This window comes from Lytechinus variegatus, chromosome 11, assembly GCF_018143015.1.
Source record: "Lytechinus variegatus isolate NC3 chromosome 11, Lvar_3.0, whole genome shotgun sequence".
NCBI lineage: Eukaryota > Metazoa > Echinodermata > Echinoidea > Temnopleuroida > Toxopneustidae > Lytechinus > Lytechinus variegatus.
Window position 1 is genome coordinate 8691416 of NC_054750.1, and position 60948 is coordinate 8752363.

At 36.4% G+C, this 60948-nt stretch overlaps 4 protein-coding genes across 4 annotated transcripts in view; all 4 read right to left on the bottom strand.

Moving 5' to 3' along the window:
- LOC121424593 (DNA excision repair protein ERCC-8-like) overlaps positions 1-4673 on the bottom strand; it is a 14652-nt gene extending 9979 nt beyond the window's left edge. Inside the window, exons 1-2 of the mRNA XM_041620343.1 lie at positions 4310-4673; positions 160-261 (exon numbers count right to left, since the gene is read on the bottom strand). Of these exons, the coding sequence (XP_041476277.1) occupies positions 160-261; positions 4310-4482 (275 nt within the window). The 5' untranslated portion in view covers positions 4483-4673. The remainder of the gene's footprint in view (positions 1-159; positions 262-4309) is intronic.
- A 28950-nt stretch (positions 4674-33623) lies between these two features.
- On the bottom strand, positions 33624-37752 carry LOC121423454. The gene is made up of 4 exons (XM_041618796.1): positions 37294-37752; positions 36700-36944; positions 36226-36442; positions 33624-35789 (listed from the first exon to the last, which is right to left on the bottom strand). The coding sequence occupies exons 1-4, from the start codon at positions 37649-37651 to the stop codon at positions 35674-35676; spliced, it is 936 nt and encodes a 311-aa protein (XP_041474730.1). The 5' UTR covers positions 37652-37752; the 3' UTR covers positions 33624-35673.
- Positions 37665-42874, bottom strand: LOC121424190 (protein shortage in chiasmata 1 ortholog-like). The gene is made up of 8 exons (XM_041619799.1): positions 42646-42874; positions 41506-41611; positions 40394-40624; positions 39975-40068; positions 39551-39688; positions 38541-38687; positions 37778-38143; positions 37665-37694 (listed from the first exon to the last, which is right to left on the bottom strand). The coding sequence occupies exons 1-8, from the start codon at positions 42872-42874 to the stop codon at positions 37665-37667; spliced, it is 1341 nt and encodes a 446-aa protein (XP_041475733.1).
- Positions 42875-44796: 1922 nt separating this feature from the next.
- Positions 44797-60595, bottom strand: LOC121424191. Its single transcript, XM_041619800.1, has 16 exons — positions 60560-60595; positions 58625-58742; positions 57797-57920; positions 57034-57212; positions 56337-56502; positions 55520-55631; positions 55025-55157; positions 54585-54683; positions 52389-52533; positions 51802-51902; positions 50740-50994; positions 49183-49334; positions 48355-48556; positions 47639-47776; positions 46222-46386; positions 44797-44969 (listed from the first exon to the last, which is right to left on the bottom strand). The coding sequence occupies exons 1-16, from the start codon at positions 60593-60595 to the stop codon at positions 44797-44799; spliced, it is 2298 nt and encodes a 765-aa protein (XP_041475734.1).
- Positions 60596-60948: the final 353 nt, after the last annotated feature.

The following is a 60948-nucleotide window of genomic DNA, read 5'->3' on the forward strand; positions in this document are numbered from 1 at the left end:
CGACTGATGATCGCTTCTTAGCAATTAAATCCACACCAATGGAATTTGGCGCCAATGATTTACTCCAAGATAGCATCACCAGTCATTCTTAAAATCGCTCGTAACTTAACTAACAGTTTTATGAAACACCCACCAGAAAAAAAATGATAGATGTCTCACCTGCCAACAGTACACACTGCTTCACAAGTAAACTCTTTGACTTCTGGGATAGATTCAAGGTCATAGATTGCAATCACTCCATCAGCCCCTCCTGACAGCATGCTGAGAGGAGAAAAAAATGCTTTCAATTAGGTAAGGAACTTTTTGATCACAGTGGAATGCCAATGAAAGCTCTTAATAGTACACAGCCACATGCACAGGTGAATAGGAATATTGGTATGGTACATGTATAAGAAAACTGAGCTCTTGGGAGTTTCACATTTGTTTTGATAACGAAAGTCACATTCTTTTTGTTAAAAGCTTTATTTTACAATACTGATGCAATGCAAAGTAAAATATTCAGCAACAATTTATAATTTGTCAAAATATCTGCAGGTGCTGATTCCTGTTGAAAATAGTAAAAAGACAAAAAATAAATATTGATCATACAGGTATTTATTGAGAAGATGTATGAATGTGTAGTGCTTGGCACAATTCTCTTGTATTATGTGAACATTTACTCTGATGCCCACTGCATCTGTTTCAGTGTGAATTGACATCCCATTGTGTCTTAATTATTCCTATTGGAGCCTTAATTGTTTCACTAGGCCTGTAATTAGTAGGGATAGTTCAAATTAGTTCTGGTTCTGGCTTCAGCGGAGTGACATAAGTTTGTGCAACTTCCCAGCTACGAGATATTCCGCTGATGTGTTCTGTAGTGCATGCTGTCCCTTCAGAGTCTACAGCCAGGGCACCCTGAATCTTTTGCAAGCACCAAGCATTGCCAAGTGGACAGTCAAGCCTAGATAAAGTGTTTCAGAACATTCCCGAGGCATGTTTGTCCCCTTATTTCATGTCATGCGAATTGACATCACAATAAGTAAACAGGTGAGCACTGAGCAATCAGTTACAAGTATCAGCTGACTTTTCCAATCATCTGCACTCTTAACAGCTGATCTCAATGTGTTATTTAACAAAGCAATTACATGAAGACAATCTGTGGACCAACTTTTTAAACTCCTCTACCTCTTCAGAATACTTCATTCTGCAGTGCTGTGAAGTATGACAAATTATGACCTCGAGTTTGATATAATAAGATAGTGGTGTAGATTTCTTCCTTATGAAGATACATATACAACCCATTTGAAGCGTTTTTTTTTTTTTAAAAAGCACATTTGCTCCAACACAAGGCAAAAGCGATTTTGTGTCACGCCCACTTATGAAAATAACCAGAAATATTGTGATTTGCAAGGGCACGCAACAGAATTGTATCGAAACTTCATTGTGAAATGACTGGGATGGAATAACACTTGTCAGAAGATTCTTGTACGTAAACTTTAACGTTGACCTGAAAATGACCCTTGACCTTACCATGCAACCTCCAACTGCAGCATAACATGCAGGTTGCCTAACTTATAACAACAAAGTTTGGTTAAAAAGTAACTTACCGTTGCCGAGTATGGTGTCATAAAAGAGTCTTGCATGTAAACTTTAACATTGACCTGAAAATGACCTTACCATTTGACCCCCAACTGCAGCATAACATGCAGGTCCCCCAAGTCCATCTACATGTACCATCCATGTTTGGAAGAAAAGTGACTTAAAATTGTGGAGTAAGGTGTCAAAACGGAGTCTCCTTGCATGTAAACTTTTACATTCAACTGAAAATGACCTTTGACCTTATCATGTAACCTCCAACTGCAGCAAAACATGCAGGTCCCCAAAGTCCATCTACCATCCAAGTTTGGTTGAAAAGTGACTTACAGTTGCCTAGCTAGGTGTCATAAGAGTGTTTTGCATGTTTAACGTTGAACTGAAAATGACCTTAGACCTTACTACATTGTATGTGACCTCCAACTGCAGCATAACATGCAGGTCACCTAACTTATAACATCCAAGTTTGGTTATAAAGTAACTAACGGTTGCCGAGTATGGAGTCATAAGAGAGTCTTGCATGTAAACTTTAACATTGACCTGAAAATGACCTTACGTAGACCTTACCATGTGACCCCCAACTGCAGCATAACATGCAGGTCCCCCAAGTCCATCTACCATCCAAGTATGGAAGAAAAGGGACTTAAGATTGCGGAGTTAGGTGTCATAACAGAGTCTTCTTGCATGTAACCTTGAACATTTAACTGAAAATGACCTTTGACCTTACATTGTAACTTCCAACTACAGCAAAACATGCAGGTTCCCAAAGTCCATCTACCATCCAAGTTTGGTTGAAAAGTGACTTACAGTTGCCGAGATAGGTGTCATAAGAGTGTCTTGCATGTAAACTTTAACGTTGACCTGAAAATGACCTTAGACCTTACTACATTGTATGTGACCTCCAACTGCAGCATAACATGCAGGTCGCCTAACTTATAACATCCAAGTTTGGTTAAAAAGTAACTTACGGTTGCGGAGTTAGGTGTCATAACAGAGTCTTCTTGCATGTAACCTTGAACATTTAACTGAAAATGACCTTTGACCTTACATTGTAACTTCCAACTACAGCAAAACATGCAGGTCCCCAAAGTCCATCTACCATCCAAGTTTGGTTGAAAAGTGACTTACAGTTGCCGAGATACATGCATGTAAACTTTAACGTTGACCTGAAAATGACCTTAGACCTTACCATGTGACCTCCAACTGCAGCAATAACATACAGGTCCCCCAAGTCCATATACCATCCAAGTTTGGTTGAAAAGTGACTAACGGTTGTGGAGTTATGTGTCATAAGGTTTGTAACAGACAGACGGACAAGACGACGGACGACATTTGGATCCCTAAGTCTCGCCTTCACCTCTGGTGGGCAAGACAAAAAGTGCTGATAGTTTAAAATACTAGCACATCAATGATGCATCAATGAGATAGCATCTCACAACGAAATTTAAAACAATTTTAATTTCAGCCCAGTTGACACTGTAGTGAATTATATTGGTGACATAAATTGAGGAAATAGAATTTTTAAAAATTGATGAAGAAATGACATTGAACCATTTTTTGTGATCTATGAATAAATTTCATATAAATTAAGCATATAAATTTCTAGTCAAAATTTCTTAACTCTGTGTAGGACCTTGGTGAACCTCAGCTCATGTAGCTCTCAGATGGAACAAAAATAATCAAAATCAATCAACAAATAAATAATTAATTTTTGTGAGTTTTGAAAATATATGAATAAATTAGCATATTTAATGAATTTCAAAATTCTGTGTTGAAATTTTGTATCACCACCCCAAGCTATCATTATGGATCGAGAGATCTACACGAGATCGGTCTGGTAAAAAAAACCTCTCATTTTTCATATTTATACTAAGTTTGTTTTGCACCTTCATACGCATTAGGCGTATGAAGGTGTATACGGAAGATAAATAAAATGCAACTAATTTATGTGATTTGTAGGTTTAAAGATGGATTTTCGGCCAGATTTCCTAGGGAAATCTATCTGTGTTTTGATGTTTCGGAAGCCTGTATGGGGGGGGGGGTTAAGAATTTGTGATAAGTAGGTCTATATGTCAAAATATAAAAAAAAAATATCATCAAGAAGTCCTCAAGTCAAGGTAAATATTGGTGACTTGCTTTCCAAAAGAACACAAGAAACAACACCAACAAAAGCATAATTTTTTCTCACCACAATTTTGTCTCACTGAGGTCAGAAGCACATTTCTTTGTTGTGCCTTGTGGATAACAAATTCCTTATCAAAACAAAAGATAACCTCATTGGACTCTTTCAAATCCAAACTCACTCAAAAACCTAGCAAGTGACCTGCTTACTTGGTGATCTCACACACATCAATAAAGACAAGTTGGCAGAGTACAGCAAGTCTGCATATGCCGGCTTAACCCAAGACAAGGAAGACGGTGAATTGGGGTAATTTTTCATGAGAATTCTGCTTATCACATTTGTATTTGCTGCCATTCCCGCCAACATAATCCTTTTGCAGAAAATGTAAACAAAGGAAATTTGTCTCTCAAACTGGGGACTGTCTCTGAAATTTGGTAGACTATCTCTGATTATTGCCTATTTAAATAATCTCTCTGTCTCATCAGTCTCCCATAATTGGATTATTGGCCATGCGCCTGTCTCTACTCTAGCTCTACTGATCATACAATCACTACAATACATCCAATAGATTGAGATCTGGAAAGAAAGCCTTTATATTATTAGTACGGTACTCACAATTTGAACTCAACAGGATCTATGTCCAGTGAATTGATTCCGCTGGCATGAATGCGTTGAACATCGCGGTGCTTGCTCAGCTGCAACCGGAATGTCCGTCGGGTAGCTTCGGCGCAATACACCTGAGAGGGCCGAACGTTTCCCCAACTCCTCTCTGCAAGCACGTTCAGCATGTTGAGCCGCTAGCCGGCCGGCCAGACCCCGGGACAGACGCGACTCAGTTCAGCTCAGGGACGGTGACAGGTAGACTTCAAGTCAAGTTAATCTTCAGAAGTTCAGGCAAAAGAAGTGCACCTACATGAAACTCAGCCAAATTCTTGTAGAGTTATTAAAGTTTGACTCCTAAATTCCGGGCCTAAATTAGTGTGCCGTCCAGGTGCCGTCACTGCCTGCCGCGCCGGTGCGCCGTGTGTACGCGTGGAGCTCCTAGTCTCGATTTCAGGCTAAATTATAGTCAACGAACGTAGAGGGCAGCAACACACAAGCGTGTTGCTCTAAGGAAGGTCAACTCGATACGCGCATGCAACTGAGCTGCGCGCATATTTTATTGTTCATGACAACGAAATCAAATGCCGATCAAATACAACAACAAATTAGTAGTGATCAAGAAACGAATATGAAAGAATATGACTACAACGATATCAAAAATAACATTAAAAAATATGTTGAGGGATATACATAAATATGAAAACATACTTTGATATTTAAAACTTTACAAATGCAAGTTTCAGGAAACTAAAATCATTACCAAATCGGTGATTGTTGTTATCAGCGATTTCACCAGACGGCTGAATTAGGTGATTTGCGCCGAGACGATTTTGTGACCACTCGCAAAGCATTTCGGGATTGAATATGTCCCCCTTATTTTCTCTGGGCTCTTCGCTGAACCCATCATCATTCTATGCTTAAGCTACATTATGCTCCGTCGTCTGCTTAGATTTCAACCCCTAGTCTAGCACTGGTACTTGTTCTGCTAGGCGTCGATCAGCATTTATCTGCAGTCCATATAGGCCGTGACTCATTTATTTATTTATTTATTAGAGCAGGCAGCAATGCCAATGGGTATTAAAAAAAATAATTCACGTATCTATCAGTAGTATGTTATCATTTCTTTTCACCATTTTCCCCAAAACTTATAAATTTAGAAATACATTCCAATCAGTAATAAGTGAAGTCTACATCTAACCTAGATCTTGATCATGTTGATCGATAGACCAAAAGCTTCAGTCTCTGTATTTTGGTTGCTCTGCTGAACTGCGCTGGCTCACTCACCGATGGAGATTATAGTAAAATGTCAGAAATTGTTGAATAAATCCCCAGAAACGACGGTTATTCCTGTCTAGTTGATCGATAGACCCAAGTCTAAAGATCTAGAAAACTTTATTTGTCTAACTAGACTGTAGACAAATGCTTTGACCAGTCTCGATCTGTTTGTTGAAGATGTTGTTCCACACTGGATATCTAAGTAGATCTAGAATATATATAGATCTAGCACGTCTTGTTGGTATGAGTCTATGCAACAATAAAAAATACTAAAATAATAATCAACTCAAAACAGACGAATTCCACATTGTCTTTATAGTATAGGACGCCTAAATCTAGACCATTTGAGGGTTGGTCCATGCAAGCTAAGTTTGGTTCAATTAAGGCCAGCCTGCATGGGCTAGCCGCTAGGAGGTTATGATTTTTTAGTCCGTTAAATGCCTACATACAGGGTAAAGTCTAGATCTAGAACTAGAAGATTATATGGTTGACAAGTTACCGTTAGGCCTTAGCGTTAGGCATGAAATCTTTAAAATTCAGTCAGAAAATGCATAAAAATAAAATCACGACGAGCTCAGTCACTTTGCTCTTTCACTTTCGAAATTTCTCAAAAAAAAAACGCGTTCTGCCAGCCAAGCCCAGCCCCAGGCCATGCAGGCCCAGGAAAATTTACCAATTGCAATATGTTATGTAAAAGTCTTTAAACATTGATTGCACAGAATCAATGGTCAAATTAAGATATGGATGCTGTCTATCAAGTCTACTTTCTACCCAAAATCAGAAATTAAGATGGTCTAATCTATCTATCTAGCCCCCATTTCTAGTCTAGGCCTAGATCTATAACTAAGGTTTCTAACGCAAAACGAATGTCGATGATGGCACTCTGCAAACGATGTAACATTGCAATTAATTTCCCTCAATTGGCTGATTTTCTTAGAAATTATTGAACAAAACCAGGGAAAATGTGAATAGGTGGCCGTTTATTCAAGCTTTAATTTGGCTTTGGAAGTTTGGTTGCTCAATGATTATCGACCTTCGACGCGACGCAGCGCCTGCATGGCTGTGCAGCTCAGCTGCAGCGCAGCGCGCAGCCAATGCAATGCATCCGATGCATGGGGGTTTTTTTTCGCCGTCCATAGTCTCGGACTCGAAGTTGAAATTAGACCCGGATTTCGGGGATGCACCTTCTTGTATTAAGATTTATAGACTTAAAAGTCAAATGCAATTTAAAATTTGAAATCTGACCTTGAACAATCATCGTTGATAAACATCAGCCCTGAAGCAATTGCACTTCAAATCAGACCAGGCAAATTAGATGTCATTGTCTATGTTGCTAGAAGATCTATGACGAGTCGACTGAAGCCCCAGCGCATCATCAACGTCACTAGTTAGCTACGCGACCGGCCCAGACTCGGCGCACCCAGGCCAGAAAAATGACCTCGATTATTACGGTGGTTGTCTATGCATTTATTAGTGGTGCAGCGAAATTCAGCAGAGGAAAATAAGAGATAAGAGGGATCCTCGTCATAGACTTAATATTCCAAAATGAGAAAAATGTCAAAATCATGATTATTTAAGCTAAATAATTTCTTTAAAATTAAAATTAATATTTTTAATATTTCTACCCAGAATAACCGATCTAATAATTGTTCATTAAAAAAATTTTGAAATTAATAAATGAAAAAAAATCAACTCGACAAATTTCCGAAAAGTCCCCCTTATTTTTTAGAGTGGTCACAAAATTCGAGCGGAGTTGACCTTCCTTAGAGCAACACGCTTGTGTGTTGCTGCCCTCTACGTTCGTTGATTATAGTTTAGTTTAGTTTACTCCAACGATGTTGTAGGACGAAGCCTGTTCATCGATCAAAGTAGAAATGTCTATTGTTGCTCTCCTTCAGACAAAATTAGATGCGCTACTTATGTTGGCATGGAGGGGTGGCAGGGGTATCGTAGACAGTGAAAAATCCCATGGAAACACACAAGAAACGAAAATTACTCAAAGTCATAGGCAATCTTCTCCCCGTGGGGTCACTCAATATGACTTGGGGACCGCATGACCGTTACCAAAATCGCGGGAAAAGGGGTCAATTTCATGGAACGTCCGCGGACAGAACACTCCTCGAAGTAGTGAAAATAGGGGTGCTCACCGTCCTCGATCTGATGGAAATAGGGGTCAGGAAAAAGGGGAGAACGATTACGGGAAGTAAAATCCGTCGCCGAGTCACCAGCCGCAGAAGGCGCGCTCATCATGCTCTGTATCTTTATATGGACAACTCTACATTTATTTTTACAAAGAATTCTACTTTTCTTATTTTTCAAGAAAAATAAAGTTCTTTTGGATTATTGTATCAGTATGACTTGGCTCTTGGTCATCTTTAAGGACTGAGCACTCTGACGCCTGTGTTGCAATTTCCTCTAATGAGGAAAGGGTGTTAAATGCCCTGTCCTTGAAATACGGTAAATAGGGGTAAATTTGCGAAATGGGCAAAAGTGTCCTTACAATCTTATAATTAGGGGTGTTTCAAGGTACCATTTTACCGCAATTTTGTCCTTGTTTTGCGTGAAAATAGGGGGGTAAATTTCACAAAATGTCCTTGAAATTGACTGCAATAGGGGGTCACTTGCATTTGTGGTAACGGTCCATATCAATTTGTTTGCGCTCCTTTTTTGCAGTGCGTAGCGTGTTAAATTATTTCCCTATGGAGAATAATAGAAAACTACGCCGTTTTTGAGGGATTTGCTAAGATATCTCCCAAACGCGTCAACAAGGTGATCTATCAAAACAGAATAGAATAGAGCAGATTCTCACCTTTAACATGATATGATTTTCATTTAATTTTAGTCAAATTAAGTTCTGTCACTTTTGAGATTTTTGGAACCTTTCTTGATGATTTTGGAAATCCATTTGTACATGAGCCAATGGGCAAGTGCGAGAAACGAAACGTTTGGTGCGACTTCACATTGTTGTAAAAAAATATATACGTCACAATAGACCCTATCAAAAAAAGACATTTTGCAGAAAATGCTGTAGATTGCGAATACCTAAGAATGATTTTGATTGGATAAAAAAAACCTCTGTCACTTTTCACATTTGCAAAAGCTTTTGCAATAATTGGTCACTATAGTTTGGCGGGTTCAGCCAATGGCATTGTGTGTACACAGTATAGTACACAGTACACACGCATAGCTAGGCAACGCAGCGCGTGTATTCGTACAGCGACGACTTGAGTGTATGTTGGATAGGACCGTACCATTTTTGACCGGGGGGTGTGCCAATGAATGCAAGTGATCAAGAAGAGTTACAAAACTGAAGGGAGTGAGAAAACAAGGAAAGTGAGAGGGAAATTTATGAAAACAAGTAATGCGAGGAAAAATGACAAGAAAAGGAGAGAAAGGAGAAGAAGTGAAAACACGCAGCTGAGTGCGCTCGCGATATGTAAGTTGAACACCCCTGCACCTCAATGTAGCAGCCCGCCACTATACACGTAGACTGCCTGCACGATGCGAAGACAGAGGCGCGTATTAGTGACTGTGCGTCAAACGTCCCATTTCTATGCCTTATAAGAGGAGCGTTTTTTGTACACAACAAATTGATATGATACGTGTCCCCCTCTGTGGCTGAGTGACCCCACCGGGATCTTCTCCCAATGCTTATCCAGTCTATTCTTAAAAGCAATCACTGAACAAGCAGTAACTACCCTTATAAAAAAAATTGAATGGTATACCATTGACTACCATTTATCATACACCATTGATATACCATTGGAATACCATTCGCACAGCACCCACCTTACACCAATGGTATACCATTCAAGCCTCAATGGTATACCATTCAAACTAATTTAAATAATTCGGACGTTACTATTACCATATTCATGAGCACCATTTACCATTCATATACCATTGATCAAACACCATTCACCATTGATCTACCATATGGCCACTATAGACAGGTTTACCATTGACCACCATTCACCATTCAGCCACCATTCACTGGCCTACCATTTACCATTCAGCCACCATTCACTGGACACCATTGGCCTACCAATTACCTTACACCATTCGCCTACCATTCAACATACACCATTCGTGTACCATTCACCATATACCATTCGTGTACCATTCACCATCCGCGTACCATTCATCGTATACCATTCGCGTACCATTCACTTTACACCATTCGCGTACCATTCACCGTACACCATTCGCCGTACACCATTCGTGTACCATTCACCGCTCACCATACACCATTCAACTACCATTCGTCGTACACCATTCGCGTACCATTCACTGTACACCATTCACCGTACACCATTCGCCGTACACCATTCGTGTACCATTCACCGCTCACCATACACCATTCAACTACCATTCGTCGTACACCATTCGCGTACCATTCACTGTACACCATTCACCGTACACCATTCGCCGTACACCATTCGTGTACCATTCACTGCTCACCATACACCATTCAACTACCATTCGTCGTACACCACACACCGTTCACCATTGATTGACCATTCACTTTACACCATTCTACCATACACCGTATACCATTGACCTACCATTTACAGTGCACCATTGGCCTACCATACACCATTGAACTACTATTCACCGTACACCATAGGCTTACCATACACCATTGGCTTACCATACACTGTACACCATTGACCTACCATTTACCATACAACACTGTCATACACACTATACTATTAGTCAACCATTCAAATAACATCATTGGTCATACACTATAGACCACAAGTGTAAATTCAATGGTAGACCAATGGTTTACACTGAATGGTAGACAGTAGAACAACGATGTGCAATGTATAGTAGGCATATAAAGTACAGTGAATGTTAGAGAAATGGTGAACAGCATATCTCTGGGGTTAATGGTAGGCTTAATAATGGAATAAGTATACACAAGAAAAAAAATGAAAACAGTTACTTATTTCAAGAACGTCAATAAAATGTTTTTACTATAAGAAGTTTAAGTACAGCATAAATGGCACAGAGTATTCACAAGCATAGACTTTATAATAAAGCACATAAGTTATTAATATATATGACTTAGCTACTCGTTGATATCTATAGTCTGTCAATCTTGTTATCTAAAAATAAACATGCATCAAGACAGAGTTTGATTGAAAAACACAACAAATGAAGACTAACATTTCCAAGAATAAACCTGTTCTCTCATATTGCTTTTTACATGGATTGAGTACTTGGCAAAACCACTGTTCTGCATACAAACCTGATACTTGTAATACAATAAACTTGATGTTAAATCTGTTATGTGTAATTGCTTTCAACGACATTAATACACATTTTTTACTAATAAGTTCAAGTACAAAAGAGTATTGACAGGTATGGCATAAAAGCACCATATTATGAATACATGTGACTGTGCGACTCCACAAGAGATCAATGATTGCACTCCACATAAATATTATGTTAATCTTCCTATAAACAAATTTACATGTAAGACAGAGTTTGGACAACAAACTAATGAACACCAAATTTCGAAGATTAAACTCAAAATGTGTGATAGCCTTCACATGGCCAAATGAATAAAGTGTACCACACCTAGAAGAAATGAAATATCCCCAAAAGGGGGGAAAATAGTACCCCCAAATTGGTCTCTTTTTTCTTTTCACCTAAAAAGATATATCAATGGCATGTTTCTACATAGAATTGTTAAAAGGTATTACCCGCCTAAGTATCCAGAATCCCGGATAACTGTAGAAACAGACGCGATGCGGTTTATTGATAAATTGCATCGCACAAAATACGGTTTCTCATAACCATCTCTCTGAGAGGTGGTTATTGCCATGTTAATCCGTTTAAATTTTTTGTAAAAACATGGGGCAAAATAGCATACGTGTCTGGCTTAAGTGCGTGAACCAAGAAGTGCGATCTCACAGTATACATATATTCTGGCCGGTTTTTATCTCGCCAGCTGATCGCGAAACATGTGTACCTGTTACAATGAGTGAGATCTACCATGAATTTTGAAAATTTTCCTAACGAGATGCAATTTTTGACATACCAAAATGCAATGTGAGGTTATAGGTTGAATTTTCCGATTTTCCGATTTCCGCCGTATTTGCGACGCGAAATGCAAGTTAATCAGATTATTCAGTCTGTAGAAAGAGGTTGGTTTAAGAACGATAAGGTTATTCGAGTCCGGAAAAGATAAACTGTTTTTAATGATTTAATGTACAAACACGCCAAAAGTTTATCATAAATACAATAATAATGATACATTAAGAAATAAATAATATATCACACATAGAAAAAAAAATATAATGAAAATAGGGAAAGAAAATTATTCAATTTGGAACACTAAAAAACAGAAGAAAAATAGAGACCTTTTTTGCAAAAAATATAGAAAATAATATATACAAGATACCCACTTATTTCTTTCTATTTTTGTTGTGTTAAATCAGATGAATAACTCAACTATGTGTGAGAAATAATATGATTATTGTCTTACACAGTAAATCAGTAGTCAATCGTAATTTTTTACAACCGAGCTTGGACAAAATTTAAATTCATATAATACAAAAAATATATAAATTGTGATCTTGTATATTCATGAGAACTTGCAGAGAACAGTTTTACCAAAAAATAACAACTTTAATTCGTCAAAACTTTGTTAATCCTCAACAAATTTTTATGAAATTTTCAGTGTTTTTTGTTGTCTGATGTACACTTTGAATTATATCACATAGCTTTCAGTCTCGAGTACCTCTAGCCCTTCAATCAAATTGGTTGGACGACCGGTTACATTTTACATATAAAATAGTTATAAGGAGAATGAAGGGGACCATAGAAAGAAAGCATGAGAAAAGGGGAGATTTTGGTAGGGAGAGAATGAATCAGAAAAGGATCATGCTGAAAATTTCATTAAAATCTGATAATAACAAAGTTATTGAATTTGAACAACATTTTGGTAAAAAATTAACCCAATGTACACATGATCGTCAGGAATATTTGTTAGGCTTATTCTATAAAATGAAATAATTATTTCATATTTTCATACATGTGTGTATGATATGTCCCAAGTATCATATCATTATTTCCAGCAATGCATATCTTCACATTAAAGGTAAAGTCCACCACAGAAAAGGTTGTTTTGAATCAAAAGAGAAAATCAGGCAAGCATCATGCAAAATATTTCATCTAAATCGGATGCAAAATAAGAAAGTCATGACATTTTGAAATTTCGCCTATTTTTCACAAAATAGTTATATACACAATTTACCCACATGCATATGAGAGAATCGATGATGTCCCTCACTTTTTGTTTTGGTTTTCATTGTTTGAATTGTACAATATTTCAATTTTTACAGATTTGACAATAAAAAAATCAAAATAAAACTTTATTTCATAGGACAATGAGGAGAAAATTATAATATTTCATATTTAAAAAACAAAGAAAAATGAATGAGTGATGTCATCAGTTCCCTCATTTGCATACCGACCTGGATGTGCATGTAACTATTAAGTGAAATTGAGCGAAACTTTAAAATGTCATGCCTTTCTTATTTTTCATCCGATTTTTATGTTTGATTTTTCTCTTTTTAATCAAATCAACTTTTTTGTTAGGGTGGACATGTCTTTGAAATAAATTTTCACTCCATTTTTTATAGTTCTCGGAGGACAAAATGTAAATTAGCGCAACTTCTTGTAATAAAATACAAGTGGGGATATGACATCAGCTGGTTAGTGGTTCTGACTCTCACCTTCCAAACAGAGGGTCGTGAATTTGAGTCCTAGCCATGGTGTGTTTTCCTTCAGCCCGAAATTCATCCACACTGTGCATCACTAGACCCAGATGAAGTGAATGGGTACCCGGCAGGATTAATTCCTTGAAGCTGTAATAAGAAATATTGGATGATAACAATGCAAAGGACAGTATATTAGCTAAGGGTTCAAAATATGAATGCTTGTCGTGTGTGTAAGCTTTCTTTAGAAGTTCATATATTTTTTTATATATCGAGAAATTTGCTGTATACTCTACCATTCAATTGAATGATACCAATTAACAAATATCAAAACATTTGGTAAAATATGATAAATAAATTTATGTTTAACCATAGATGGGTAGACAATAACCTATCTAATGGGAGGTTGCCCCAATGATGAAAAATACCACAACAAATGAATACCTGGGGACAAATTGTCCACCCTTCCCCCCTCAGCCAACATACTGATATTTTTTCTGGGGGGGGGGGTGTCAGAAAAGACTTGTGCTCCTCTAAATAGGGATGACATTTGTCCTTTCTCAGGATTTTTTACCATTCCTGACAAGGTTTTTTTTCCAGCTATGCCACTGCAGGAATACAATCTGTTTTATCTCATGAAGCTTTGCAATTTTTTCTACTGAAGAAAATTCTTACACACCTACCTTTCATAAACTCCAATTGTTTCTTGTACATGGCACGTTTTCTGTGTTCAACACCCGTCGTGTCATTCCCAGATAAGGCTGGACCATCTACCTTATCATCCAGTGTATCCGTCGTCCAAACTTTGAAAATGAAATAAAATCAATTTGAGTGTTGTAAAATCTGCATGTATGTGCAGATACAAGCAAAAATAGAATACTAATATAGTAATAGAAAAAGAATGATCTTAGAACTTTAATGTTAAAGATATTTTTCATGGATCTCTGATTACCAGCCCAGAATTCAGGATAAAAATAAGGAAATGTGATAGTATTCAGCGTAGTTCAGACAAGGCTGTATTATAACTGTGCATGCTTTATACTAATAAAAGCTAGGTCATCTGAAATCAAATGTCTATAGCAGCAATTTTCAAGAGGGTAATCGATGACATAAATTCCATTTTTCTGGTATTGACAACCGCAGAAGCAGATCCAAGAGGGCACATTTGACCTGTGCCCTCACCTTGAGAGCAATAGTCAATGTGTTTGATAAAAGTGTGGCTTTCTTACACAAGTGTTCCCCCCCCCCTTCGAAAGTTACAGCAAATATTTATATTAAAAATATTGTCTCATACAAGAGGAACTCTTTTTTGGTTTGCTTGTTATTTAAAGTTTCCTTGGGAAAATGTGCCCCACTACCCCCTTTGAGAAATCATGGATCTGTTCATGGACAATCATATGCCAGTGGATGGACTCCAGACGTTTTTAGGCAAGTTTTGATCAGTAAATAAATAAAAACAGATAAAATGTGATCACAGGACAAACTTAACTTTAAAAAAGGATAAAATTTACTTTAAAAAATTGATATGCCTAGCCCCATGAAAGGATCTAAGAATACCCTCCCGCACTAATGCAGTTTCACACCAGCCAACTCACAGTGAACAATTGTGTACAACGGATAGCGGAGCGTGAACGTAGTGGTCGTGTACATTTTTGCTTATTACATGACGTCATCCAGCCACTGCCGAGAACCAATTTATGAATGAAAATATAGTAAGCATGCGCAGTGCAAGCCTTTTGTTTCCCCACACAGAATTCCACCAAAACAAGTGTGCAATTCCCTATCACCTCGTACCAAAATCGACCTAGAATTTCAATTTCGCATATTTTATATGAATTATGAAAGGTATTCTCGGAGGATCTATTTTCTCACCGATACCGCACAGGTAAGCGAATTTCGAATACTTCTTGCTTTTCCATCAAAATTTTACGAATTAGCGTCTATATGTCATTGTGTTCCTTGGAATTTGTAGAGTCTATCGCAACGTGCAAAAAGTCAATTGGCTTCCGGGTTTCAGAGCGTCGCGTGAATATGCATGAAATTGCAGAGTTTCGATAATTTTTGATCGATACCGGAGCGATCCGATCACGAACCAAGACCATTTACCGCGTACACAACATGACCGGATATCGTTATCGCTATTTCCGCACGCAGTCCAAAGGAATTATTTTTGGGACCATGTGGTCATGACGTGATCTGCGCGATTGACCGATCAGCGGTCTTCGAATTGCTGTGCGGAGACGATCTATCCGTTGTACACAGTCTATGGACAATTGTTTGTTGTGCATGCAACTTCGAGCAAAACTCCCCACCAGAGTTGTCTACACACATTTTGAGATCAATATTCAATATGCCCACCACTTTTCAAAATATTGCGGATCGCTTGGATTCGCCGTCATGTTGATATGGACCGAAGTCATGCGATCAAAAGATTCGCATGCGGCATGCTGGCAGTTTGTTCGCCACATGTTAGCATGATTTGGTTGCTAACTTCAGTCCATATATATATTAAGGCGAATCCCAGCGATCCGCGAAGTGATGTCTACGGATTAGATCAACGACGTCGAGATCAAGACTAAATACAGCCGTTCCCAATATTTTGAAAAGCGGTGGGTATATTAACATAGAAATGTGACTGAGAGACCTGTCATGACATTTGGGAACAAGTTTTGGTGATGAGGTATGCTGGTAATCGGCCGGTGCAAAACTGCATTAGCGCCAGTTTTCTCTGCATAATTATTGCAGCCTCTGTAGAAAAATTGAATAGGAATCGTTTGTCACTCCGTCCAGTCACAGTTCCACACACAAAGTGCACATTTTACCATTGAAATAGTATGTGCAATTACACAGCGACAAATTGTGTACAACGGATAGCGGAGCGTGAACGTAGCGGTCGTGTACATTTTTGCTTATTACATGACGTCATCCAGCCACTGCCGAGAACCAATTTATGAATGAAAATATAGTAAGCATGCGCAGTGCAAGCCTTTTGTTTCCCCACACAGAATTCCACCAAAACAAGTGTGCAATTCCCTATCACCTCGTACCAAAATCGACCTAGAATTTCAATTTCGCATATTTTATATGAATTATGAAAGGTATTCTCGGAGGATCTATTTTCTCACCGATACCGCACAGGTAAGCGAATTTCGAATACTTCTTGCTTTTCCATCAAAATTTTACGAATTAGCGTCTATATGTCATTGTGTTCCTTGGAATTTGTAGAGTCTATCGCAACGTGCAAAAAGTCAATTGGCTTCCGGGTTTCAGAGCGTCGCGTGAATATGCATGAAATTGCAGAGTTTCGATAATTTTTGATCGATACCGGAGCGATCCGATCACGAACCAAGACCATTTACCGCGTACACAACATGACCGGATATCGTTATCGCTATTTCCGCACGCAGTCCAAAGGAATTATTTTTGGGACCATGTGGTCATGACGTGATCTGCGCGATTGACCGATCAGCGGTCTTCGAATTGCTGTGCGGAGACGATCTATCCGTTGTACACAGTCTATGGACAATTGTTTGTTGTGCATGCAACTTCGAGCAAAACTCCCCACCAGAGTTGTCTACACACATTTTGAGATCAATATTCAATATGCCCACCACTTTTCAAAATATTGCGGATCGCTTGGATTCGCCGTCATGTTGATATGGACCGAAGTCATGCGATCAAAAGATTCGCATGCGGCATGCTGGCAGTTTGTTCGCCACATGTTAGCATGATTTGGTTGCTAACTTCAGTCCATATATATATTAAGGCGAATCCCAGCGATCCGCGAAGTGATGTCTACGGATTAGATCAACGACGTCGAGATCAAGACTAAATACAGCCGTTCCCAATATTTTGAAAAGCGGTGGGTATATTAACATAGAAATGTGACTGAGAGACCTGTCATGACATTTGGGAACAAGTTTTGGTGATGAGGTATGCTGGTAATCGGCCGGTGCAAAACTGCATTAGCGCCAGTTTTCTCTGCATAATTATTGCAGCCTCTGTAGAAAAATTGAATAGGAATCGTTTGTCACTCCGTCCAGTCACAGTTCCACACACAAAATGCACATTTTACCATTGAAATAGTATGTGCAATTACACAGCGACAAATTGTGTACAACGGATAGCGGAGCGTGAACGTAGCGGTCGTGTACATTTTTGCTTATTACATGACGTCATCCAGCCACTGCCGAGAACCAATTTATGATTGAAAATATAGTAAGCATGCGCAGTGCAAGCCTTTTATTTTCCCACACAGAATTCCACCAAAACAAGTGTGCAATTCTCTATCACCTCGTACCAAAATCGACCTAGAATTTCACTTTCGCATATTTTATATGAATTATGAAAGGTATTCTCGGAGGATCTATTTTCTCACCGATACCGCACAGGTAAGAGATTTTCGATTACTTTTTGCTTTTCCGTCAAAATCTTACAAATTAGCGTCTATATGTCATCGTGTTCGTTGGAATTTGTAGAGTCTATCGCAACATGCACAAAGTCAATTGGCTTCCGGGTTTCGGAGCGTCGCGTGAATATGCATGAAATTGCAGAGTTTCGATAATTTTTGATCGATACCGGAGCGATCCGATTACGAACCAAGACCATTTACCGCATACACATCATGACCGGATATCGTTATCGCTATCGATACTTCCGCACGCAGTCCGAAGGAATTATTTTTCGGACCACGTGATCATGACGTGATCTGCGCGATTGACCAATCAGCGGTCTTCGAATCGCTGTGCGGAGACGATCTATTCGTTGTACACAGTCTATGGACAATTTGCCGTTGTGGTGTACAGTGTAGCTCAGTTATAGACCTGCGTAGCCTTTATCATTTTTTAAACTTTAGGACCCATGTTTCACCTCCATTTTATCTCATTTCAATACCAACATCTATCAACAACAAATTATAGGCCTAATTTCAAAGCAATATTTGTCGGTAAGTTTTCAATTTCAGTGAATTAACGTGTGCAGTAACGGTCTATTTCACAATTAAAACTTTGACAGTCTTGACATTAGCATTAACAAATCATTATGAAAAATACGAGACATTTGGCTTCCTCCTGCTCGTACGCACGGGCGTCCGTCGATATAACACATGATATTTTTATGAAAATATGCACCCTTTTTCTTAAAAGTTGATGGAGAGGGGGAAAAATTAATCGTATCAAGTCGGGGTATTCAGTAATGAGTACAGGAGAAACTATATTTCACTGATTTTCATGATTCATTCCATTTGATTAACTCATCTATTCGTGTTTTGGGGCTAATCTTTCCCTTACGCATTGCTTTTTGGCAGAAGTTCTATGGAAAATGCACCTTTTTTCACACAAACCTTGAGACACTCTGTATTCATTCCCCCATTGCTCGAGAATGAATGGGCAGTTAACGACGGGGTTAAAGATTTATTGAGGAACGGAATGTATATTTCATGAAAATGAAAGCCATTTTCCCATTGGATATCTTCAATACGTGTTTTTTACTAGATGAAGTTAGTTGTCGAATAGGCTGTCCTGGCATTTGAGGTCTCTATCGGTGACGTCACTCAGGATCGTCATGCCTGAACCATCGGCCGGGCAGGGGTCGCAATGGTAGTATGATTTATGGATAATGCACTTGATATATACAATAATCTTGTCCTCCCGTTCAAATGAATGTGAAACTCATATAATTTTCATCAGAGCATTCAACAGGAGTACTGTAGTACACATTTCTTTGTTATAAGTGAATTAAAGTCCCTCCAGTGAGTTTGATCACACCTATTGCGAAAATGTATCACCCCTACGTTGTAACACAGTCAGCTGTTTGCACTCAGGGTCACCGTGACCTCTGTGTGCGTTCAAGAGTTGTACACGATTTTCTGTCTCATTTAGGCAGAAATCTTTCATAATGATTCATTCATGAATTCAATGTAGGCCTATTCAGAGATGGTTTTTGTAAAACATTGACAATAAACATCAGGCAATATGAGCGAATTACTATTCACTGCTCGCCGAGCTAAACTCTGCCAATACAAAGCATAAAAACCATAAGCACTCCCTATCGTCAAAGCCACCTCCCGGCCCGTAGAGCAGCGGCCAGCGCCAACGGGGCAGTGACGGTGGCAGTGCAGTGGTCGTGCATGTCGTGGCAGTACAACGACATCTAACATTTTGAGACAATTTGAGAAATAAATCAAAGAAAATTGTTATAGAACTTACTGTTTAGCCTTCTACAAATGACTTTGAAGTCGCTGTCCGAATCTGACCCGTGTTCCTTTAGTTTTTGATGAATTATCGACGGACTTATCAACAGCAAAACGGTAGTAGGCCTACCGGTAGATCGAGTTTTCTTTTTCAAATATTGCACTTGGCGGTTAGACGTTCGCGCGTGCGTGCGAGAACAATACGTATTTATAATAGAGCTACCTGGCAAGCAGCCAAGCGGCCCTGCTCGCCAACACATATGGGGGGGGGGATAAATTATGACCAAATCTGGGGGAGGGGACTTCTTCGCCAAGATAAATACACATCCCGATATGGGTGGAGGGGGTTTGAATAAAACCCAAATCAGGGGTGTCTTCTTTTTCCTCTCGATTGGTTCGTGGTTGGAAACCATGATGGCGTGAGATCAATTTTTGCCACTGTTTCCCTTGGATCTTGGAATCTATGAAAAAAAGTTTTCGATCCCTTCATTTTTTTCCTTTTCTTTTCTCTTCTTTTCTTTTTTTATTTTCGTTGTCTTTTTTTCTTTTCTCCTCTGCCTTTTTCTTTTCTTGTTTTTTCCCTTTATATGTATATTTTTTACTCATTCCTCTTCCCTTTCAATTTGCTTTTGTTTTGATTGAAATAGAGATTTCATTCAGTATATTTCTTTTCTGTTACATTGTACTATACCCTGTATGGCGGCAGGGAATTTTGATAGGGGTGGGGGAGCAAGACAATATGGATAAATCATTTCAATCAAGTAATGACCGTCCTATAGAATAGCTCTCCTCTTTATGAACGCCGTCCGTGAGAAAGAATAATTAGGGCCTAAAAATAGAATTAGAATTTTGAAAATATCATTTGTAAAAAAAAAGAGAGGAATAATTCATGATTGGAAGCAGCTATAAGGTACAAATGGGTTCGGAGGGGGCTTTGGACGTTGCAGACTGACCATATCAGGGTTTGCGGATGGGAATTTGATATAGGTTGGGGGACCAAGACAACCAACAGTGAATTCATTTTGAGCAAAATATGGGCCGCGGGCATTGCAAGAAACTTTCAATCGAACGAAAATCAATTTCACACTCCAAAATCAATTGAAAGTCATACTTTTCATTGCAAACTTGCAACTGATTTATTGTTTCTTCCATCAAAAAATCCAAATTGATATGTTTTAGATAAAATTAATGTATATAACCTATAAATTTGTATCTTGGGATTAATTGCAAATATCTAAGTTTGGAACACTCCAGATATAGTTCTCTTCATAAAAAGCGGCCATAAATAAGCAAAATGATTATAAATTAAATAGAATAAAACTTTGAAAATAAAAATATGAAGAACGTAGTTTAAAATAAAAACGAACAGTATACCGTACGATAGAGGAGCTACATTCATGCCGTTCATTAATTTTGACTACCAAGAAACAAAAAGCGAAAGGAAACAAAGGGAAAAAGAGAGGATGGTGATCAATGTACAATTTTCTATTTAGTACGATACGCATCTTGTTCATGCTCCCTATAAAACGTGCATGTTTGAATGTCAAGATTTTAATGGTAAATGATTGCAGGGAACTTTCGGGAGCGGCTGTGAAATAATTGTCCGTTGGTATTAAGGTACAATTAAAACCCTTTTTATCAAATAAGATTTCATTGACCGATTGATTTTGATTTTGCACCCATTGCATCAGATTTAAATTTAGAAGGTAATATGTACAATCGTAAAATATACAAATTTATAGTATTGTATTATAACCACTGGATCAATTATATTTAAACACATATAGACCTTTTACTTAATAAGGACAAAGACAATTTAAAAGAATGCAAGAGACCATGTTTACCATCATGAGCGATTACACTTGATTAGGGGAAGCTGCTCGCATAAAAGTCACGACTCAAAAATTTTATTAACTCTAAATACTTTTAAATCTTTGATATATTTTCTTTAAATCTTCGAAATTATGTTATTGGGTAATGCAATTGGGCATACCATTCTCCATTAACACAAATGACATTCATTAGGCACACACCACTAAGCCACTATGGCATTACAATTATCCAACAACTATCCAATGATTATACCACTAGGCACATACTACTAAGACACAATATTGGGCATATGGTATACCATTGATACCAATCATATCATTAGGCATATGCCACTGAGACTATTGGATATCACTGAGACACCATTGAGTATACGGTATACCATTCACCATACCAGTCATACCACTATAGCGGCACATACTACTGAGACACTATTGAATATCACTGAGACAACATTGTATACCACTGAGACACCATTGGGTGTATGGTATACCATTCATCATACCATTATAGAGGCACATACTACTGAGACACCATTGAATACCACTGAGACACCATTGTATACCACTGAGACACCATTGGGTGTATGGTATACCATTCATCATACCATTATAGAGGCACATACTACTGAGACACCATTGACCACCACTGAGACACCATTGTATACCACTGAGACACAATTGTATACCACTGAGACACCATTGGGTGTATGGTATACCATTCATCATACCATTATAGAGGCACATACTACTGAGACACCATTGAATACCACTGAGACACCATTGTACACCACTGAGACACCATTGGGTGTATGGTATACCAGTCAAACCATTAGAGGCACATAGTACTGAGACACTATTGAATACCACTGAGACACCATTGGGTGTATGGTATACCATTCATCATACCATTATAGAGGCACATACTACTGAGACACCATTGAATACCACTGAGACACCATTGTACACCACTGAGACACCATTGGGTGTATGGTATACCAGTCAAACCATTAGAGGCACATACTACTGAGACACCATTGACCACCACTGAGACACCATTGTATACCACTGAGACACCATTGGGTGTATGGTATACCATTCATCATACCATTATAGAGGCACATACTACTGAGACACCATTGAATACCACTGAGACACCATTGTACACCACTGAGACACCATTGGGTGTATGGTATACCAGTCAAACCATTAGAGGCACATACTACTGAGACACTATTGAATACCACTGAGACACCATTGGGTGTATGGTATACCAATCATACCATTACAGGCACATACTACTGATACACCATTGAATACCACTGAGACACCATTGGGTGTATGGTATACTATTCATCATACCAATCATACCATTACAAGCACATACCACTGAGACACCATTGAATACCACTGAGACACCGTTGGGTGTATGGTATACCATTCATCATACTAATCATACCATTAGACACATACCACTGAGACACCATTGGGTATATGGTATACCATTTACCATTGAATAAACTACCAATTACCATTAAGAACTTACCATTGAAACACCACTTAAATACCATTCGCGTACCATTTACCATTCAGACCACCATTCAACTACCATTCGGCACCATTCAAATACCATTGGCGATTTTTATAAGGGTACATCTTCTGGGAGACTGTTCCACACATCTATCACTCGGTTAGCAAAGAAAAACTTACGCACATCAAGACGCGAATATCTTTTCTCTAGCTTTAAGGAATGACCTCGCGTTTTACCACCTTGTCTCAGATAGAAAAGTTCAGAACTTGAATCATAGTAACCATGCAGATATTTGTACACATCAATCATGTCACCTCTTTTACGTCGATGACTGAGTGATGGCAATTTCAGGAGGCGAAGACGTTCAGAGTATGATAGGTGCTTAATACCTGGGATCAATTTAGTAGCTCTACGTTGGACACTTTCTAACCGCCTCTGCTCACCCAGCTTATACGGTGACCACGCAGCCTGGCCTAAGATAGGGCGAATAATACCCTTAAACAAAAGCTTAATAGAGGTCTTATCCAAATGTACAAAAGTTCTTCTAATAATACCAAGCAGTCTATTAGACTTTGACACCACTTTAGAAATGTGCTCCTTGAAAGAAAGACGTGAGTCTACCTGAACTCCTAAATCTCTCTCACTCTCACATTCACGTAGAACAACCGATTGTGAACCTTTGGTCATATGATACTCAGAGTCAGAACTACTTCTTCCAATCTTCAACACAGTACATTTATCTGGGTGAAAACGTAGCTGCCACTTCTCAGCCCAGGCCTCAAGCTCAGTCAAATCATCCTGCAATTTACCGGTGGCCCCTGGAACATCAGAACGAACATACAACTTAGTATCGTCAGCAAACAGTTTGGCTGAAGTCTGCACTATATCTGGGAGATCATTAACATACATTAAAAACAAAATGGGGCCGAGAACACTGCCCTGGGGTATTCCACTGCAAACTTCTGACCAGTGGGAATGTTGACCACTGACAACGACCCTTAATTTGACGTCTACCAAGCAGGAAATCACTTATCCATGCATGCATTTTCCCTTTGACTCCAAGAGCTTGTAGTTTACTAAGAAGTCGGTGATGGGGGACAGTGTCAAAGGCTTTCATAAAATCCATGAACACTACATCTATACTACCGCCATCATCCAAAATGCGGGTCCACTCATCCAAAACTTCTAAAAACTGTGTAGTACAAGAACGTCCAGCAATAAAACCATGCTGATGAACAGAGAGCAGCTCATTCTCCTGGAGATGACGAATAAGTTGTGTCCTTATCAAGCTTTCAAGTAACTTACAAATAACACATGTCAGACTTACAGGCCTGTAGTTCCTACCTTCTGATTTGCTACCCTTTTTGAATACAGGGGTCACATTAGCACTCTTCCAATCTTCAGGCAAAACTCCTTGTCCTACACTTTTCTGAAACAGAATGGAAATAGGAAAGCAAAGTACATCAGCTAATTCCTTGAGTACACGTGGGTGGATTTGGTCAGGCCCAGGAGCTTTACTTGGTTGCAGTTTACACAGAAGATTGAATACATCATTGGAAGATATCTCTATGTCATCAAACGGAGCAATAAAAACACCCACAGGGGGAGCTGGCATGTCATTCATATTCTCCTGAGTAAAAACTGATGTGAAAACATCCTGCAAAACTTCAGCCTTTTCCTTGTTTGAAGTAGTGGTACTCCCATCAGGTTTGACAATGTTGGCAACTGACTCCCGGACAGTGGTCTTGGATTTTACATAGGACCAAAAAGCTTTAGGGCATTGTTTAGATCCAGATGCAATACGTCCCTCAAAATTATGAACAGCTTTTCTACATGCCCATCTGGCCTGATTACTTGAACGGGCGTAACATTGGCGTTGTTCATCAATATCCCTTCCACTGTATCTTGTACGATTAACATCCTTTAGCATATCACGCAGTTTCCTATACTGTCTGTGCTTCTCCTGCACAAGGCCAAGGGTCTTTGCATCCATCCAAGGTTTTTTTTGTTGATGCCTCTTTGAGTCAATCTTTGGGGTATATCTATCGACAGCATCATGTAACTTCTGCTTGAAAAAGAGCCAAGATTCCTCAACAGACTTATCTGCAAACTCAGCTTCCCAATGTACATCATGTAGCTTATCACTCATAGTTGCAAAGTCTGCCTTGTTAAACAGGTACTTGCTGTCTCTAATGGAAGAGATAAATCCCTTAATCTTCATATCAAAAATGAGAGTGCAATGATCACTTTTCCCTATGCCTGCAGTCGTATTAATTTCAGAAATGTCATCCTCACTGCAAGTAAAAACCAAGTCTAAGATGTTAGAGCGCTGGCCTTGTCTGTGTCTAGTTGGTTCTTGTTGATGCTGTACAAGGAAAGCATCCCTCGTGCTTTCAAGAAATTTAAAGGCTGAGTGTTCTACACCAGGAATACATGTTTCAGACTTCCAATCAATCTCGGGATAATTAAAATCACCAAAAATCAAAACATCTTTAAAACCACCTGATCCAATCCCACGTAAAGTAGAACAGAGTTGTTCATTCTCAAGATCATTACTATTTGGGCTGCGATAAACTAAACCGACTAGAAGTTTGGTGCTTCCAGAGAAGTTATAAAGAGATTGAATTGGTGGAAACAGATCAGGGGCCCGTTTCATAAAACTTTTGACTTGCAACTGTAACAACTCCCATATCTATGGCAATTCTTGTTATTGCAATGGCAACTTGTTATAGTTGCAAATATCCGTTTCATAAAAGCAATGACAAATTGTTATCGTTAATAAAAATAATTAAATGAAAAATAGTTCGTGAACGAGCCTGATATGCAGCTAACAGCCGGTTTTTTTTCTTCACACACGTCGTCTGCGATAAAATTTTGATGGTGACAAAATTTACGGAAAATTTGAATCGGAGATGTAAGTACTTTCTAATTATCGTATTTATTCAATTATTACATCATTTGATAAAGTAATAAATAAATCACTTCTGAAAGAATGACATTGATAATACATATCATATTTCCATCGTATTTCAGCGGCGAGGGAGCGAAGCGACCGAGCGGGGGGAGGGTGTGGGAGGGGGATACCCCCCTCCCACGGCAAGGACTTTTTCAAAAAATCATGTCCAAAAGTCGTATTTTGAGAGCACCTTTAGAAGAAAAATGCACACTTAAATCACTGTAACTTCATGAATAAAAGACACATACTGACTCATTTAGGAGCTGGTTTCCAGTCACACACCGTATAAGCGGTCATTCAAAACATACATTTGGCAAAGGCTCTTCACTTGCTTGCATCGTGTGATTGAAACGTCAAATTTAAATGATACGAAACTGAGACTTGTAATCGATAAATTCCGAATAATCCATTCTGTTTATTGTCATTTGTGTATTTACATTGTGTGTTTCAAACGAGAATTGTTTAGTGGTATGGCAACATGCATAAAATTTGGTACTTTTTTCCCCAAAATGCACAGTAAATTGTTACAAACTACAGAAAAAACGACATCATCTTCTGGTAATCAACCTTTTCCCTCGTATTATTTTCAAATCATCTTCAATAATCCAGTCATTCTGCACAACCTCAAAGTGATATAATATTAATGCTTCTTAAGGGGATTCTCATCATTTTTATTGTTTACGTTTTCGATTTTGCTGGCAATTTTTTTTAAAGATATATTGTAATCAGCAAACCTATAGATTATCAAACATTAAAAATGGGGTGGGGGGGGGGGGGGTTAATGTCACAATTTCTACTTTTTAACAATACACAATGTGTCCTCGGGACGTTTTTCCCCAGCACGAAAGTATTTTTATTCTCCCCACCCCAACCCTTCCCCCCCGTCACATAAAATCTTCGCTCCTTACGCTGACATATAGCTGCCTATACACAGCAAACGCGGAGTGGGGTCGACTGGTGATTGAGAATATACAATTTTGCTCCTTGATAATTTGTTGGAATGATTGCTTCGGCGAAACTTAGTTGGGGCGCCCTGGATAATATGCCTCTGAATCTACCAGAAAGTGTAAAAGTTAGTTTACATTAAATACAAATATGTCTGACCTATACATTTCAGTGAAAACGTACATGACCAAGGCAGAATGATAATGCTGCGCACGTGGCGCCCGATATCCCAGGACCAAAATCCAGTTGAAACCAATTAGAGCAAAACCAATTGAAACCAGTTGGCCAACTGGTTTCAATAGGGAAATTGGAACAACTGGTTCCAATTGAAAACCAGTTGCCAACTGGTTCCAGTTAAAACCAATTGGGCAACTGGAACCAGTTGGCTATTGGTTTTCAATTGGTTCCAGTTGTTCCAATTTCCCTATTAAAACCAGTTGAATCCAATTGGAGGCAACTGGTTTCAATTGGTTCCAGTTGAAACCAATTGGAGGCAACTGGTTTTCAACTGGAACCAGTTGAAACCAATTGGTTTCCAATTGGATCCAATTGGAACTTCCAGTTGGAATGAACTTAATTAGTTACAAATTAATTAGCATTTGCACTAACTATTGCTCATGCCAACACAGAAGCAGTGTTATTTGTCTATTAATACCAATGTAAAGGGCATTGATAAAATACAGACTTTCATAGGTATATATTCATATTGAAGTTCTTCAAATATATGTATTATTATTTGATGTAATTTGGTAACAGTTAGTGGTGTACTAATTATCTTTGAATCTGTTTTAATTATAATCTATAATATTTATGAACATGGTTTTCACTGCTAAGTATTGGAAACACTTATCTGAAAAAAGTGTGGAACTTCAAATTGAAAAAAATTAAATAGATACATTGTAAATTATGATGAATCTCATAAAACATTAATCTGTGCACACTGGCAGAAAATATGCAAATTAACTGGTTTCAATTGGATCCAGTTGGGTAACTGGAAAATTTCCAATTGGAAACCAATTGGAAATCATTTCCAGTTACCCAACTGGATCCAGTTAGGATTTCCAGTTACCCAACTGGTTCCAATTAGAATTCAGTTACCCATCTTTCCAGTTAGAAGTCATCTCCAGTTACCCAACTGGTTCCAGTTAGAAATCATTTCCAGTTGGAAGTCATTTCCAGTTACCCAACTGGTTCCAGTTAGGATTTCCAGTTACCCAACTGGTTCCAGTTAGAAATCATTTCCAGTTGGAAGTCATTTCCAGTTACCCAACTGGTTCCAGTTAGGATTTCCAGTTGCCCAACTGGTTCCAGTTAGGATTTCCAGTTACCTAACTGGTTCCAGTTAGAAATCATTTCCAGTTGGAAGTCATTTCCAGTTACCCAACTGGTTCCAGTTAGGATTTCCAGTTGCCCAACTGGTTCCAGTTAGGATTTCCAGTTACCCAACTGGTTCCAGTTAGAAATCATTTCCAGTTGGAAGTCATATCCATTTACCCAACTGGTTCCAGTTAGGATTTCCAGTTGCCCAACTGGTTTCAATTGGTTTCAACTGGAAATTGTTAAATTCCAGTTAAAACCAATTGAAACCAGTTGAAACCAATTGAAACCAATTGAAACCAGTTGGAAATCCAACTGGTTTCAATTGGATTTTGGTCCTGGGATAGGGCTTCATCTTTGAGTGAAGAATAATCTCGGGGATAGACATTATCATTCGCATCGTTGACACTTTCTCTCGCGATCTGTTACTTACAATTTACATGTATTTGCCATAAAGACGGACAAACGCATGTTACAAAAAACACAAAATTTCGGGAAAAAATGATATCCAATCCAACATCTTCACACTGGTCACTGCACTGCAACTCCCGATTACAAGTGGTGCAACTTTCCAACCAATCGACTTGCGCGCCCTAGAATTCCGGAATTTACATATTGCAATACAGTATGACAGAGGTGCATTTGTGCGAACACAAAGGCCATGAGCGTAAGTTAAAATATAGTTTTGACTAGATCTAGCCCTTGAAATTGACTACATTGTACCAATCCAGTAAATATAACCATGAAAAAAAAAATCCGGCGAAAATAGGGGGGGCGCGAGCCCGGGGCGCCCCCCTCTGGATCCGCCACTGGTGTGTGGCCCCCTGCTGTGACCGTAGATGCTGGGGTGAATTTATCTTCGGACCGAGGTCAAGAAACAGGTGTTTCTATACTTAAATTTCACGCTTGAGGGCAATAGGATTTGTATTACTGGGAGAAGAGAATTGGTGATAAGGAAAAATGGGGTATACAGCTCTCAAACGCGAGATTTTCGTCACATCATCCCCCCAACCAAGAATACCGATCGACACCCATGCTTACGGACATGGATTTATGTGGAACTAGCAAGTTAAGGTAGTTTTAATTAAATTGTTATATGAACATGAATACGTAATCTATTCGTTCCTGGGAAGCAGGGGGCTGTGCAAGCATGCACTCCCAAGTCTTGGGGATGCATGCTTGCACAGCCCCCTAGGCCTGCTTCCCGGCCATCAGGGACATATGGGCACATTGCATGTGTGAACTTACCCGGAATATATGCAGCCAAAGCAGCTTGAGCATGTTAGGATACTAATTCATTTTCTTTCCTCGGCCTGGCCTTTTTTTCCCCACAGAAATAAGATTTTAGTGTGTTGGCTGCATATATGTGTCTTATAGGCAATGGTGTGTATATATGATTCCAATATTTTCTATACACACCATGATCCACATGTACTTGTGAGCACTATGAATACAGAATTAAAAAAAGTAACAAACTGGATTAAAGCCAACAAATTGTCACTGAATCTGCAAAAAACTAATTATATGCTTTTTAGTCAATCATTGAAACATCTACCGCATCAAATACTTTTAGATAATACTGAAATCAAAGAAGTGCAAACAACAATATTTTTTAGGTCTTACTAATTACTATTGATAACAAGCTTACGTGGAATGCTCATATCAGCAATACTTGCAAAACTGTGTCAAGAAATATTGGAGTCATCAATAAGCTTATACGTTCTTCCAGCACAGGCGCTATCCATGTTGTATTGTGCATTAATTCTACCATATCTTAATTATGGAATTCTGGCATGGGGTAATGCCTCTCAAACGAGACTAAATAAAGTCTTGCTACTTCAGAAAAAAGTACTGAGAATAATATGCAATATGTCCTTTAGAGCTCATACGGGTGAATTGTTTCGTCAGAAACGTATATCCTTAAAATCAATGACCTGTACGGCTTGCAACTATTCCAATTCATGTATCAGCTAGATAGAAATAGTGTACCTAATGTCCTACAAAAGAAATTTATGAGAAACAATACTTTACATTCATATAATACGAGACAATCAAATGACTATCACTTACCTAAAAGTAAAACAGTATTTTCTAGCAAAACTTTATTTTTCACAGGCCCAAAACTCTGGAATTCTCTGGACAGAGAAATGAAAGAGGCAGCTAATCTTATACGATTTAAATTACTCATCAAAAAATTTCTCCTGAATTCTTATTGATTCAATCAAATATTTGTGAACTTCATACTTATCCACGGTATAGTATTATTTTTTTTGAAGTCAATATTTAATTTTGTATATAGTGTAAATACATTGGTGTTACAGTGTTTATATCTATATAATTTTATAGAATTTTGCTGATTATTTTACTCTATTTGTGTTTTGATAGGGGGTCCACATTTTACAAGCTCTGCTTTTTAGTAGGCCCCTCCACTTTTTTTCATTTCATTGCTACGTTTCAATCCTGCATAATTATGTTATGCAATTTTTTCATTGTAAACATGATCATTACGAAATGTACTTTGATGATTGTGGAATATGAACATATCAATAAATAAATAAATATCCCGTGGATCTGAGTTCTGTTAGGTGCCGGGGGGGGGCACTTCCATCATTGACGAGTGGATACCATGCGTGGCCATGGGGTCTCGAAAAGCACCCTAAACACGCCGTATTTTCCATATTCTGAAAATGCACCCCTTAACAAGTACAGGTGTGTGATGAAACCATACCCTTAACAGGTATTGTAAATAAAACGATTCTCTTAATTGGCAAATATTCACTGAATTTACCCCTAAACAAGTGCAGCAATATTTTAATTGTTTGTCACGGACATCGGTTTTACCTTTATACCTACATCGTTGTGTTTAGATACAGCCCAATGTCCCACACCTTGTGCAAATCGTACTCTAAACACATACGGGCCATAGTGGACTCTGAAGTGGGGCAATTAAGTACATTGTTTACACAATTTAGTTTTAATTTTTTATATCATTGCAAATTTGACCCTAATTACCAATAAATGTAAGAAATAAAAGCTATATCATGGTTGTCATTTTCCATTTTTGAAAGTAGAGAAACTAATTATCAATCAATTTGTTTTTCCAGCATGCAGCCATAATAAACATTTATAGTATGTTTCTTTTACACAATATTATTAAGTGATTTCTGTCTTGCTGGGATATTTTGATCTCTTTTGGTTTTTTTTCTGTGAAACTGTATATTTGCGAGGACAAATTTATGTGACATATAAAGTGACCATTTGCAACATAACCCCAATTTTCTGTATAAAATTCATTTAGTTGATTTTCTTTTTTTTTCTTAAAAAAAAGCAAATGAATGCAACTTCTGTTTTTACAATTAAGTGCGAAAATGCTTAAAGCCGTTCTAAAATTTGAAAATTGAAGAGTAATCATTAAAGAAAAATCCCGAGCCTCAATTAGTTATGCTTTATAGACCCCTTTCTAAGGTCTAAATCTTTGCAGTATTGGACCTAGTAATCATCTGTGTACTTATTTTTATCCATGATGCGTGTTATAACAAATGGCATGTTCACCCATTTTGTTTCCTTCTTAATAAACTTTTGAAGAAAAAAATTTGTGTTGATTTGACTTTTCTTTCTTTTTTTTTTATTGTAATTGAATTCACATTATAGTTGCTCAGAAAAATGACATTTTGGGAATCAAGAAAATTGTTGTTTGGAAAGGATAATTTGTTTCGTTATAAAACTCTGATTGGGACTATGAAAATGTACTCGCTTCAATTAATGTGCTGTTTATCAAATTTTTGGCAATAATTTGTTACATTTGTCATAATTTTTCGGTCACTCGCATTATACAATGGTCTGATTGAATAGGCGGTGGTTTCGGACATTTGTTTTATACAAGCAGTTTAGCTTAGTATTTCAAATGCCTTTTGTTACAAGAATCCTCATTAATGACACTCACTAAACAATCATTGAATATCTATTACATATTTATAGGATTTCAAATCAAGATCTGTAACAGTAGAGGAAAAGATGAAAGAGGGAGAGAAGAAATCGCAGGGTTCCCAGCTTTTCAAGAAAACAAAATTCCCTGATGAAATTTAAAAATTCCCTGATAATTATTTAAACCCATTCCCAGTTATGCATGTTTTTAAGTTGTTGCAGTGAATTACATATACAAAAAAATGCACTAAAAACCAATATAACGAGTCAATCAATGGATTTTGTTTTGATATGCTACAAAATATAACAAGGAATCTGACTGACTACAGTGTTTTCGACTTTTGGGCTATTAAAAATTCCCTGATTTTTCCCTTATTTGATGTATTTTCCCTTGATTTGAGGTATCTTTTATTAAATTCCCTGATTGGAAAAGTAAAATAATGTTCCCTGATGGGCTACTGAGGAACCCTGAATTGAGATCAGTAGAAAAAGAGAGAATTGGATCATGAGAAAGAAAGGAGTGCTACATATCAGCATGCTACAAGTTCCTGAAATTTATTATTTCATAGCAATTATGTAGTTCAGTATACTGTTTTCAGTCATTTGTAAACCTAATCTTCAACGAACATACATATCCATTGTATTGAATTGTTGAGTGATGTTAAGAGCTTTCAATGGTCACTTGAGCAAAGACTGAAGGAAACAAAGGCAAGATGTGCCAACAAAGTAGGATTATTTATTAGTTCATTTTCAGTGCCAAGCCAAGTAAAATACAAATGGATATATACAATTTTCAATGTTCTTTCTTATCTGTTTACCAAACTGCCTTCAAAATACAAATAAGCTACAGACAAGTCTGCTGAAGTCACTTTTATTATCTTGGAACCATGGAAATCAGTTCAACTTGGGCAAAATTTTAAATTTAAAGGGGCAGTTCACCCTGACAAAAATTTTATTGTTAAAATAGCATAAAAAATATTGCTGAAGGTTTGAGAAAATTCATCAATTTTTTTTTAGGTCATAAGAGTTGCAATTATTTGATTTGTGAAGTCAATATGTGAGCAGCTCTCCTACATATCCAATGGTAAAAAATGAAATATCATTTTCTCAGAAAATCGAAAATGGTTTTTACTGTACATTTGGTAAAATCATTTTACACCCGTTCCTAAAAAGAAAACAAAAAAAAGTATATGAACCATCAAAAAATTGAAATTTATGCATATTATGTTACATAACAGATGGGGCACCTGCTCATTCATGGTGTCACAAATCCCTATCTTAAAATTCTTATAACTTCCTTAATCTTTCATGTATTTTCCTTAAACCTTCACCAACATTTTTTATTATTTTTACAACAAACTTTTCTTCAGAGTGAACTTCCCCTTTAAGAAGTGATTAACAATTGCTTACAAAATAATCTGGAGAAATTACAACTACAGTGAATTTTATCTTATAGTTACTACCCATGTTAACAGGGCTCATCAGTTAATCACAATCAAGGTTTGTATGGTAGTTACAATACATGTAATAAAAGTCATTGCATAAAAGTTACTATTTATAATAATAATAATATACTGATTTATATAGCGCAGAAACTATGTGCATATATGCAATCGAAAGCTAGTGAAATGCTTGAGAATAAATTCACAAAAGGGGAAAAAGAAATGTATGGGAATTATTAGAACAGACAGGTTTTTAGTTTAAGTTTGAATGTTTCTACTGATGGACAGGATCTTATTACATATGGCAAACCATTCCATAATTTGGGGGCTGCACTGGCAAAAGCATGATCTCTAAAAGTTATCTTTGTATTATGAGTGGGGATGTGAAGAAGCAAATTATCATGAGAACTACACAGGTTGTGAGAGTGTCTTTGAACTTTTTTTGTAAAAGCTCAGAAATACATAGCTGGGGGCTTGGCCACTTAGTACCTTGTATACGATTAACAAAGTCTTAAAAGATATTCTTTGGCGAACTGGAAGCCAGTGCAGATCTATTAAGATGGGTGATCCTTGAAAATCTAGATAGAGTACAAATGCATTCACATGCGTTCTGTACTCGCTGAAGATGCCCGAATTGAGACGAGGGGAGACACTACAGTAAACTGTTACAATAATCTTGCTTACTAATAATGCATGCATTGACAATTGTTAATAACAATAATGTTATTTTAGTAACTTTGCCATCCAAATGGTATCTGCATCCTTGATTCTGATTGGCTTTTGCCATAGTAGTTACAATTGGATGACAACATTACCTTAATAGGAACTATTATACCGCTGGATCCTGGTCTAACAGTGGTAATCAATATGAGGTAGTGTATCTTGGCATTGTGTAACATGCCAGACTGCAATATATATTTGATGATTCGATGATGAAAACGCTGAATCCAAATAAAACAATTGAATTGAAAATGATAGTTCTTTGATGCTTTGATAACCAACTACCCATAATATACATGAGATGCATTACAGTTCATAACAAAGCAAGAGTAGTGAATTTTCATTGGGTAAGAAGATGAATAACACCAGCAGTTATAATTAATTGAATAAATGTACATTTTTAATATTTTAAAAAATACCAACAATAATATTATATCTGACAAGTTATTTTCGATTTACCTTATTAGACACTTAATTTTTCTTTGCATTGCATAGATATGAATAAAAAACTATGACAACCTAACTCATGTACTGGTACCTCTCATAAAACTTCTCAATGATACTCATCAAGATACTACTTTGTGAAACCAGTCTGACCAAATACTAAAGGATTATTTAAGCTGGAAAATTAATTTTGTAGATTGAAATTATCTGAGTGGACAATTCAATATTTTTCACATTTTTATTGACATGTAAAGTGCACTTTTATTAGGATGAAACAGGAAATTTGGTGTATCTTATCTACAATGTAGCTAATAAGGGTTTACCTGTCGTGAATAAAGTTTTATTCACTTAATAATAACTTAATAACTTTCTAAAAGCTTTATGAAATGGCTCCAAGCTCAAACATACTGTGGTTTATACAGAAAACATAAGAAATGATCTTTTCATCATTAAAAACATTCTTTATTGTATACAGGTAATTTACATGTATCTTTTACAGCAAAATGTATCATATTATCTTGTTACCTTTCACACACACAAAGTTCTTGCAGTTTTCCCCTCCCCCTATACTATTGGCAGCAGGTCGATCCAAGCTCCCTCGCTTAGACAAGATAAAATACGAATTGCTTTGAGACAGAACTGCACTGCCAATTTCAACAATTACATTTTGGAAATAAATTTTAGATAAATCTCCATTTAGGAATCAAGGAGATATTATAACCCTGTAACAGCCAATTAACAAATTTCATATGCTTTGTAGAGGGACTATTTGGTTCCAGTAAGCAACCAGTTTAACATTCTGCATGTTTTGTTACCCTGAAATCGTTGAATATCAGGCAGTGTTTGATGATCCCCAATAACCAGTTGCTCTGGTTGAGGTATCAAAGTGATTTTCACATGCTATTTCTACCTGACAGCAATTAATGTCTTCCTTCAGATCCTGGAACTCCAAATACCGAGTCTTCTTCTATTGATAAAGCAATCAGTGTAGATATCCTAAGATCTTCCCTGACAATCAGCAAGACTTGGCTGCTCTTGTTGAGGTATCAAAGTGACTTTCACATCCTGGTGATCTACCGAAAAGCTAGTCTGGTCTGTCCTCCTTTAGATCCTGGCACCCTCTCATATGTCAATCTTCTTTTCTTGGTTGTGCCATCAGTGTACATATCCTCAGTGCTCAATTGACCTCCTAGGAAATACAAATTCATATTTCTATTGTTACAATGAAGATAGAATGCTAATGTAATAAATTATTAGAAATATGTCCATCCAGGATGACATTTTTTTTGCTTATTCTTTTGACCTTATTGAAACAATATTCTCCCTTTAATAGAGAATAACTCTAAGTGAGTTTAGCATAACAAAATGCTACATTTTGGACATGAAATGATGAATAATCTGATCTACCAACCTTGCTCAATGCAAACAAGACATTCCAAACAAAAGTAAGGATCTGCCAACACAAACCTCAAACTCAAGCTTCATTCTGTGATCCACAAAACTGTATTTTGAGATATCGCCCCAAGTTTCCATTCACCTTGGTATAATTAGCTGAAATGACATTCATCCAATTGCCTGCATACACTTGTGTAATTTTCATGAAAGATAGAGATATAAAGACTTACCTATTGCATCAGGGAAGGCATTCCCTGTTTGATACTGGTATGATGAGTCTTGCTGTCCCTGCAGCAACCCTTTCCCTTGAAGCATTGCCATGTCCATTCCTCTGTAATCACTCCTACTGTGTGCAGTCTGTTGTCTTTCAGAATATTGATGATCATCAGGTCTTTGAAAGTACTGACTGTGATATTCAAGGGAATGCCTCTGCATGGAAGGGTTTCCCTATCAGATGAATTGACAGGGATCAGTGAACTCTGGGATTCATTCATTTATTCAATATTTTCTCAAAGATGGGTTTTCATAACCCTTTTCTTTATTGTTGCCTGGTAACATACTAGTATCAATTAGTTGTTATTCTGGATTTTTTTTTATAATGTGCAGAAATCAAAAAGCTACATTTGTGATAGTGCACTTGCAAGTTCTGTAAATATCGAAACTTCCAACTATTAATTTGTAATCTAAAAATATTTTGCTCTCACCTGAGACTGATTCAGGCTCTCCATTGAAGCTGATCCTCTCCTAGCTGGCAGCCCTGCTGTTGCAAGTGTACCAAATTCTCCACTTCTTGAAGTCATCATGTACTTTGAAGGATCGGTCTTTTTTGTCAAACAATCTTTACCAGCCGGCCGAGGGCAGGGCTGTGCTATGCCTATGTACTTCATTGGAGCTTGTTTTTGAGTACCCCTGGTAGGAAAGTGATCCATGTCATACAGTCCTTGGTTTCCTGTACGTTGGTTTTTGTATGAAAATTGTATTGTTTGTAATATGTACTGTACAAATATAAGACTTCAAAAGAAAATTGATTTAACAAGGGTAATAATCCTAATTGGAAACTGAGCTTTCATGTGGACTGGGGACTATGGAAAATGTTTTTTGTACCATAATAAGCAGGTCTCAAACTGACTTGTATTTGATTGGAGGACCTTCTAAACTAGTGAAAAGAAAGACCAAATCTGTAAGTTTTACAGGACTGTAATAAAGGCAAAGGCTTTAAATATTACTTCCACAATTATTTGATACATAATGCTACATAATATATGTACAGGATAAGCTGGCGGTTAAAATTAACTTACGTCCATGATTTGACACAATTGCTGTTTGACCAGAGCATTGGATGTGACCTTTCCGAGAAGAGTCTCTATTTACATCTTGGTTGGCAAGACACTGACCCCAATTATCTTTATGTTGTCTTGGAAGTGTATCATCTAAGCCAGAATAGGTCTTTCTAGCCCGAGCCATTGTATTGGAATGTAGACCTTGATGCACTTTTTCCTCCATTATCCACTCTCTTGATGATGGCCCTGTCTCATAATCAATCTTGGAAGTTGATGCATATGTCTGTAGGTCCAAAAGTTCTCTTTGACCTGACCTATCCTTGCTTAAGTGGCCTAGGCGATCTCTTGAAGAATGGGGGTTTGCACCAGTATCCATTCCATGTTCTGGATCAAATGCCTCTGAATAATGCCTTGATGAGCTAAGTTGGTCTTTTCCAATAGTATCACTGGATGCAAGCAGTTCCAGTGGTGTCTTCAGATCATCGGGAATAAAAAGGTCTACAGGATACATAGCTTGACCATCAAGGTCATAAACAGGAGAATCAACTGGTTCAGACTTGATTTTAACAGGAACATCCTGATGTGACTGCCTCAGGTCATCTCTACTGTGGGTCTTGCGTCCATTTTGCAGCATGCTCCATTCCTTTGATCCTCCATGCTCTTGGTGGTGAAGGTCAAAATGTCTCATATCTTCCTGATTTCTTGTTGCATCTGCAATGACCTTCCTGCTTCCTTGATTGACAATTGTTCTATCCTGGAGGATGGGCTCAGTTTGGCCATCCCTTGACTCATCCCTCCTCTGTAACATAGGGGCTTTTGAAGGCCGATCATAAAAAGGACTCTCATCATGCACAAGCTTGTAGAAATTCTGTGTGTAGGGATGAAATATATCAATTTTACTTTCTTCATTCAGCTTATTCTCTAATAAAGTTTTGCAAGAAATTTATACAGGTTTTAACTGTTCTAGTGAATTTACAACCAAAAAGTAAGAGTATATGATTCTGTTTATTTGAATAGAACTTGGGGCTAATTTGTTTTCTGCATGCATGCGTAAGCCAATTTGTTTCATATTGCATAGCCATAGTCAAATTTCTATTTTGAACTTTTTTCAAAAGACCAAATCTTAAATCTTGTCCAGTAATTCTGGAAAAACACAGCAAACTGTTGTATATTCTGTGATATTTCTTAATTCAAGATTTTTCATCGGATTTATTTTTTGCATTATCATAACATGTTCCTGACAATTTTAATCATTAGTTTCTTACAGAGATGATTCTGGTTGGAATCCATGGACAGAGCTTTGAGAGATATGTGAGCGGAGCTTTCAGCAGCACTGGTAGTGGGGCAGCAGTAAGCATGACTTGGGCAGTGAAGGAGTTCACACATGGAAAACTCGACAAGAACCTCTCATGCTGAAATAAGGAAAAGGTTTTGCATTATTAGATAGTTAAATGGTTCAGACTTTCCCACTTTTAATAGAACATCAGGATTATTGCCCATTTGCAGTATCAATGTGGCACCTATTCGGGGAAGATTAAAAAGTAAATTTCTCATCTATTTCCACATCCCTCTCTCATTTACTTAAAGGTCAAGTCCACCCCAGAAAAATGTTGATATGAATAAATAGAGAAAAGTCAAACTAGCGTAACACTGAAAATTTCACTAAAATCGGATGTAAAATAAGAACGTTATGACATTTGAAAGTTTCACTTATTTTTCACAAAACAGGGATATGCAAATGAGACAGTCGATGATGTCCCTCAATCACTATTATACAATATTTCATTTTTTTTTACAGATTTGACAATAAGGACCAACTCGGATGAACTGTATATAATATTAAACAATGCTAATTCCACATGTTCAGGGAGGAATCAATCACTTGACAATGAAGAGAAAATGAGAATATTTCATATTTCATATAATAAAATACAAAAGAAATAGTGAGTATAGTGAGTCGATAACATCATCAGTTTCCCTCATGTGCATACTGACCAGGATGTGCATATAAATGTTTTGCAAAATCAAGCGAAATTTGAATGTGTCCCAACTTTTTTACTTCACATCCGATTTTGATGAAATTTTCAGTGCTATGCTGGTTGGATTTTTCTCTTTTTAATCTAATCCACTTTTTGTTGGGGTGGACTTGTCCTTTAACAAGATTCCTTTTCATGATTAGCTAATGCAGTTTGGCCAGAAAGTGAAAAATACATAACATCAACTTCATAATGAAAAGCTACATTCATTTTAGAATGGTTTGTGATCAATAACAAACCTTGCTGAGTCTGTCAGTGAGCCATGGTCTATGAAGCCAGTCATCATGGTGCCATACTGCTGTTGATGCCTTCTGACATACATCACAGATCATGCTGATTGTAGAAGCTGTACTCGTACTATCATCAGAGTACATCACCTAGTTGGGGACACAAAACAGAGTGTTATTCGATTTTTAAGTGCTTCTTTCAGAGATGGTGTTCTGTGTCTCAGCCAGTGGCCAAGCTAGGCTAGTTACAGAAATTAATCTTGCCATGGGTTTCATATCCCCTATAATGCAGTGGGTAGCAAATCATACACAGCACTGTAAATACAATACTCTAGAAAATGCTGTAAATACAATACTGTTAATATACTGCACCCCAAGACAGAAGAAATTTGTCCACATTAAAATAGTACGCTCCTTGAACGTTTATTTTCCTTACCTTTACTTCAAAATCATAGGACTTGGCAGTGAACTGTGAAAGAGCTGCTTGAAGCTTGCTGGTGTTTGCTACAACATGACCGCCAAGAGCATAGCTGATAAATTCAAAGAAAAATAATGTAAATGAAGGAAATAAAATAATTGTTTAAGATATAGATTTAATTTAATTCATTTAGTTATTTTCAAATGTTGCAATATACTGTACAGAGGTTAAGAAAATGGGTAGCACTGCTATAAGGTTATACACATGTTGACTGTAATCCTCACATTTCATCATAAACAAAGCAATAGGAATGCAAGAAGGCTACTGTGATAACTATTTAGCATCTTTATAGTGGAATTCTTGCTAAAAAAAAATAGCAGCCCAGTCAGGTCATAATCTACCAGGATATGAAATGAATGCTAGTTAAGAGGACATACCTGTTATTATGACCATTCCCTTCCAGAATGACCCACAGCAAGCAAAACTGCTGTGATAGTAGAGTGATACGATGAACCAGAGGCTCTACAGCACCATCTATCTGTAAGCTTTCCAATCCTACGATGATAGCACCTGTCCTTTCATCAACAATCAGGTCAGCAGAGATGAGTTGAGATGAAGAAGAGTTGCGAAGGGAGGTAGAAGTCCTCTCAACGATCAGAATGTTGAACCTGTAATTGATTTTAAGACTATGTGATAATTGGAAGCTTTTGCATAAGTGTGAAATGTAAAGCGTATACATCGTACAAGCAGCAAATTCATCATCGTGACATCATTATTTTGAAGTTCATCAAGTAGATCACTCTCGTGGTAAATTCTCTCAAAGGAAAAAAGTGAAATATTAGGATATGATTTGTTGTTCAATACTAAGATTATGGAGTGACCTCAAGAGATTTTGCAAAGAGCTTAGATCGCACAAAATGACCGACGGTAAAATGGCATACCTGAATGCCCTGCTATATTCCCCATAGAGTATCACAGATGATTCTGCTCAGAAATATGAAGGAAACAGCATTTCACATTACAGGAGAACTCAAATAATTATAATTCAGATTCTTACCTTCAAATTAGGATGATCTGTAGTTCACAAATTTGTTTTTATAATTAATTGAATGACTGTAAGAGCATTAGTCTTACTGATTGGCCCGTATTCTGAAGTCAGGTTTAACTTTATAAACACAGGTTTAAGGTTGTGGTTTAAGTGTGGATAGCCAATATGTTTTATAAATCACTAGCAGCAGAGATATCATATTTCAGTTCATGTGGCTCTCGAATCATTCATAATTGTCTGGAAGTATAAGCAGATGATTGTCTTCACCATCGATGAATCAGGAAAGAGCACAGTAAACATAAGAAACATACGACTTCATAAAAATTCTGACACTTTGGGCTTCCCATAATTTTAGCACCGAGTTAGACCAGGGTCTAATTTAAACCTGACTTCAGAATACGGGCCATTGAGTCTGTTGAGATTAGGTTCTCTCTGGCCGCTGAAGTCAATTATTGGATTAGGAATAATGGTCAGCAACAAACAAGTGTGGTATCAATTTACCTTGTTTCGAGTGTATGTAGCAGCTTGGATGAATTAATGACATTATCAAACCCTATCAGTTTGAGTGGAATCTGCTTGGACTTATCATCAGCTTTCTTGTCATCACCTATGGGTGTAACATACAGAGATGGGTATAATATACAGAGATCCATGTACATTAAATATCTACCACTCATTGTAACTTTCTGCTTACCTTGTGCCATATACTTTCAGGTATGCTTCATTGAGCAGTGAATTAATTGTAGAGGGCACTGGTTCAAATAATTATTCACCCCATACCCAACTAGATTCTATGATTCTCAATGGTTTGATATAGACACCACCAGGCACCTGCAGGAAATGGGTTTATTATTATAACAGTTATACATCCAACAATCCATCTACGGTAGTTATCAATCAAACAATTACCCAATCAATTGCTCTCTTCTGAAAAATGATTGATTAAAATTAAGTAAATGATAAAAACATTTACTGGGTGTTTACATCATTCTAGGTTCACAACACTACCATCTCTAGTAGATATGAATACATTTTATTGACTTGTAATCTGTTCTTCAGCTGGTTTATTTCTAGACTTTCTAATGATTTATATTCACTATATCGCTTGAAAAAAAGTTAGTCTCCTCCTAAGAACTAAAACCAGAAAAGCTTTTAATAACCCATTTGGTCTACTTTTAATGTGGTGCCATTTGGTCTACACTACACTTTATTGCAATACCCACTTAGTAATCAATAATCAGTTAGTTGACCTATTTCTACTTCCTAAACATTTTTTTTTACTTTGGTCAAATTAAACCTAATTGTTCATAAACAATTCATCTATTCGTATAGATTAAATGGCATTAGATCAAGTGGATATTAGATAAAAGTGATAACCTAATTGGTAAATAGATGAAATAGTAAATGAGCTAAATGGCAATCAGACCAAATGGTAAGTGAACTAGGATTAGACCAGGTGGGATGAGACCAAAGTATGGATGAATAAAGTCTGTATCAATCAGCTATTAGTTGTTGAAAGGTAGCCATTTCAAACTTTAGACCATGCGGCCATCTTACGTTATCTGATGAAAATGTATGTAAGATAGGGATAAATGGCATCATGAGACTGTGATGCGATCGTAATAAATCTAACGTACATACCATCTGTTAAACTAAGACGACCCAGATCAGCTCCTACTCCAACAGAACTCATACATCGTAGTTCAATGTGCCTGATATTTTGACGCAAGCATAGCTCTTTCCAGGGGCTGTTGGGGTAGGCTTCATACTCAATAACCAGTGAGAAGTGTGCCCAAGGAAAGCTCTCATCTATCTGAGCTGGTGAGATAACCAAGCAGTTGTGTTTGTCTAGTGCTTGACTAACTGCCATGTAAATGGTTTTGTACGTTGCACTCAGAGTGCTGGCTGATAAACCTAAATGTTAAACAAATGTGGAGAGTATTTGCTGTAAATAACTCTCACCAATAACAAGTAAAATTTTGTGATTGTGAAAAAACAATGTTTTTTTATCAAATGTAATAGTCTCAGCCTGTAAAGATTATCAGCAAAATAAAAAAGAGCTGTTGACAAGTAAAACTATATCTATTTTTATGTGCATTTATGGTTTTGAATGCACAAAAAATAAAGTGATAATGTCATAAAGAAGATTGTGAGAGTTTTTTCTGCATTTATGCAAAGGCCATGTAAGTCATAATAAAATAATAGAGGATTTGAATAGCGAACGTATCCACTTTGCTAGGTGGTCAAGGGGCTCCTATATTACCCCGGCTAAGCTAATCTACCGATTCTGGTACACATAGCTTTTTGAGGAATTACTTCCTGCTGGTACCCATTTACCTCACCTGGGACGAGTGCAGCAGTGTGGATAAATTTCTTGCTGAAGGAAAACACGCCATGGCTATGATTTAAACCTACTACTCTCTGTTTGAAATGAAAGAGTCAGAAACACTAGACCACGAAATGCCCATATATTTACCTCTCACAGAAAGCAAAACAGTAGTGACACTTTCAGCCAGTTTTGCATACTCTCGTCTAATTATCACAAGAACCTATGGGAAAATGATGAAACAAACATGATCATATTCATACGTATTCCAGACAACAAAATTGATTAGATGAACTTTCCTATACAGCAAATGAAGAGTATAAACTCAATCATTTAAAAATAGAGCACCATGGTACATGCACAATTTACATAGATCATATCAAGTGTCACTAACTTGATATAGATTAAGAGCTTTGGGTGGCACCAGATCTTTTGTAAGCTGCAAGAAAAAGAAAAATAAATAGAAAACAAACCCAAGAGAAAAGGAACAAAAAGGAATAGCTTTTAAAAAAAAAGCTGAAATGTAATATTTCCTCAATATTAAGCCTAAATCTATTACAAAATAAGATTTATATTTTTAAAAGTTCAAAATATTTGGAGATTTACAAATGCAGATTAACGCCTTGCCAAAGGAGGCAAATGCTGCAGTGGAATTTGAACCCCAGACCTTGAGGTTCAAAGCCCAGAGATTATCCAAGGAGCAACAGCATACAATCTACATACCTTAGGGTCATGGTCCTTTCCTTCTTTCTTGAGTTTCTTGAGGAACCATTCTCCTGTAAGCCTAGCCATCTCATGAAGCTTAGGGTGTAGAGTGTGTTTGGGTAGCATGCAATGCTTCTTGAACAGGGTGTTTCTAACACCATCTAAACATCCTGTAAAATGTCAATGGGATTAATTTTCAAATGTACCGTCATATAAAACTTTTTTCAATTATAGAATAAATACATCCTGGCCACCTCCCTCCTGATATCAAATAGAAAATATAAAACTGTAAATGGAATAGAAAACTAAAAATATTTGTATTATAGATATATTACATAATTTATGAACACCCCTGTGAATTGTTAAATCTTTTTAACCCATGCAGATAATAATGGTGATTAAAATAATTATGTTGATGACGATTGCAACAAGTGACAATGAAGATGAAGTTTGTGAATATTATGATGATGAAGGATATATATATTGTTGTAATGATGACAATGAGTAACATGTCAACATGGAAATACCAACTACAGCGCGTATCAAAAAAAAATCGACAGTTATATCGTCATTTGCTTAAATAGATCTGTACCAATATTAAAATGTGGAAACATCTTCAGGATATAACAAATGTATAATTTTACAGGACTTTTTCTAAGTGTAAGCTTTTTTTTTTATACGCACTGTATAGGTATATGAGAAAGATCGACAGTGACAGATTTCTCGTATAAGGATTAACATGGATTACATAGACAATCAATTCAATGATATCCATGTACATATATCAAATCTCTTAGGATATCTTTATATCTCTCATTGGCAAGGGCCAAGTGCATGATTGCTGATACAGCATCACAGTGTATCATCAGATCTATAGCAGTTACATAGCTGTGAAGGAGAACAATTTGTTGATATTCTTCTGTGTCTTCTTTGTCTGTCAAAAGGGAGAACACATTGAATGATAAATGAGTGATTCACAAATATTATAATTATCTAAACTCCTCAAAAAAGTTTGGAAATCTGACTTTGATCGATTATCCCTCCTTGGTTCTAGTGAATATTTATGTGTGATTGATATCAATAAATAGAACATTTAATTTTCTTTAAAATGATGCCCTACATGATATGATTATGGTCCACTTGCTGGTGCAGTGTCTTGAAATGTGGGGCAAGGTCAAAATTCAAAAGTTGCAAATTGACACAATATTGACAGTCACTGTTCTTTTTTTTCTGTGGTGATGAGTGAGTTTCTCAGCAATTTCTTAGTTTTCATTCAAACCATGTTATCTCACAGAACCATCACTACATAAACCACAAAACATGATATAAAATATGCATTGTGTAAAAATGGGAGCGGGGAGAAATAAATGGCTAAACTCAGATATCCAAACTTTTTTTTGAGGGGTTTAGTTTTAGCTTTATATTGGAATGTCTCCCAATGGTGAATTTTTTAGAGTCCATCAAAAAAATGAAAAGACTTATCTTATTTCTATGTGCAAATGATCTCAGATACCTGTACACTCAGTAACAATCTGTTTGACATTTGCTAAAAATATAGAACATTTGAACATAAAGAAAAATAGAGCAATACACAATGAGACAATATTAGAAACAATTGTATTAACTTAAAAAAATGTATTTTCAAGGATCACTATAGCAGAAAAATTGAAATATAGGTTCTATTAGCATTTTCCCCAAAACAATCTTAATGAATTCTATAGTTTTGAAAATTTATCTGAGCAATCCTCCAAATGATATCTTATCTGGTTAGTTTCAAACACCAAAATGGGGCCTTTTTTCATTTTGGATGGGGGGGGGGGGTGGGTGGGTAATTCTGCTACATGTTGATTCCCTTCAAAACATCTGTGATGGATGGAGGATCAATTTTACTGACTTCCCTTTCAAAGGCCTGTAGAGATTTAAAAAAAAATCTTATCATTAATGAATATATTTCCACTTCCTTTAACAGGGGAATCTCTGAGAATCTGATGAAGTGTAAGATGATCCACCTGGGGAGTGTTTCATGAAGAAAATATTCAGTAACTGATTGTTCAAACCAATCATATGCAAGGATTTGCAGTAGCTTATCACATATGTACCTGTAAATCACTGATTATTTATTTCATGAAATGCACCCCTTCTGTGAGAGAGGGGTGGGTGATTGGGTGAGGCGGATTTAAAGATACCTGTAGATTTACTCTGCTTTTCATACTGTAGTAGGAGGAATCTAGAAACATCTGGTGTGAGTGTATGGAGTGTGTAGGATGGTGACAGTACATTGGTAGAATGAAGGTGATTCATCACTGGAGTTAGGGCATCTTCTAGTACTTTCATCATCTCAACAAATGGTGCTTGAAAATAGAACACAACATAATTTTATTCATTATGTCTCAAAAATTTGCCAGGAGATCCTTAAGTACATATACCTATCAAGGAGAAAAGTTGTGCTATATAAATATGCTATATTAGCATTAATATTATCATAGGACCTAAACATCATAAATTGAGTTAGATTTGGAACCAACTCCATACACCAAACCTGCCAACCATCTACAACAAAAAGGGTATTAAAAGGGTATTAAAAAAGGATTTTTTGACAAAAAAGAGTATTTTTTGTCTCAGTGTAACAATCGCCAGCCTGTTGTGAGGACCTGGGGGGTGTTTCACAAAGATTTAAGTATGACTTAGGTCGCACTTAAATCTCGACGCGTACATGATATGCAACGCGCAATCTTATTGATCAATACGCAGTAGTGCGCGTCATCTTGGCATGATCTGACCAATGGTGTCATGCCTTTTATACTGCGCGCAACTAGACATTTAAGTGCGACTCTAAGTCATACTTAAGTCTTTGTGAAACACCCCCCTGCACTGGTATCACACACTGTGTATTTTAACATACTCCATGATTGGAAATTAAAAAAAAAAAAATCATGCAAAAAAGTATTGGTGTATTCAAAGCAAAATAAGGGAAGAAATACTCTTAAAAGGGAATGGTTGGCATGTCTGATACACCTTTACAAATCATCATAACATTATTAAACATCTGACAATCTGTGATGTAAGATCTTGCTCGAGTTTGGATAATCTTTGGTATGAGCTTTTCATATTCATTAATACCATGTAGGAGCATTTGTGTTCATCTCTACATTTACACTGCATTTGTCTAGTTCCTACAAGGGAAGCTGAATCCACTAATACTCATACACCAAGGGTGTAATTTTGACAAAATAATAACACAAATGCAGTCAATTTCAAACCAAAATATGGATCCCCAAAAAATGAAGATGAATGCTGCATAATGTAAGCTGGGCCCCATCTTACAAAGTGTTGGAATTGATACGATCAACCACAAGTATGGAAAGCCAGCAACGCCAACATTTAAAATGCCTGTTTGCTCAAAATATTTTCTGGATTACGATGTGTATTCATCGTTTCCTCGAAAAGTCAATGTGCTTCTTTTTGTTTACAAAGGACATTGTGCCAATTTCCTATAGAAGAAAATTATGTCATTGATGGACTTCCATACAGTTGATGCTGATCAGATCAGTCAGAACTTGTTACAAAACGGGGCTCTGGTAGTAGGAAGTGAATTAATCTTACCTGTCAGAGTAACTTCAACTGTTCTGCTCTTTGACTTTTTATTACCAGACTTGGTAGGTGTTAGCTCAGATTCTTTGGAGTCATCATGATCTAGAATCTCCTTTTTAATTACCACAGGCTTGGAAACAGTCTTTGCGTCTTTAAAACAGAAAATATTGTTAACTATTTGCAGCACCAAAATATGAAAGGAATATTTACACTAGCTTTAATCATAACTCTCACTTTATATGTTCTTGTAAATTATTTTGATTTGACAATCTCAAATGATACCATAATCACATTAATTTTCATCTAAATTTCAGATTCAAATTCAAATAGCACCATGTTTACAAGAAATATTTAAGTTTGTCTTAAAAAAATAATATTGCTGCCCCTTCTTTATTCTCCTCTCCCTTTTCCTCCTCCTTCCGCACTCTCTTTTCTTCCACTCATCATCCATGTCATTCTCTTTCTTCTTTCTCACCCAATCTTTTTCTGTCTTCTCCTCCCTTCTAATAATTATATAATCTTTTCTAAGTTATCATAAACAAAATGAATATTATTTTTAGACATGGTTATGACTGAAAAACAATCTAAGAAAAAGAATACGAAAGAACCACGCACTGCCAAGACCAGAGTCCCAATTTCAAGTCTCAGACAGGGCGATTTACCTCATATTATTTTTCTATGATTAAAAATGCATATTCCTCCCAGAGAAGGATGTGATGTATACAAACCATTTGTGCTTTTCAATTGAAGCTCTTTGCTACTCTGATCTGCTCTTGGAAGGAGTGGGGGTGGGAGAGGAGGCAGGTCCTTCCTGATGAGAGATTCCTTGCATCTAAGCTTTAAGAAGTCCATCAATGGATCCCCTATAGGAGAACATCTTTTGGGAGCAGCATCTTCTTTCTTCTCCTTACTCTCCTCAGCTAGTGGCTTCTGTGAATAATTGTCATGATGAATAGTTATTACCGAGGCTGTGTCTTGATACTATCTTACATTGGGCATAAAAGAGTTAATATCATGAAGAAAAATCATTAAAAAATCACATTCGTAATTCACCAAATACTGATACCACAGACAATCTTCTATAAATTCTTATTTAATTTTATTTAATTTGCATGAATTTTCATCCATTTGTGAAACAGGGGTTGAATAACCAAAATAGAAGAGAGAGATCGATGGAGAGGCAAATGTACCACTCCAACCAATTCAAAGGCATTAGGTGCATGTATGCACTGTCATAAAACATAAAATTAGCAGTCTATTAATAAGTTTGTGGCAAACCAGGTAGAAAAATTTACAGTCAACGAATAATAAATATTTCTCTTTAGGTCACACGTTCTCCCTCCACTCATACCTCAGGTGTGTCTCATGAATGATCTTGCCAGATTTATAATCCAACAGTCTGTGTTATCTGACAATTATCATAACGGTAATCATAATAACTTCCCAATAACAGTCTGAACCAATATAAATCAAGGAAACATGTCAAATCCGATAAGTTCTTAGACAATAAGTTTTGATGGATTGCTCCCCAAGTAGTCAACTGGCCTTTATTTTACCTCATTTTCAGTGACAGATGTATCTGACGTCGTATTCATATGCTCTTCAGAATTTTCAGTTTGTTCATCAGAATCAGATGATGAACATTCTTTAGAAGGCTGCTTTGTCTCCACTTCCAAAGGCTCTAACATTATATCACTCTCATCATCATCTATTGAACAAAAAATATGAAAATAATGCAAACAACAATTCCTGGAAAAAAATAAATGTGTACTGTAAAAATGATAATAGCCATCTTTGTAGGAAAACCTATTCCAAGGCCAATTGTTTTCATTACCAAAGCATTTCTACTTGAGTACTCCACTATCAAATATGACAAAAAATATGAAGAAAATGAAAACAATATATTGAAGTCCCTACTAACAAAACTTTAAATTTGAAGCGGCTGAAAAATGTAAGAAATTCTCTCAGTTACTTTCAGAACAAAGAAATGTAAAAATTAGATCTAATGAAGATGTGAACATACTAGTATAGAGATGCGCATTAGTCCCTAAGGCCTCCACAGTAATAAACACATTACTTTCTTTTAAATAATATTACAGAAAAAGCTTTCTAAATACTTTAAAGTGCATCAATTATAATGTAATTGCACATGAAGCAACTGATATTTATGTACATGTGAATATACTGTGCCATATCAATGATTAGCACGGTATATCAGATATCAAGATACCTACAACCATATGATTTTTTGTAGTTGTTGTTGAAATATCATGAAAATTACTATCAAGATTACAGAGTAAAGAAACAATGATCAAAGACAATAAACGAAAACACTTTAAATAAAGAAAAATTATAAATAATTATAATATAATCAAATGAAGATATAAACTATCTTGCCTTAAAGAACATCAAAAAAACTGTCATTGTTCATCCTTTTGTGGTAAATATTGTAATTGCTTTCCATATTTCTCATATTTTGACCCATCAAGAGGAAAAGATCTCTCTATATAAAATACAACATAATTAATACATAAATCTAAAGTAGATGTGAACTTGTTGATATTTCTTTATAATTGGTAAACTATGTTAAACCATGGTTTGAATGTTTTTCTTCATATGAAAAGCTAGATGGGAGAAAAAGTTTCTAAATTCAAACCTTTGCAAGGCATTTATAACCTAATTTTCAAAGATGTGTTTTTATTATTACCCTGATTTTTAATAGCAAATATAACAGAATAATAGAAAGCAAACAAAAATTTCAGACATTTGGCTAATTAATAATTAATCCAAAGATTGAATCCATGTTGTTAGTTCTATATAATGTAGCTGCAAGGCAGACTAAAGAGCAAATTTGTGTTTAAAAAAAGAGTATTCAGGAATAGAAGGAATAAATAAACAGTAAATAGATAGGAATTTAACAGTGTACTTGCTACAGTTTTTGAGATTAAAGTTGGAATTAAATCAGAAACGTCTTGAAGATTATCTAAAAACAGAAATTAGTGATTTCCCCTTAATTTGAGATAAGAGGTTGTGTCATCACAGCAAATGATCTTTAACTTTAAATAATGAGACAGGTTGCATTACATGCATATCTACAATCATGGTATAAATACCTATTGATAAATCTTCTTTAACCACTGGTTCTTGGCAGCTGTCCACTTTACTGTCTAACATTTTGATCTCATCTGCACCCTCTAATCCCTCAATGGTCATTGTAAACTTCTTGTTCTTCATAACCTTTGACATATTGACTAGTTGCCATGGTAATAACAGATCAACATCGGTGTTGCCATGTTCTTTGGTCAAGCCAAGTTCTGACTTGGGTGACAAGAGAGGATTAGGTTTATCCATATTCTTCACCTCAGGAACTGAAGACGTCATCAGGTCACACAGAAAAAGGTGGGGGTAAATAAATGTTACGCAATTTTTTTTGTAATCTAACACTATATAACTTGAAAATAGTTGGTTTTTCTGTCTTATTTTTTCCCAATTGAGGGAGGGGGGATCAGCACAATATATATATATAAAAAACATGAAACTCAATGAAGTGTTTTAATAGTGAATTGATATGAATTTACACAACTCATGCACAGATTCTCGCAATATGATTGGTTAAAAACTATTCAATATTTGATCCATTTTGTGCTGCATGCAATGTTTATTTTCCATTGCATGGCAAGCTCTCTCCCAGGTGTGCAGCATTGAGTGTGTTTTGAATTAAGTGCATCAACAAGGCTGACTGTGCGCACTAGGAGAGTCGTTTATAAACAAAATGATGCATGATGCACGTCTTCATTTGACCATTATGTTGATACTGTGTTCAATCCATTGCGCAAAGTGCAATGGATTGAACAAAGCCTCAGCTTGAGCAAGGGATAGATTGCATAGTGAACTCATTTGCATGCATTATTTGTATGATATTTGATATAGAACAGAATCCTCAAACACAAAATAATTATTTTATGGATGACTCTATACTTCAGTTACGTAGTTTTCTTTTTTAAAATTCTCTCTCTCTCTCTCTCTGACTTGATCTCTCCTTTGCACTAGAGAACAGAGATATCTCAGGGGTCCTTGTAGAAAGCAGCCTCACAAATGAACATGACTGATGAAATAGAGTCTAAGATTTATAATCTAAATAACTTCTAATGGAGAATCAGAGCACATAATCTCACCTTTAAGACTAAGTGCCACTGCCTCATGCAAATATTGTTCAGTCTTCCATATTCTCTTTTTTGTCTTCTCTTTGGTCTTTGGAGTCACGATCTCAGTATCACTGGGTAAAAAACATAAAACATGCATACCATCAAATAACCTGACTTAAAAACTCCACATATTACACTACAGTGTAAGATTTTTCTAATATAAAAATCACTTGTCATATATGCAGTAGGCCTTACTGTCTACAAAAATGTACTATGCTTATTCACTTTTCTCAAAATTAGCTTGAACAGAAAATCACAAGAAACAGTTATTACAGTAGTTTACATTCCATATGGAATTAAATGATTAAATCATCAGGAAAAAATAAAACTGTATTTTCTTTGCAATATAGACAAAAATAAGTCAAACTTGATCTCAATTATGCAAATAGGTAAACAAATTATTACTCTGAAAATGCCAGGATATTTTGATGTCTGAAAAGACAGGGTTGTGGGGGATAGGAGTTCAGCTGACTGAGCATAAGCTAAGATCTTGACCATCACTTCCAAAATCTAACCAAATGTAATGTAAATGTAAATAACACAAAGTGCATACTTACAAGCATGATATAGGAGTTATAGGAAGCTTCTCATTGTCTTGTCCTGGATTTTCTGAGGTCGTAGAAACATCAATAGGGGTTTGTGGAGACTCCAAAGATCTTTTTTGAACATCACTGGATTCCACATCTTCCGATGGACCAAGGCCTATAAAAATTAAGACACATAGAAATTCAAAATTTTTAAAAGCTGGGTCCCACTTTGAATTGCAGGTGTGTGAGTGGTCACTGGTCACAAATAAAAAGATCTGAAAAAAGGCTGAAGAGTGCTAAAAAAGTCTGAAATAGAAAGAGCTCCCATACATTTTATACAGTGGAAAGCCAAAATAAGCTGAAATTAAGCTGAAAATAAAAACAAATCAAAACAAAAAATCTGAAATCAGCTAAAAATCTGAACTCCCCTGGAATTGTACAGTTCATTCTCATTATGGTAAATTATTCTTCAAGTTCTAGGTCACACTTCCACAGATGTGTCTATACAAAATTGCTCTATCATAGATACTCAGCCTAAAAATATACTATGTTTAAAAAAAAGAAAATTTAAATGGGGAAGGGGGGACAGCCTAGATACAAAAAATTTGCTTGATTCACTAGCAGGCATATTATAGAGTCACCCTGCTCAGACTTCACCTTTTTTAAAACACTTTTTAAATTTTTTTTCTCTATTTTTTTTATAACGTCATATCCCAACGGAGCTGCCCCCCCCTGTATCACATTTTCTTCACAAACTATCCTTTAGTGCTATAATTTTCTTAAATAAGTAATTAAACTGTAAAGCTCACTTGAGATCAGTCAGCATAATACAACAGGGTCCCGTTGCACAAAACTTTTTACCTGAGAAAATTCAGGTTGATTTTACCGGAGTTTTTGCCGTGTTAAAGTCAATGGCAGAAATCAGACTAACCTTAGTTTTCAGTTTTTACCAGAGTTTACTCAGGTAAAAAGTTTCATGCAACAGGCCCCTGGACTTTCTAAATGCCTCTGCACACCCTCATTCAAATTTGTGAACATATTGCATTTTCCTCATTTTTTGATAATGTGAATGAAAAATCTATTTTTATTTGAGGTTTAAAAGAACTGAAATAATATATTGATGATTGCAAGCCTTTATTTTTTAGTAAAGACCAAATTAGTTTCAAATCGCAGCCAATTGCTATGACGTCAATACGACTAGATATATATATTTTTTTTATTCAAATAAGGTTAGCATATTCACAGATTTGAATATAGGTACACCCATGTATTCATAGGTTGGTTTAGAACATTACACAGTGAGATATTCCATGTCTCAACATCAGCATTAAATTCTACGTGTATTATGTTTTGTTCCAAAATCAGGACACAGACCAATTGGAAGGTGGCCTTAACCCTAATTCTCCTGGGGGGGGGCCATAATGGCCCCCCTCAACAATTTTCGCGATATATCTGCTGCGCGAAATTTTTTCACCTCGCAGCTCACTGACTTTTTACATTCAAGTCTCGCGCAAATTTTGAGACCAAAGTTGTGACGCCCGGGTACGCGGTTACGACATTACGCAACATTATGCAAGTGCATGTCAGACCCAAAATTGCTCATAAACGTGATTTCATGTACAAATCCAATGCAAATTGCGTATTTAGCCAAAATTCATAAATGTATCATTATTTCTACTTTTACTGATTAAACTTAATTAATTTTGCCTTGTTTATGATCAGAATTATGTCTGGAACAATTTCCATTGAAAAAACAATAAAAAACAAAAAGTAAAAAACAAAGAAATACATAAGAAATTCATAAAACAATAAAATACATAAGAAATTTATTTCCAAACCAAAGTTTTTTTTGAATTACGATTGTTAAGAATGCTACAAAGAAAATTTTTACCAAAAATTAGCATTCTAGGAGCTTTATTTAGTGAATTAGAGCAAAAAGTATGATTTATGCATAAATTAGCATAATTAATTCATATCAAATAAAATCTCATTATTTTGGAAAATTTTACCATACAGCCTTGTAGATTACATCGCACACTACCAGCGTGCAAATTTTTGCGTCGCTCGCGCGATCGGCGGCCGAGATCTTAAGGGGGGCCATAATGCCCCCCCCCCCCCGGAATGACAAGAATCAAAATACCCCGGGAGATTTAGGGTTAAGTGATTCCTTATCTGTTATCTTATCTGTATGTTTCACTTTTTTAAGAAATCAATAAAAGCCATTACCTTCACAATTCAGCTTGATAGGATCACCATCAGTTTGACTGATATGAGGAAGCTGTTCTGGATGTGATTTAGTTGAAGTGGAGTCCAATCCTAGAAACTCTGATAATTGACATATATGTTTTAATTTTTATGATTCCCAGGCTTTGTTATTAAGAATATCTAAAGAATTGTCAATACAAAAAAAATAAGAAATTCAACACTTTATGCAATGAAAAGTTATTTACAACAGAAATTTTACTTAACTGCAAATAGACACAAGTAAATAAAATCAAATTTTAAGTGAGTCCAATCAATTGCTAACCACTATGTTACTGGGTCAAGCTTTATAAGATTTCTTACTTTGACAAACAGCTGATATATTTTCCAATTCATTTTTAGATATGAAACTGTTTACACTCTTTAAGGTTACTGTAATGATGAGACTATTTCATGAGACTTGCCTGTTTCAGACCAATCAAACTGCTTAGTATAGCTATCCTCTTCCAACCTTAGGCAGTAGTCAGGCATGACATCACACATACTTGGATGATTGTTCTCAAAATGGGCCATTGAAACCAGCTCAGGCAGTAGAAGCTTTCACAATGAGATAAATTTGATTTAAAAACTTGGGAAATTTGACAACATTGATCTTTGATTCTTTCAACAATACAGTGAACAATGTTGTAATTTCATTTGGTTTCATCATAAATTAAAGAACGGAGTATTCATATTGTAAAGAAATTCTACATAATCATGTCAATGGTCTAAAGTTACAACTTTTGTGGAAAAGGTAAATTCACTCTAAGTAGATCTTACTTTATTGAATGAAGAAAAAGTGAAAGATTACAAATTGTTGATTACCAGATTGAATCTAAAGATTTTGCAGAATTATGACACCAATTTGATTTCGAAAAAAATATTAATTGAAGATTAAAAAGAAACGTTCCACTACTCACTTCTTCATTGTTTTGTTGTTTGTCCTTCCATGCATCAGGAAGTTTCTCTAAATCTTTCATTAACTCCAGCTCTGTGAAAGGCTCAGTTGTGATATCTTTATGTTCATTTGTCCTATAGATCATTCAAGAGATAAAAATCAAAATAATGAAATAGCAGGTCCATACGCTACTAATTACAATTAACTCCCCATGGTTATTTTAATAATGTCTTATTAGTGGACGCTTCACTTTCTCCTTCCTAATAAATTTTACTTGAGATCAACATGTATCAATATGATCTGGTTTACCATTAACAAACATTGAGGCATTAAATTTCTGAGAGAAAAGATCATGCATTTAAATGCATATCAAATTCTCCATTGCATCCTGTTTAAAACAAAATTAAATAGCTAAATGATCTTTCACCTCAAATTTATCACTTTACTTGCATTTTTATGCAAATAACTAAGGAAACAATGTAACAAGAAGCTGGCAAACTCAGGGAAGAAAGTTTATATTAGTAGGATAAGCAAAGAAAGACAAGCGTTCCTTGAAGCATGTTTACCATGAAACTGGTTAAGAAAACATTTGTTATATGTACTATTCACAATGCATTCAATCTGATACCGTACAAAGAAACTTCTTCTTCAGATACCTGATGACATACATACTTCCCAATTTTTTAGAACATTTTATTAAAGGCTGACATGAATTGTATACATATAGGCACAGTAGCCAAAACTGTATTACCACCTTTAAGCAGCTGCCACCCTTTGATTCAATATGAAATAAATCTTATATTTGATATCAATCCTAAATCAAGACAGAGATAACATACCCTAATCGTAGGTCTTCAGCTGTCTGCTCAGGAGGAAGGTTTGCGAACGGATCCTTAATAGTAATAGGGACTAACTGTTTGCACATATCATTGTAGGTCTGGTGTTGCCTTGAGTCAGAAGTGACATCAACCAAGTTCTCCAGCATGAACCTTGCATATTCCCTTCCTAATAAAAACAAAATTTGAATTAAAATCACATGATACTTTCATGTGAGCTTTCATGTTGTATTCCCTGTAATAGGAAAGAAAATTGAGAAAAATATACATGAATGCTAATTATGTATAGAAATTGATGAGTCTTCTAGTATCAATAGTTCTGGACATAAGACATTGACAGATTGAAAAAGGGTTTACACCTCTATAGTACCATTGATAGGGTAATTACAAGTCATTCACACCTGATTGGAAATATTCGGGCATTTTTTCATAATAACCATAATTGGACATTGGCTAAGTTTGACTAAAATCATGCAAGTGCTAAGCACTGCCTATGCCATTGGTAATATTTGCATGCCAAATCTCTTGCAAGCACAATAGCATTCTCACCTCGACTTAATACCATAATTTCACAAGAATTAAGTTTTTAACCATTTTAATAATGTCAGGAAGAGGGTAAAGTCAATATTTAAACCTGAAGATGCCATCTATTCTGCATGCATAATTTATCGTATGTTCACAAAATGTGAAATCTAGATACCTTTACAATGACAATGAAGGTCATCCTCTTGGACCTTCACAGGATGGCCTTCAATACTGCTGGGAATCTCACATGGGTCTTTATGCTTGAGCTCAGACTGGATACTAAGCTTTGTCTGATAGTCCAATAGGGGAGAGTCTGGATTGGAGCTTGGTACAATATCATCTTCAACTGATTCACTGTAAAAAAAAAATAATAATGTATCGCTAATAGATATTGTAAAATAAAGGTGTTGAACATTCTTACAGAGAAGATTCAAGAGTTGCCAACTAGTTACTAAAAGCTATGATTAACATGCTACATGAAATGCATCTCTAAGGGATTCATATGAATTTATATTGTGCGAAATTGTAACTAATCCAAAGAAGTTCATACGTTAACGGGCCACCATGGTCCAAAGCCAAGGGGAAAAGTAAGAAGACATGAGCCATCTTGAAAGAAAAATGTGTTCGCTTACAAGTAGGATATATGTCTTACAAAAATGCTCAGAAAGAAACATGTTCAACAAAGGATTAGAGTAGGAGATTCTCACATAACTGCAATCAAAATTTAATAACTTGTTAAATATAATATAATTTCACTATACTTTTCTGAGACTCTCACCCAAATTATCTTGAACATAGTGTTTAATAGTTTAAAAGGGGAGTTCATTCTGGTTTCAAGTATAAAACAGAACAATAAGAGAAACAAAAACAAAGGTTTCATGAAAATTCATCACATAATATCAGCACAATACATTGTCAAAGGTAGATGCTTTGCTTACAAATGAAGTGTTTCTTCCGAGATTGTCTCTAATCCTCGTTCAAAAGAAGAAGGAACAATTTGCCTCAAGGATTCTTTTATTCCAGAACAATCAGTCAAGGAGCTTAATGTACTCTTGCCTTTCACTGTTTGAAAAAATAAATAAAAGAAATTAATCACTGATTATGAAGCATTCACCATCACTTCTATTCTGCATTTAGTGATCAGAAATATCTAACCCCTTTAGGCTTGCATGTTTCTTTATATTCAGGATTATTGAAACACAATCTTAAATTCATTAATACCTCATAGAATTCAAAGTCAAAACCATCTTTTTTAAAAATTTGCTTCTTCTGTTGAAATTACATGTACATGTATTTGTAAAGTTGCACAAATTGATGAGACTTTGTCACACACAAAAATGCATAGTATACTTTCATTCAAGCAACTTCAGGTTTGAAAATTCAAGACTAAGTTCAAGTTGAGGAGAAAAAAAGACAATCGCTCATTGGGGTAGGAAACTTCTTTAAACTGTGCATTGCTAGTGTTGCACTCTTTCTGCTCTATTATCAAATATAACTCCAGTGTTTGAAAAACTTAACTTAATTAATTTCTTAGCATCTCTGTCTATTACTGAATAGGCCTACACATGGGAAGAGAAAAACTTAATTTAGCAATAAGATCCAAGAAAATTGTTAAATTATACGGTACGCACTAAAGTGATTTTTGCTGACAAATTTTGGTTGCAGCCAATCAGATGCAAGGATCTAGGAAGCTAATAACAATAGTATAAATTACTGCAGAGACTTTCTTCATGAAATGTTCCCAAGTTGTAGTTCTTATTACTTACATTTAAGCCAAGGCAATTTGTAACTGTCATCATCTCTTTTGACATTTGAATGAACATCAAGACTTGATGGCAGAGCCAAGAGGAATATACTCAGGAAATTTTGATGCTCTTTAATTGCCTAGAAAAAAGAGAATGACAAAAACTGCAAGCAGATCTACAACTTGTTTTGTGAACTTAGAGTTAGTAATAATTATTTAGATTTAGGCTAAGTTTATTTTATGAAATAAATTCATTTTTAGACTCAGCAGTGTGCTAGACTAGATCTAACTTAATTAGAACTACTGTACATCAGGAGTACATGTACATCAAGACTAAGTCAACATCTACTGTAGATCAACAATATCAATTTTCTTCAACTCATAATGATAGACCTAGATCTACTTGACCTTGTGCTCAAAATTTGGATAGTAACCTTGCCCTTGTTCATGCATACACTTTCTAACCAGACACGGGAGGTGTAGGAACATGATGAATGGTAGGGGGCCCTAAGGCTACGCACCACTCATCGCGCATGCAGTTTTTAATAGCAAATGTGCACTTTGTGTGTGACTGCAGAGTGATGAATGATTCCTAGGCTTTTTCATTTTTCTACGGAAGCTGCAGTTAATTCAAATTTATTTATTTCACTTCCATCAAACAAAGACAAATTGTATACCATATATAAACCTAAATATATGTATCCATTGCAAAAAAAATAATAATACATATGTTGTGAAAAAACACTTAGACAATTTGGGCAACACATTGTTGGTTTTGAACATGTATACTATTTTTCAATAGAAGTTTAAATTAAGATGGAAATGGAGGGACCCACTAAAAAGCAATGCTTGTACAATGTGGGCCCCCTCAAAATATAGATAACACAACAAATAACAAAGTACAAATACATATATATAATGAAAAGACAAAACAAATAAATGGGAGAAATACAAAATAAATACGAAGTTATCAAAAAATGCAGTTTGATATAGGACAAAACAACCCGTCCTGAAATATATCCACCCTTCCCCCATCCACCCCCCCCAAAAAAAGAGAAGAAAAAAAAACCAATAATCTCTGTAAATTGCAGAGAAAACCCACAACTCTGGAATTTTTTAGTTATTTTCACTTTAATGTCATATTATCCTATTATATATAAAGTATAATGAACAACATATGTTAGAAATTGAAGCACAGGAAATAATTCTTCTTTTTTTGCGTGATAAATCGAGCGCATAGACTAGAGCTCTCAAGGACCCCTTCTATTCTAACTAAAGTTACATCGGGCGGCAAAATCAAGAGGTGTTCGAAAAACACAGCAGGATTTTATTTTGAGGTTTTTATATTTTCTATTTGGTTAGGCCCCCTAATCTAAGGCCTAATTAATATTAATGTTGATCTTTTTTTTAGATCTAGGCCTAGTCATTTGCCACAAAATAAGTGAAAGATAATTTGTTCAAATATCAAAATTGGCATAGCCATAGCCATAGGCCTAGGTTCTAACATTAGGCCCAAGTTGGATTCTAGACTAGGCCTAGAGGTTCTTAGTTGTTAATATCATTATCATTTGTTAATAAACCTACAAGGACAAAGTCATACTAGGCCTAAAAAGTGCCTTTTTTTGCCCCTCCCCCCCCCCCCCTCACTCGATCAGAACCATTGAAAGCCTAGACTCTAGACCACGTACGGTACTAGATTTCCATATAGCAAATTTTAATTACTAAATATTAACAATCTTTGGTCCAATCGTCGCTTTCCTTTTTTTTCTTCTAACAGTTGATTTAAACTAACGCTGCTAATGTTAGATAATGCCATAATGCACGTCCATCGGCATGGCAGGGAGCTCCACCGCGCCGGGGCGGGGAGGCCCGACCGACGGAAGTCGAAAAAGGGGCGATCCGGTTTCGACAAACACAAACAGTTAATTAATTAGGCTTAAAGTTATATCTACTTTACCTCGAAAGCGTAGTCAAGTGCTAAATACCGTGGCATGCTTAATCTATGGTTCTGCAAAAATGAGAGTAAAATGGATCTTTACTTTAGGTTTAGTTTAGTATCTTGCTCACACTCACAGACACAGTCATACTTTCATGGGCGGCGCCGGCCGGGCTATATCGATCCGATATTACGGTTACTCGATATATCGCGCGCGCTGAATTAATTTTTTACACCCGCCCCCTCCTCGTTATTATCATTTTTTCAACTAGCAGCCAAAAACGGCTATAGGCCCCTATAGGCCCTCTACCTCTCTTTGTATTACCCTTCCTTCTTTTTTTTCGTTCCAAGTCATTTTTTCTCCTCTTTTATTTTGTTTTCCACCTGCTGCTGCTGCTAGTAGGGGCACA

What these genes read in the sequence shown, in the direction of transcription:
- LOC121423454 (XM_041618796.1), bottom strand. Translation starts at nt 37,651, where the DNA reads ATGGATACTGGTGCAAACCCCCATTCTTCAAGAGATCGCCTAGGCCAC. An exon ending in AATTGTGTCAAATCATGGAC is followed by an intron (nt 36,945 to 37,293) that starts GTAAGTTAATTT and finishes ACCAACGTACAG; the next exon opens with GAAACCAAGGACTGTATGAC. An exon ending in TGCCTTCCCTGATGCAATAG is followed by an intron (nt 35,790 to 36,225) that starts GTAAGTCTTTAT and finishes TGTATTTCCTAG; the next exon opens with GAGGTCAATTGAGCACTGAG.
- LOC121424190 (XM_041619799.1), bottom strand. Translation starts at nt 42,874, where the DNA reads ATGGCAGTTAGTCAAGCACTAGACAAACACAACTGCTTGGTTATCTCA. An exon ending in TTCCAACCAGAATCATCTCT is followed by an intron (nt 38,144 to 38,540) that starts GTAAGAAACTAA and finishes CCCTACACACAG; the next exon opens with AATTTCTACAAGCTTGTGCA. An exon ending in ATGGTCAAGCTATGTATCCT is followed by an intron (nt 37,695 to 37,777) that starts GTAGACCTTTTT and finishes AGACCAACTTAG; the next exon opens with CTCATCAAGGCATTATTCAG.
- LOC121424191 (XM_041619800.1), bottom strand. Translation starts at nt 60,595, where the DNA reads ATGCCACGGTATTTAGCACTTGACTACGCTTTCGAG. An exon ending in TATCAAGCTGAATTGTGAAG is followed by an intron (nt 52,534 to 54,584) that starts GTAATGGCTTTT and finishes TAATTTTTATAG; the next exon opens with GCCTTGGTCCATCGGAAGAT. An exon ending in AGTTGAAGTTACTCTGACAG is followed by an intron (nt 46,387 to 47,638) that starts GTAAGATTAATT and finishes TCTATTTTCAAG; the next exon opens with CACCATTTGTTGAGATGATG.